Source organism: Amphibalanus amphitrite, unplaced genomic scaffold (assembly GCF_019059575.1).
Source record: "Amphibalanus amphitrite isolate SeventyFive unplaced genomic scaffold, NRLGWU_Aamphi_draft 001069F_arrow, whole genome shotgun sequence".
NCBI classification, from domain to species: Eukaryota; Metazoa; Arthropoda; class Thecostraca; order Balanomorpha; family Balanidae; genus Amphibalanus; species Amphibalanus amphitrite.
In genome coordinates this window covers 1-57,572 of record NW_024882563.1, presented here as the reverse complement: position 1 = coordinate 57,572, position 57,572 = coordinate 1, and the positions used below count along the sequence as shown (strand labels likewise).

General features: G+C 48.7%; 1 protein-coding gene and 1 long non-coding RNA gene across 2 annotated transcripts; both read left to right on the top strand.

Moving 5' to 3' along the window:
- The first annotated feature begins 3,291 nt into the window (after nucleotides 1–3,291).
- On the top strand, nucleotides 3,292–16,211 carry LOC122369757. The gene is made up of 4 exons (XM_043344722.1): nucleotides 3,292–3,375; nucleotides 10,192–10,520; nucleotides 15,215–15,606; nucleotides 16,042–16,211. The coding sequence occupies exons 2-4, from the start codon at nucleotides 10,192–10,194 to the stop codon at nucleotides 16,209–16,211; spliced, it is 891 nt and encodes a 296-aa protein (XP_043200657.1). The 5' UTR covers nucleotides 3,292–3,375.
- Nucleotides 16,212–24,138: 7,927 nt separating this feature from the next.
- Nucleotides 24,139–30,608, top strand: LOC122369762. Its single transcript, XR_006254470.1, has 2 exons — nucleotides 24,139–24,175; nucleotides 29,574–30,608. It is a non-coding gene; the product is annotated as an uncharacterized LOC122369762 (long non-coding RNA).
- Nucleotides 30,609–57,572: the final 26,964 nt, after the last annotated feature.

Here is a 57,572-nt window from a genome sequence, read left to right as displayed (position 1 = left end):
ATATGACGTCCCAGCCGTCCCCAGCCGGTACGTCCCCAGCCGGTACGTCCCCAGCCGGTACGTCCCCAGCGTCCCCAGTCGGTACGTCCCCAACCGTCCCCAGCCGGTACGTCCCCAGCCATCCCCAGCCATCCCCAGCCGTCCCCAGTCGGTACGTCCCCAGCCGTCCACAGCTGTCCCCAGCCAATACGTCCCCACTCCCCAGCCGTCCCCAGCCGGTACGTCCCCAGCCGGTACGTCTCCAGCCGTCCACAGCCGGTACGTCCCACATTGATACATAGGTAGTTTGAACAGCTACTTTTTTGTTCGTTTTGAAATACATTGTTTTGATATGCAAGGTGGCATGATTCGGTGTAAAATGTCACGGTCCCTGCAATGCACAGTACCTATCACTTCGCTGTAAGTCTGACATAACTCTCTAGGTGTGTCAGATTTAGAGATGTCAATCGGATACCAACTTTTTGGTATACCGATACCAAACCGATACCAACTTGGTATTTGGTATTTCAATCGTAATGTGTTTGGTTTTTTGTTGGTATCATGAACCCTCACTAATGAGAGGCTAAGAAATCGGTATTAAGTTGGTATTTCCCTCATTTTCCCAAGTTTGTTTGGTTTCGGTATTTCCCTACGGTTTTTGTTGGTATTTGGTTTGGTATCGGTATTCCGATTTTCCGTAATTGACACCACTAGTCAGAATGCGTTTTTCCTAATGCGAGCGGCCAAGAGGCGGGTGTATGACCCCTCGCGAATGACTTATATGGCATCTAGAAACACGATATTTAAAGGGAAGGTAGTAGGTACTAGGTGAACCAATAAAAATGTCCCTCTTGTACAACATTGGTAAACCTAGGTGCTAGCGAGCAAATACGTTGGTATTTTTAGGTATTTTCGCAAAGACGGCCGGCACTCGGAGCGCGGCGGTCGGTCCGCCGCGCCGCGCCGGGCACATATGTGTCATCTGGCCCCTGTTCTGGTTCTCATGCCCACGTGTTGTGCTACCACGAGGGCTGAGACGGGACGGGGGCCCGACAGTCTTCGACGGGACTTCACCGGTGCGCGACTTCCCGGTGCACGACGTGGCCGACGTGGCCTTACGTACGACGCGGCCCACGTGGCCCTACGAGAACGATTCAGTGAAACGCATTTGTGACCCCCGTATTTTGTGCATTTTAACCCGGCAGTTGCTGGGGTATTTCGCCACCCACCGTTTGCTGGGGGGGGGGGGGGCGTTAAACGCCCCAGCCGATAACTCGAGAACCAATAGGCGCAGCGAAACGCACGAGGCGGCAAACGAAAGAACGCGACGAGACGCTTCAGATGAGTACTTTAAAGTTGAATTTTGAGGTCACAGGTCGGGTCAAGGTCAGGTCAAACACCTGAAATCGGGTTTTCAGTAGCATGGACTTCAGGACTTCGCAATGGGCGCCTCACGTCATAAACTCTGTCAAAACGGTGCACAATCCATCATATAAGGCCTACAAGAGTGTCAGCTCCATGTAGGGGTCAGTCAAGCATAGGTCAGGGTCAAGGTCAGGTCAACCGGGTAGGCAAATATCCCCGAAAATCAAAAATGATATTCGCAGCCTGCGACACATGTTTTTATGGGTAATTTGGGGCGTAGAACACGATGGTGACATTCATTTTATCATATGTGTACGTGTTTGGCTAAAAAAGTTCAATTTAGGAAATGCATGTATCATGGTCGTGAAGTAATCACGAGAAATTGCCAAGATTCAGTTCAAGATTTTGGAAAATGCGGAACGATAATCAATAATCGAAGATAGCCATTTGCTTGTTCATGGTATTGGTAGTCTAATGGCGTTTACGGCATGTCTGTATGTCTATTCTGTGATTTTATATGATTTTTCGAACATATGCCGTTTTTGGTCGAAAACTCAGAAATCATGACGTCACTAAAACCTCGATATCTCAAAAATTTTCGGACCGATTTTTTTTTAAACTTCGTCACAATACACTTCAATTAATGCCCTACAGGTACCCGAAATTTGGCGCGCCTGCGGCGCGCCGTTTTTTCGCTATGGCCCCCAGCAACTCGCGGGTTAACCGTTTCCATTTCATTCAAGAATAGACTTTTACTTATCTATGTATAAAAGCTTTTCATTCCCCCTCCCTCCCGCTTAACGCTCGTCACCGTTGTCACCGTTGGGTCACCGTTGGGTCACCGTTGGATATCAAGTGCGCTGCAAATCATATACCGATAACGATGCCGTTTTCTGGTGCTAAGCCAGCTAGAACCTCTTTGTCACACTACCGGACCAGATTTTTGCTGCTGAGGTCGTTTCAGGTCAAGTTAGGTCAAGGTCAATTATATGTGTTTGTATGTCTGTGTGTGTCTGTGTGTATACTGATGTGTGCACCGATTGTTTATGTGTCCATATTACATGAAATCATGATGTGAGAAGCTTTTACCAAAAATGCAGTCAAAAAACTTCACGAAAAGTAAATTCAGCCTGCCTAAAACACAATTATTTTAGATGGCCTAGGCTGACCTTGACCCTGACCTTGACATCTGTACATCGTCGAACAACATGTTCCATGACAGGTGGGAGGTAAGACTGGCAAAAAAGGCCGAAAGCAAGGTGTTAAAAGCTCACAAGGCCCATAGCCAACGCAAGATGTTGAGAATTGGTCATATGGGTCATGACATGACCTGAAAAACAAGGTCATATCTCCGAAACCAAAAACCACAGAAACTTCAAGAAAGGATAGAGGAGCAGCTATACGAAAAATCAGACTTCTAGCTCTAACAATGTTGAGTGCAGAGCAGAAAGACTACCTGGGGGTGGGGGTGGGGGGGGGGGTGGAGGGTGGTTACCACCCCCCATGTGCGGGCGAGGGTTGATCAATCTCCCCCTCCCCAACCCCTGACCGGGCGAGGGATGAGATGTAGGTCCGAACCCTCCATTTTGTCGAGATATCCACTGAGATCATAGACCCGCCTCTTCCATCCCTGCACATGTCTGCTCGTCACTATGCTTTGTTTTGACGAGTTGCATGAGTTGTCCAGGGTACTGGGAAAGGGAAGGGGAGGGGTGGAGGGTGCTGCTGCACATCGACCGGCGGTCCGTGTTGTCCCTGTAACCCTGGTGACCCCCCACTGACGTCATCAGGCCAGGACACCGCGCCGCCGACTCACTGAACACGATCGATTCTGCCGACACACCGACTCGCGGTGTTGATGTCCGGCGCAGTTCCGGGACCGGGACAAAGGCCGACGGAGGAGCCGGAGCCACACAAGCTGCACTGCGTCCACCAGGAGGGTCAGTCGACAAAGCGGGTGGTCCAACAGTGTGTGGACGGTACTGAGCTCTGTCCACCGGAGCCGACCACGGCGGAGGCGGCGAATATCAGGTGAGCCGGGCCGACCTGTGTGTGTGTGGGGGGGGGGATCTGTGTGTCCCTGTGTCTGTTGTCTGAGTGTGTTTTGTGCGTCTGTGTCTATAGTCAGACTACATGTGTTTATGTAACGGTTTGTATGTGATTCTGTGATTCTTTGTGTGTCTTCTCTGTGTGCTAGGTACCCGTCTGAGTGTTTGGATGTGGGTGCTTACATGCATTAACGGGGAAGAGGGCATAAGGGGCGGAACGGGGGGTGCACCGGGGAACCGTGTCCCCTTGATTTCGGCATTTTAACATAAGCCCTATGGGCGTTGCATGGAAAGAATGGGACCAAAAGTCGGCAATGCCCCCCCCCCACACCTTAATTGAAGGTGTTCCGCGCTACTGGGGGAGGGGGCAAATGTCCCGCAGTGGCTGCCAGTTGCCCCTGCAGTGAAGAGATTTTGCCCACCCTGTCGGAGTGAATATAATGCGCTTCAAATAAATATTCTCCAAGCTGTCAAACCCGATGTGAAAGTCAATCAATCCTATTTCCTTTTCATATTTTGTCGCCGGTGTTTACACTGCTCTTAGTCTAATATCGTAGAGAACATCCAGCGGCGTATCCACAATCCTGAGGTTACCTTTACTTTAGAGGACCCAGTGGAAACTTTTTACCCCGCGCCCTGGTTGGGGGTGTTTTATGCCCCCCCCCGTTCCAGTCGTTTCGCACTATCTCCAAATTAATGCGCCGATCGCCGCGAAAATTTCAGAACCCTCTTGTAAATCGGTTTTACACCTCGTTACCTTTTCTTCCACAGTGTATGATAGGTGGGCCGCAAATGACGTCAGAGTGACGTCACGTTCAGGCATTTCCGACCCAAAAGAGGTTGGATGGGAGGAGCTGTCAAGCCCAAAGTTTTAAAGATAAAGGAAAATGTTGAAAAACAAAAAGATATAAAACGAGCAGCGCTACAAAACTGCTATCTTGTTTGTTATATATTTGTTTTGATTTTGAACCCCAAATTAACCCGCGCCCCGTTGGGCTCTGCCGAGCAACGCACCCCGTTGGGAGGGGGGGGGGGGGGCAATTTGCCCCCCAAAGATCTCGAGAACCACGCAACCTAGCGACAAGCGGCAACCGTTGTTGGATAGCCCTATCAGGGAACTACCTTATGACCCAATTTTGTTGACCTAGGTCAAACCGATGATGTCACAGGTCAGGTCAAAGGTCGAATTTTCACCGTTTACAGGCATTTCAAGAAATGCGTTGTAAAATCGAGTAAAATGCATTTCATTGAAAATCATCGATGGGGAAATGTTCTTCAAACACATATTTTGCTATTTGAGGTCACTGATGCCAGGTCAGGCCACAGAGGTCAGGTCACTGGGGCGGGGGGGGGGGGGGTCACAATATGAAAGTGTCGCGTGATACATGTTTTATGGTCCATTTTACATGACAAATGCGATTATGTGGGTCAGGCAGACTTTTGGGCCAGCTTTGGTCACGTTTTGGTCAAGGTCAGGTCAAGGTCAGGTCAAATTAGGTCAAATTTCAAAGTTGATATTTTTGCACAAAATGGGTATTGATTTGATGCAGCTCGTCACGGGGAGTTCAATGGTGGTCTTTGTTTTGCCCTACGTGGTCTAGAATCGCTAAAAATTGAGTTAAAAAATCTGACGTCATCATTTTTGAACAGTTTTTCGCTATATCTTGGCCAAAAAACGAGATATTGATCTGAAATTTGGTATATATATAGAAGAGCGCTGGGACTATCACATATATTCCGTTTTTTCGAAATTCGGAAAATTTTTTGATTTTTTAACCCGGCCGGGCCCGGGGGGTAATCCCAACCACCGCAGCCCGGGGGGGGGGGCGTTTTTCGCCCCTCCTGTCTAACTCCGTAAATAAGGGAGCTACGGAAACAAAAGCGATACCAAACGAAAGGTCCTTACGAGACGATTCTAATGCACCTAAAATTTTTGACCTCAGGTCAATTTTCAAGGTCAGAGGTCAAGGTCAAAGGCCGAAACCGGCACATGTGTAGTGATCTCAAAGTAAGCCTTCTAGAGGACGGCAGGCTGCATCAAACCGGCAAAATTGGGTGTCAAACGAAAGAAGAGAATCTGAGGATTCTGAAAATGTGCTCCAAATCAAAGGTCAAGGTCAAGGTCACGCTCAAAATTGACCTCAAACTTGGCACTTTTTCGCACATCTTGCGTGCCAACTTCCAAGATGTTTTGAAATGTTTTGAGGCTTATCAGTTCCCTATTTGTGGTTCATCTTACGATACAAGGCTGCTCAAAGGTCAAGGTCACAGAAGAGTATCCCTGCTAGAGGCTATTTCACTGATTCAAGTTAGTAATAATAAATAAGACAATTTTGCCATCCGGAAGCTCTAAATGAAGGCTTAGAGGAAAATAGATGCCAGATTCGTGATCAGCGGGTACAAATCCATCATAAACGACCTTTCATGTGTCAAGGTCAACCAGAGGTCATTCGAGGTCACATGAGGTTAACATGAAACTTGACCTTTTCCGAACAAAATATATATCATTCGACGCGGCTTGACAAGGCGAATGCGATGGTACCACTGCCGTAGCTCTAGGACCATTTTTGTCGAAGTTATTTGCGAAAAACTAAAACCACATTTCGGGGTCGTTGACCTGACCTCTGACCTCAGGTCACCAAAACTATTTTTCTATTTTTCTCTGGGTCAAAAGCTACACAGCCGTGCTCGTAATTTGTCTTTATCTCTAAAACTCCATTTTTAGCAGCTATTTGAAGTTTGCGTCTGTGACGCCGATTTTTGCCGTGCAGGGGTCTAGAAAAATGGACCTTGTGACGTCATCAAGGGGGCTAGGTCCAAATTTTTTACTTCAGAAGATGTCAAATTGATGGGAGAAAAGGTACTGAAAGTTTCGCCTTCCTATCCCTAAGCGTTCGGGAGTTATCGCAAATATTCGCCAGGGGGGGCGAAAAACGCCCCCCCCCCCGGGCCCGCGAGGGTTAAGTTTTGGAAAAAAATCATTTTTTTTTTAATTCTTTGGGTCAAAAACCCAAAATTTTAAAAATCCCAGAAAACAGTTTTGTAGCGCCGCTTTTTGTCGACTAGACCATATAAAGAAGTTTGAAATTACTTTGTAACTGTAGATTTGGTGAGCGTTTCAAGATTGCATGTTTTTTGCTCATTTTTGCTCGAACACGACCTCAGTTTGACCTCAATAACTCCTTACCTGAGGTGACCTTAGACTTGAAATTTGGTGTGAAGGTGTCAAATTGATGCCCTGGAAGGTACTGACAATTTGGCGGCGCTGCGCGCCGCCGTTTTCTTGCTATTCAGGAAAAACCACAGGGAGGGGCCAAATTGCCCCCCCCCCCAACGGGGCGAGGGTTAAAAAAGTGACTTTTGAAATAATCCCCTAAAATGCAAAACAAAATAAAAAACTGATCTTTTTGGTTTGCATTTTAGTTTTGCAAAACAAAAAGATCAGTTTTTTTGCAATTCCCGCGCCCCGAATGGGCGCAAGAATTGCGCGTGAAACACATATTTTGCTATTTGAGGTCACTGATACCAGGTCAGGTAACAGAGGTCAGGTCACTGATGACCACAATATGAAAGTGTTGTGTAATCCTTGTTTAAAGTACCCGGCGGCCGCTGGGCCTCCGCGCCACCCGCCGTCCGCTGGGGGGCATATAGTTGCCCCCCTTTACTTCTGCGACGATATCGTCGCAACGCAAAGAGATAGAGAAGCGAAACCTTGCACATATCTTCCTGAATACATAGCCGAGGTTGTGTCCAAATTTAATGTCGATTTCATCTGAAATGACGTCACAGTGACCAGGGGTGTAACTTTTGCTTTTGAGATGGGGGTGCACTTGGTGATGGGGGCGACCTTCAATGAGGATAGGGGCGCTTCCAAGGTGCATAGATGGTGCATACATTATACATCAGCGTCGCCACGGGGGGACAAGCGGGGCAGCTTGCCCCCCCCCACCCCCGACCGGGCTCCCCCTGAGATCAATGCAGATCCGATGAGATTTTGGGGTCGGCAAAAAAATGGGGGTAGTTTTCATGAATGGCTGTAAAGTCAAAATCGGTTGGAGTCGCGAGTCCCAACCAGAGTCGGAGTGACAGTCGTCAACATTTTCAGGACTTTGACTCCAGGCTCGAACGTATCATAACTTTGATTCAATCCATGTCTTGGCTGGTGTTAGCTGAATTTTACACTCGGTTTTCAACACTGTTGTGGAGCTGGGAGCGACCCCCTTACCTCCTCTCGGGAGCAGCGCTCCGTCCACGCGCAGAGACCAGGTCCGTCTAGTACCTACGCTGACACGAAATTTTAGTGTCAAGACCATTAGCGTCGCCACGGGGGGGGGGGGCAAGCGGCGCAGCTTGCTCCCCCCCCAACCTTCAACCGGGCACCCCCTGAGATCGATGCAGATCCGATGAGATTTTGGGGTCGGCAAGAAGTGGGGGTAGTTTTGAAGAATGGCTGTGAAGTCAAATGCTATGTCAAATGTCAAAAGCTATGCCCTATTTTTGCTAAAGGCGTCCCACCACCTCTGCTGGGGGCGCCCCCGGCCGCACTGCTGCTGGACGAGCCCAACTTTTGCTCCAGGTGCCCCTTTTGTATTAGGGCGCCTCTCTTTTTTAGGCATCCCTCTCCCGGTAGGGCGCCCCTTTCTGGTGTGGCGCCCCTTTCTGCTGGGAGCGCTCCTTCTTCTGGGGGCGCCCCACTACTGCTGGACGAGCCCAACTTTTGCTTGAGGTGCCCCATTTATATTGGAGTGCCTCTCTTCTTCTGGAAGCATCCCTCTTCTGGTGGGGCGCCCCCTTTCTGCTGGGGTGTCCTTCTTCTGCTAGGGCACCCCTCTTCTGGTGAGACGCCCCTTTCTGCTGGAGTCGCCCGTGTTCTACTGAGGAAGTTCTTCTACTGGGCGAAACCATGCTTGAGGTGCCTCATTCCTACTGGGGGCGCCTCTCCTCCGCTGGGGCGCCAGTCTTATGCTTGACGATCCCAACTTACGTTGGAGGTGCCCTACTTCTGCCTCGGGCGCTCCACTTTTGCTGAGAAAGTCCCGCTTTTGCCGGGGTGCCCCTTTCACCCATTTTTGGGGGACGATACGACTGGACGCTTCCCAAGCCCGCAAGCATCACGACGCCGGTCACGAGACGGAATGTAGCCGGGAAATCACCCTCGCCATCTGCTCAAGAGCTTATCAGTGTCGGGCGGCGTGTGGTGCGCCGCTTAGCCTATGGGGGTGCACTTTGACGTGATGGGGGTGCACTTTCAGGGGATGGGGGTGCACCTGCACCCCCATACATATAGAAAGTTACACCGCTGACAGTGACGTCATAAGTGAAATTATAGATTTGCGACTCTCCAGTTTCCTCACGATATATCAGATATATGGGACCGTATATAAAGGGCCGATTATTGGTCAGGACCTAGATGGAAGTGCATTTAGGTGTTTCAGGATGACAGCAGGTGCTGTCTAAGTGTCTAGTTCATTTACAGTTGAGTTTCATGCTCAGCGACATCAGAAACGGTCCGTATAGGAAAACGACAATATTTTATGACGTCACTGTGACGTCATCTTAAGTGCTACAACCACCAAATTTTGCTCAAACATTGCCTTGGTATTCATTTGAAGCTACCTTGAGTTTCACGTTCGTAGCTTATCAGGTTTCGGAGATATGCCGCAAAACGTAAAGGGGGGCAACTCTATGTCCCCCCTCAGCGGCTCGTGGGTTAAAAATGCATAAGGGCTACAGTCTGACCGTCGAGGCCCTCTAGGTGGCCTCTGATGGCCCAAAGCCAGCCTCTGAGGGCCCAGCGCCAACCTTAGACTTCAGAGGACAGAGGGCCCCACGTTAACCTAAGAGGGCCTACATTGTCCTTAGATAGCCCCAAGCTGAGCTGTTCCCAGTGGGCCCCAATCTGGCCTTAGAAGACCCCACGCCGCTGGTCTTAGAGGAACCCACGCTGCCCTTATATTGCCCCACGCTGGTCTAAAGGGCTACGCACTGGCTTCTTTGGGCCCCACGTCCACATTTGGCTATTTAAGGTCCCAAAGCGGACTCTAAATGACCATGCTAGCCTCCGACGGCTCGACTTCGGCTTCTGAGGGCCCTACGCTGGCCTCCAAACCTTTGATAGAAGTTTGTTTAGACATGTTTACGTATGCTTAACTGATTAGGCAGAATTTTGGTATACCGTTACCTACGGTATATGGTATGAATGTTAGGTATGGTGTAAAGGTCCGCTTATACGGTGTTTATTAGGTGGTATATGACATTCTGATTTCTGGAGTCTGGTTTGTCCCCCATCCCCCAGTCGAAATTCCTTAGCCGAGGTCCTGCTGTGTGACTGTGTCAGTCCTGCTGTGTGACTGGCTGTATCCTATACATCCGATCCATCCTATAAGTATACATCTGGTGTTTCTAAGTGCATCAGGAGCCAATCGCCAGGGGTCGTACAATCAGACCCTCCCCCTGCACCGTCCGCGTTATGAAAAAGGCCTGGCCATGGGGTAAACATTCGTAGTGATAAACTTGTCTTTATTATCTCGTTTTTTTTTGCGAAAAAGTAGTAACGATAGTAAATTTTGATATTGGTTACCTAAGACCTGTTTGCCTGCCTGCCAAGCTTGCCTGCCTGCTATGCAACAATGCGGGTTGCATGACAAAACATGTCGTAATACGTAATGACACGTCGTTTTGTGACATGATAAGACACTACGCTGCACGACATGTCGTAATGCGTACGACGTAACGCTACGTACTAAATCACCTTTAAATGATTAGTAGAAACGTAAAAAACTGTAATTCTGCATTCCAGATGGAGATGACAGATGTGCGTGAAGACCTGGCCGCCCTTCGCCGGGAGGTGGCCGCACTGAGCAAAGTGGTGGCTGCCCTTCGTGAAGAGATGTCCGCCCTTCGGGAAGTGGTGGTCCCCCTTCGTGAAAAGGTGACCATTCTGAGTGAGGTAGTGGCGAAGGACAATTCAGATATGAAGAAGCTAAAGGGGGAGTACGCCGCACTTCACGGTGCGATGGTCCGCCTGGAGCAGGCAGTTATCGAAGAGCGGACCACTCGCCAGACCGTGGTGGAGGATCTGCGGCAGGAGGTCCGCCGGCGAGCGGCGCCATCCGGCCGTCCCCAGGGGTGAGACTGGGAGGCAGCAGGGGTGGCTGTGGGGGCTGAGATATTTCGGAGAGCTGTCATGGTGAAAAGTAAACGTTCTTTGTAGAAGGTGTAAGAAATAAACCACCACTACTGTTAACGCCAGACCCCTTGAGGCCCTAATTTTTCGCGATTATTTTTAAATGCGTGGAATAATTTCAACCATATTTAGGTAGGAAGGAGCTGTTTCAAGACCTGCCGATTTTTTTTTTGTCTTCAAATACATTTTGTTGTCACTTAAATATTTGTGGCACTTGTCATTGACTCGTAATGTTAACCCGCGCGGGGCTGAAGGGGGGGGGTAAATTTTACCCCCCCTCGCGAATTTTTGCGATATCTCAAAAACGGCGGCGCGCAGCGCCGCCAAACTTTCAGTACCTTTTCTTACATCAATTTGACACCTTCCCTGAAAATTTGAGCGAAATCCGTCGGAAAATTTTTGAGAAATTGACGTTTTAGTGACGTCATGTTCGCCATTTTCGCCTCAAAAACGGCACAAGTTCAAACGCCGCTAACATCTTCATTTTTAAAGGAATCAAGACGTAACAAAAAAGGTTATACGTAATTTTACTTTGTCTATCAAATGGCTATCTCGGTTTTTTGAAAATTTTGGATTTTGGCCTAAATTTTTTCAAAAAACTGATTTTTTTTGGGAAAATCATTGTAAAATCCAAAATTTTGAGTCTATCGAAAAAACCGGAATATATTTCAGAGAAGTGGTCTATGTGCACCTACATACCAAATTTTAGAAGAATCGGTTCAAAAATGTGGGAGTTATTCAAAATTTTATGACGTCACGACACACAATTTTTTTGAAAAATGACTTTTTTGGAAGTTCTAGACCTCGTACGGAAACAAAAATAGCACCATTCGATTCGCCGTGAAAAACTGCATCAGATAGACACCTTTTTAGGCCTTAACAACCAACTTCAAAATGTGACCTCACTTGACCTGACCTTGACCTGACCTCGACCTGAAATTCATCCAGAGGTGGTCCATATCACTTATTGAGTGTGCCTATTGAATTCTATGAGTAAAATGACCCATAAAACATGTGTCGCACATGCCCTTTTCTATATTTTGTTTTTTGGTGACCTGACCTGACCTGACCTGACCTTGACCTTGACCTCTGAATGATATTGTATGCAACTAATATTGTCTTGGTAGCCTAAGAACACGTTTTGGGCGATCAGTCTCAGTCCATGACTCCATTCTTCGGCAACTACGGTGCAAGGCCGATACTGTAGAAACTTGCAATTTGTACCCTTGACCTGACCTTGACCTTGACCTCAAACTTTAAATTAAGTACATGTTTTTAGTAGTTCGTGATGAGAGCTTTCGATTGGCGTTTGAATTTTCCAAATCGGACCATTAATTCGGGAGATAACAGGGGGGGGTAAAATTTACCCCCCCCCCAGCCCCGCGCGTTCGGCTGGAGACCCCAGCCCCGCGCGGGTTAACTGTTTTTCCACCCTGGATAGAGGCTTTCATACGCCATATGACATTTGGCTCCGCCCACGACTGCAGCATTGACCCGTGCCCATCAGCGACCTCTGTACAAACGACACCCCTGCCGTCTGTAAAGGACTATGAATTTCGCTGACGCTTCACGTGCTATGAATCAATTGCAGCAGACGGTCAAGTAAATGTTAGGCTCTTGTTGACTCTTGTAATATAGGACCAAGATGACCATCACTCCTCAACCCACTACTCACACGTGCTTCGAACAAACGTTAACGATTCCTAACAAATACGATTTTCGATGTAGGATATCTGTTTGAAATACGAGCGAGCCTTATGATGTGAAGCGAAGGCAATTAACTTATTATTGCGTTGTTCGATGGTTGCATAGCGATGTACAAATCGGCAGCTACTTGGTGACATTCGACATCCCATTATCGCATTATCTGCAACGCCATAGGCTTTAACCCTCGCCGGCACAGGCCATTTTGAGTCCTTCGACGGCACAAGGGGGGGGGGGTTGGTTGGTACGACCCCCCTCGCGTTTGGCCCCTGATCGAGCTAGAGCTTCGCAGAAAAAAAACTAACGTGTTGCCCGTCACGAGAGGAAGCCGATGATACCCAATTTTTAGGTCCTAGGTCATCGAGTGACCTTCCAGGTCAGGTCAATGACCCGAAAACCGGGAAAATCGGGACCTGTTAGAAAGTCGTAAAGTGTGGCTTCTAAGTGGTTTTCCGGGATTCTGATCACGAATATCGTGTTAGTTTTGATCAGAGATGATGTTTTTAAGCATTTAGACCAGGTCGGGTCAGGTCAGGTCAACCGGTAGGGGTTGTGACGGGTATTCGTAATACGTGTCAGTCAACCGCCTCTGACAGCTTCGTAACATGTTACGAAGGCACCAAAACTACTCGTAAATGTTCAAATGGTTGCTAAATTCGAATTCAGCTCCAAAAAACTAGCCTAGAAACATGAAAAACTCGAAAAAGTGAACCGAGGTCACCCGAGGTCACCAAAGGTCAGTGACCTGACCTGACCTTCAGGTGACCTTGACACCAACCCTAATGTATGGGAGCAACATCAAATCACATATTTGAACGTTTGAAACCACGAAAAGCTTGCAAACGCGCGGCTAATGCGAGCCGACATACGCCGAATCGTGATTTCGGCCAAACATGGTCACGGAAAAGAGGTCACAGGTCAAAGGTCATTGGGGTCAGGGTCATGAAATTTTCAGGAAACGTGTAAAATTGATCAATGCGAGGGTACTGAAAGTTTCGTTGCGATCGGCTGCTTTTTACGCGAATTATTCGCGAAAAACCTTAGGGGGGTTGCATCAACCCCCCCCCCCCCCCTGTGCCGGCGAGGGTTAAATACAGGTGAATATTTCCTAACCTTATGTCAGTTATATGCCATCTGCCCGTCATTTGCAGCTTATAAAAATAAAACAAATATCAGCGAACATATCAGTATTGTACAAGCAATGCGCATTGAGCATTTATGGCTCCTCAGTCATCATGTCGTTCTTTGGGCACTGTCAGCCAAGACGTTATCGCACAACTCCGCCGGCTTTCGGCACCGCTCGACCGTCCCTGCTCCCCGCCACAGCGAGAGTGACCGCGCGCCGGCCCGAAACCGCCGCAGGCCAAGACCACAGAGGCAGGGCTTAGCTGTGACGTCATAACGTATCACAGACTGACTGGTGATAGCCTCTACACACCGGGTGAAAATCTTGCTCGAAATTTAACATTACGAGTCAATGAGAAGTGCCTGAAATATTGAAATGGCGATAAAATATATAAATTGTAAAAGTGTCGGTAGGTTTTGAAACGGCCATGTCCTGAACTTGGTTGAAATTCTTCCACGCATTTAAACATAATCGCGAAAAAATAGGGTCTCAAGGGGTCTGGCGTTAACAGTAGGTCTTTGAAGGTCGAGTAGCTTGTAATTGTAATTTTCGCCCAATTAAAGAAACATGCCTTGAATTCGTACCATCTCTTGAAAGTCAGCTGTCTAGTCTCGATCATATTGTTCAAGTTTTCGACAGATGTCCTGCATAAAGTTGGCCAGTTCGGGGCACCATATCCCGCACTTATTTACATGTCTTCATCAACAATCGTGTCACAAAATATAATCGGTCGTATCAAATCGTTCAGATTCGTATGAAATCAACTCTGAACGATTTTATGCAACCGAATAGATTTGACAACATGCTAGGGGAAGTTGGGGGAACGCCGAATACTTTTTTTCTGACGCCCGTAGCACGCAAGGTAGACAACATAAGCTATTCTTGTTGGCGTCATTCGAGAGGCCAGTCTTTTGCCTTTCAAACATACCAGGCGCATTTGATGAATTCGCATATCGTTAAGCGCACAAACTAAAAATATCAAAGAAGTGATTTTTTCGGCGTTGCCCCGGACTGCGGGGAAAGCCGAAAATGGGAGAAATGATCTACGGGGAATGCCGACATTGATGTTTTGCCACTTTATCTCACACTTTATCCAGAATTTATCAAAGCTGACACGCGTTTTAAGAGCTTGAGGACGCTTGGTGCACACTGGAATTTATAATTGTGTGATATAATAAGAAAATGCCAGGTAAATAATTCCTTATAGGTAACAGGCCGTTGTGTCGGTTGAAAGTATAATTTGTGTGACTAAAAATTCGCGTTGCTATTCTACAGCAGTAAAGTCCACGTAGCGTGCTTTAACGTGCGTAATTGCACGTTTTCGGCATTACCCCAGCCAGCCATACTTTCATTTGCAGGCCCATAACTTTTCAACGTGCCGTATAAATTTCAAATAGGCAGCACACTTATGCAAAGACATGCTGAAGATTACTTGACTGAATTGGCCAGACAAACGGTAGGATAATGAGTAAGAAATGCAGCTTCAAAGGCGCATGTAGTACAAGGAACGCGTACCTTGAAAACGCTCTTGGCGCCCTCACAGCCGAAGCATTCCGAATGACGACTCGTAACAAACATGCGATAATTGTAGTCACTTAAGCTTCAGAGCATCACTGACAGGTGGCATCCATGTCTTGCGGTTTTCGAAATATCTCGAATTTCGGCTTTGCCCCAACTCCGGCATTGCCCCAACTTCCCCTATTGCTGACGACGATATGTAAATGTATATCGGATCATCAAAGGAGCCAACTACAGTTGTGAACTTCTTTTGCATTTTGATTTATGTACTTTTTCTTGTCTTCCCAGTAAAATTACAAAAGCGTTTCATGACGTCACGGTACAGACGGAGCCCCAACCATCGGCAGTCAATGACGTCACGGTACAGACGGAGCCCCAGCCATCGGCAACTAGTGACGTCACAGTACAGACGGAGCCCCAGCCATCGGCAGTCAGTGACGTCATAGTACAGACGGAGCCCCAGCCATCGGTCGCCAGTCTATTCAACACGCTTGAGGAGGCGCTCGGCCTTGTAACCATGACGACGTTCGACGCTCCGTCAGCCCTTGGCGAGGACCAGCTGACGGCGCTACTGCAGAGTCTTCCCCGCTTGGAGGAGCTGACCGTCAGTGTGCCGTCCTTCGGAACGGGGCGGTGGCTGCGGCTGCTGCCGACGTCACTGAGGACGCTATACGTTGCCGGTGAGAAATAGTTGAGGAAACACGTACTATTACTTCTGAATGGTGGTAGGTACTTACATGGTAAGTACATAAGTACATAAAGTAACAGTTTCAGTGATAAACGTTCAGCGGACATATGTGTGCCATGCTACCTACCTGCTACACAAACATTAGCCACTGTATTGTACCTACTTTTACTCTTTCAAACGAGTATGACCTGTATGCACTGAACCTGTATTACCTACCTGTATGCACTGAACTGTATTAATAAACTGACGCATGTATAAGCATAGCGCATGCATTGTGCACAGTGTTCAATTACTGTCCAACAGTGCCGATCGACCCTGGCTTTGTCAGTGTCGTCTGTGTCAGGGTTTGACACCACAGTGTCAGCCGCCTCCCGACCGGCAGCAGCTCCGTCCGACTGCAGTCAGCTGACACAGCTCTGTCCGACAGGGCCGGAGGTGACGAAGTCGAGGTGGCCGGGACGGTACGGGAGTGGTCTGTCGGTATCTCTCCAGGGGGTGGCTGCCGACACCATCAGTCACCTGGCCACGGAGCTGGGGTCTCGGATTACGCTACTAGTCACGGATGGTGAGCAGCGGGGGAAGTTATTCATATATTAATGGTTAGGAGGTGGTAAACCAACAGTGGGTGCAGGGGTGTCGTTTTCCGAAAATGATTGGTAGGGCCCAAAGGCGGCGGCCGGCTTTATGTGACGGGGCTTACAAGGTAGGGTTTCCCCAAATCTGCCTTTCTCATCGGATTTCGGCCACTTATTTTTTTCGCCCTGGCCATTGACAAGCCAAACCAAAATCTATAAAAAAAAACTTTGTAAGTCTAGGTCCTCACCGAGCCCCATGCACAAAATGTGCAAAGATATAGGCAATAGTGTCGGAGGAGTGCACGCCATTCTGAAAGAGGCCCACGCCGACTTAAAAGGACGGCTGTGCTGAAAGGGGCCAGGAACGGCTTTGAGGGCCCAGGCTGACTAAAAAAGACGGCTACGGGGCCGGGATGGCTTTGAAGACCCACGCCAATTGAAGGGTTTGACAACTAACGAGGTCTCGAAACACCACGATAGTTAGAAAGATCTGCTTGCCAAAATCAAAGAATGACAGTACGTGGGGCGTTCAGAAGTTACGGGCCCGACCATGAAGGAGCAGAGAGATACAGCATCGACTTATTAGTTCAAAAAGTTCATTTATCCAAATAACCAGCGTTAAGGCAAACACATTTTGCGCAGCGTTTCGCGAGAGCCCTCAAGGTCTCCATAATCAAGTGGGTGTTGGACCCATCCTGCACGTCCAAGACGGCTGCTTCAGTGAAGTTGCCACTGCTAATTTCCTTATGTTGGGGAAGAGGTGGCAACCAGAGGGTGCAAGGTTCGGAGAAAAAGTGGATGCAACAACTCGAAGCCACAGCTCACCGCTTCACTGATCGTCACCTCGCGCAAGTATGTACGCAGGTGCGTGGTCACTGGTCGACGGTCGTGGATCAGGTGCACTCTTAATAATGTCAGCTTCCCTATAGCCTCTCCTCGATGTCTATCGAATGGACGCACATCATCGATTGTGCGCCCCTGTTATAGAAAAGAAAAGTGACAAGCAGAGCCCCCGGCCCCGTCATCATCCCAAAATGCAACCACTTTATCGCCTTGCCGACTAATTTCACCTCGTTGTATTCATTTGGTGGCAGCTACTCGGTGTGCTTCCATTTGCGCAACTCGGTCACGCCCTTGGGTCAATGTGTGACGCCCACAATTCCTTTACGGTAGCATGTTGTTCAATGACATCTTCTAGATCTTCGATAAAGCGGCCAAAAACTCGCGCTGAGCCTCCTTTCGAGCTTGCCTTTTCTCTGCAGAGTCAGCAAACGGGGGATACATCTTGCAAAGATCTTAAACATACTAAGACGCTCATGAATTGCTTTGAGGAACCCGATAGTTACCTCCGCTTCTGCACTGCGTGCTTCCAGACAAGATACATTTGTAATTTGCACCAAAAGTGCTCATTTTTCATCTTTTCTTGAGTCATAAACATGTTAGATAACATGATAGATTCATGTTATCAATGCTTGAGTCAATGCTGTTGATGACTGGCCACTGGGGCGGGGGGGGGGGGTCACCTTCAATGATCTGTTGACCAAAATTGGGCAGGATGCCCCCACTATTTGACGCTGCTGTAAGGAAGACAAACCTCCACATGTGTTGTCAGTTGTTACCAACTTCTCCTCGTGAATAACGCCTGCCTTTTCTGCAGTACCTACTATGAACCGAATCACTGCTCTCCTCTGGGCGTCACCCATCCTATGCGCGATGGCAAACTGTGTTACGATTAATTAGCAACCCGAATAAATAACAGGGCAGACTTAATGGCTACGTAAGTGGACTTCAGCAAGAATTCTAGGGTTGGACATTGACGAACACTTATCATGGAAAGCGCAAGTTTCTCTTGTAGTGAAACGGTGCTATGCAACACTTCATGGGCTATCAAAATTCTGTCGTGGTCTATCAGCTGAAGTTAAAACATTTCTGATAGAGGCGCTTATTTTTCCGCACATTTTATACTGTTTGAGCGTCTGGGGTGGATGTGGTATCACCCAGAAGCGTCGCATTCAGCGTGTGATTAATCATTGTGCCCGTATCATCTTCTGCAGCCGGAAGTCAGAGCATGTCTCACCACTCCTGGCATCGCTTGGTTGGTCCACCATTGACGATTTGATAAGCAAGAGAGACATGTCGTTCATCAGCAGACTGATGAGCCACCAACATGCACCACAGATCCTACAAGAGTCGCTTGTTTACCGGCACGATGTATCTGATAGAGGTACCCGTTCTACTTCAGCTGGCCTTCTACAATTGCCCCGCGTGCGTACGGAACTCGCAAAGCGTTTCTTCAACTACCGTGCAACGGCCCACTGGAACGCCAGTCGTAACGGGTAGCCGTGTGTGACTAATGACTATGCATGTATGCATTCATGATGTGTAATGGGCAATGTTAAATGTAGTATTTGTGTTTACAAATCCGTACATGCGCGGTCTGAAAAGCCATCACATGGAGACCGTACGCAAATAAATACAAATACTTCCCAATAACACATCATTTAACCCGCGCCCTGCTGGGGGGGTGTTTGAACACCCCCCTTGTGGTTTTTCGCGAATATCTCAAAAACGGCGGCGCGGAGCGCCGCCCTTTTTGGTACACCTTATCATACATCAATTCTACACATGTTGTGAAAATTTCAGACCAAGGTCATTCAAGGTCAGGTCACCAGGTCACCTGAAGTGACCTCACCTCATAAAAACTTTCAATGTCTGTCATAGCTGCACCGAGTTACCGATTGCTTTGAAACTTTCAGCGATTGCTAAGAGCAATAGCATGTACAAAATGTTTATCTCAGAATTTTGATATCGATGACCTAAGGTCAGGTCAATTTTGCGACCTCCCCATTATAAGTCAATGGGAGAAAATTGAAATGCGCCTCTTTTGGATGAAAGACATTATAAACACTCCCAAACACCGAATTACAAGTGTTTTAGACATACTGAACTTGAAAATGGTGTCCGTGACCCTTGTTTATGCCCTGAGGTCATCTTAGGTCACGAATGGTATCTAACAGTTTTTCGCAAATAACTTTTGATAGAGGCATGCTAGAGCGATGAAAACGCTTTAGATGTGTTCAGCTCGACGATACGGATCGACTGATATGCAACATGACCCTTTCCGGTCAGGTCATGACCTTGACCTGAGGTCAAATTTTCAAGTTGACCTTTCAAGGTCAAGTCATAGTTCATTCGATGCGTCTTGACGAGAGGAACACGATGCCGGTAAAAGTAAGCTCGTACAAGGCTTGGGTCAAAAGTTATTGCAGAAAAACTGTTTTCGAAAAAATCGGCTATTTTTGCAGTTTTTGCCCCCTGCAGGCAAAACCGTTGACGTTAGGTCAAATCTGAGAGAATTACTCAGAAAGGGCGTTAATAGGGCTATCGAATGCGCTTTTCCGCGGCGCTGTAGCTCTATTGGTTCCCGAGTTATGCGCTGGCTTCTTGGAAATTTTCGACATTCGACCTGGAAATCGGCGAAATTTTGCCTTCAATGACCTCTGGTGACCTGACCTTTGACCTGACCAAAAAATTGACCGAGGTGATTTCGTCATTATTTTTTACGCTCTTTCGAACGCCGCCTTCCGCGTATCGCTACGTGGCCCAGGAGCCGAGTTACAAGGGGGGTGTTCAAACACCCCCCCCCCAGCAGGGCGTGGAAATCCAGGACCCCCAGCAGGGCGCGGGTTAACACACTGCCTTGCACGCCGAAATTCCAACTCCTTCATTGTTCGGCCCGGAACTTTTTGAACGCCCCTCGTAGATTATTTGCTTGAGTTTTCGTGATCTGATGCGGTAATGACCTGGCGTTGGACCCTCCGGAATCAGGTTGCATCACCCACTCAAATCAATATACCTATGGCCTATTCTGGAGCACCGTGGCACCTTCCGAAGTCGGTGTAGGGCCTCCAGCGGCTGGTGTTGAGACGGGTCGGGGTCTATTTGGGGCGGTCGCGTGGTGTGCGGCACTCAGAGGCAGTTATGGACCTCTTTAAAGGTAGTGTGCCACCTTTGAAAGATTCCCCATTTTATTTTTCCTAGGATAAGAAGCTTCTGTTTTTACCTAATATCGCAAAAAAAATCAAAAATGGGCCTGGAATAGTGCCTTTTTCGCCTAAAAGTTTATCGGTTTTTCGATATGTATAACAACTGTAGTGGGCTGGCCTGCAAACAGGCGTCGGCAACAATCGCGAATGCGGCGCACATGTGGCAATAAGCAAAGGTCATTATAGATTTACGACGTACGGGAATGAGTTATCAGCTGTCTAATCGTAGACAACACAATGTCGAGCCTTAAACTGTAAGCCTGTATTGGTATTGTTTCTTTTATTTGGCTGTCAAACATTAATTTATGGTTTGAAATATTATTTTATGTAAAATAATTGATATGAAACAGCCGTCTCTTAAGTTATGACCCCATCTCACCACATGAAAGTGGCAGAAATGACAATGATCAGCTGACGCATTTTTCTTGGCCGAAGTCAGAGCGCACGGCCCGACGCACCACCACCGCACCACAAAGTATGAGCAGAAGCCGCGCCCAAAGCCAGGGCCCCGGTAACGTGAGGTAGCCGAGACGGGGCAGCGTGCGCTGACCCAAGCCGGGGCCGCGGCTTTGGGCGCGGTCTACCGCATCCCCGCGGGCAGCCCCGGGCTATCACATGACACCGGGAGGACGCGCGGCCCCGGCTTGGGTCAGCGCACGCTGACCCGACTCGGCTACCTCACGTTACCGGGGCCCTGGCTTTGGGCGCGGTCTACAGCACCACCTACTGTTAACGCCAGACCCCTTGAGACCCTAATTTTTCGCGATTATTTTTAAATGCGTGGAAGAATTTCAACCAGGCTCAGGACATGGCCGTTTCAAGACCTGCCGAAACTTTTACAATTTAGATATTTTGTCGGCATTTCAATATTTCAGGCACTTCTCATTGACTCGTAATGTTAAATTTCGAGCTAGATTTTCATCCGGTGTGTAGAGGCTATCACCAGTCAGCCTGTGATACGTTATGACGTCACAGCTAAGCCCCGCCTCTGTGGTCTTGGCCTGCGGCGGTTTCGGGCCGGCGCGCGGTCACTCTCGCTGTGGCGGGGAGCAGGGACGGTCGAGTGGTGCCGAAAGCCGGCGGAGTTGTGCGTAACGTCTTGGCTGACAGTGCCCAAAGAGCGACATCAGAGCGACATGATGACTGAGGAGCCATAAATGCTCAATGCGCATTGCTTGTACAATGCTGATATGTTCGCTGATATTTGCTTCATTTTTTTTTAAGCTGCAAATGACGGGCAGATGGCACATAACTGACATAAGGTTAGGAAATATTTACCTGTATTTAAAGCCTATGGCGTTGCAGATAATGCGATAATGGGATGTCAGATGTTTCCAAGTAGCTGCCGATTTGTACATCGCTATGCAACCATCGAACAACGCAATAATAACTTAATTGCCTTCGCTTCACATCATAAGGCTCGCTCGTATTTCAAACAGATATCCTACATCGAAAATCGTATTTGTTAGGAATCGTTAACCCGCGCCGGGCCGGGGGGGGGGTGTTTGAACACCCCCCCCTGCGGTTTTTCGCAGATATCTCAAAAACGGCGGCGCGGAGCGCCGCCGTTTTTGGCACACCTGTTCGTGCATCTTTTCCGCACATGTTGTAAAAATTTCAGACCAAGGTCGCCTTAGGTCAGGTCACCAGGTCACGCCAAGTGACCTCACCTCAGAAAAAATAAGAATGCTCGTCATAGCTACACCGATTGATCGATTGCCTTGAAACTTTCAGCGATTGATACGAGCAACATTATCTATAAAATGTATATCTCGGAATTTTGATATCGGTGACCTAAGGTCAGGTCAATTTTGCGACCTCTCCATTATAAGTCAATGGGAGAAAATTGAAAAGCGTTTGTTTTGCACGAACGCTATTCTAGACACTCTCAAACATCGAGATGTAGATAAAATGGACACACTGAACCGGGAAATGGCAACTGTGACCCCTCGTTATGTCCCCGAGGTCATCTCAGGTCACGAACAGAATCTAACAGTTTTTCGCTAATAACTTCTGATAGAGACGTGCTAGAGCGCTGAAAACGCCTTAGATGTGTTCGGCTCGACGTTGCGGATCGACTGATATGCAACATGACCTTTTCCGGTCAGGTCATGACCTTGACCTGAGGTCAAATTTTCAAGTTGACCTTTCAAGGTCAAATTATAGTTCATTCGACGCGTCTCGACGAGAGGAACACGATGGTGGCAAAAGTAATGTCATGGCTCTTTTGAGTCAAAAGTTATTGCCGAAAAAACGTTTTTCGTAAAAACGGCTATTTTTGGAGTTTTTGCCCTCTGGAGGCTAAACCGTTGACCTGAGGTCAAATCTGAGAACATTACTCAGAAAGGTCTGTAAAAGGGGCTATCGAATGCGCTTTTCCGCGGCGCTGTAGCTCTATCGGTTCCCGAGATAGCCGTTGGCAGTTTCCAAAATGTTGAAATAGTGAACATTTGACCTTTGGTGACCTCTGGTGACCTGACCTTTGACCTGACCCAAAAAATGACTGAAGTGTTTTCGTCCTTATTTTGGACGTTCTTTCGATTGCCGCTTACCGCGTGTCGCTACGTGGCCCAGGAGCCGAGTTAGAAGGGGGGGTGTTCAGACACCCCCCCCCCCGGCCCGGCGCGGAATCTCAGAGCACCGGCCCGGCGCGGGTTAACGTTTGTTCGAAGCACGTGTGAGTAGTAGGTTGAGGAGTGATGGTCCTCTTGGTCCTATATACAAGAGTCAGCAAGAACCTAACATTTACTTGACCGTCTGCTGCAATTGATTCATAGCACGTGAAGCGTCAGCGAAATTCATAGTCCTTTACAGATGGCAGGGTTGTCGTTTGTTAACCGCAGGTTGTTTGAAAAGACAAACACTATTCGTTAGAATTGTGTTTTTCTATTGAAAAACAACCGGAGCGGTCCGTCTCCGGGCTATGTTTTGCAAGTCTGGCCGCGAATCGAGACATCTTGATTCCAGCCTAGACGAATCGCTCAATCTTCGTAAAAATTTCAGGGTATGGGCTCCCGGGGGCGATCTACCTGATGGCACCGGTCGCTACTCGCTTAAAACCTCGTGGCACGTGGCACGTGCCATTGCATTTTCCCCATGTTAAGTCAACGGGGTTTTGGACACTTTTTGCGCGATCGCCAATGGCGGGAAAACGAGCCAAGGAAGAGGTGGTTTTCTTCCCAGCATTTTATGGCAAACACGTTTGGGTACACGCTAGTGTGCGCCGTATACCCCTCAGAACTTCGTAACGTGTCTTTGCACGAGGTCAAAGTTGAACTTTTTTCGCTCCCCATGTTAAGTCAATGGGCGTTTTTGCAGAGACATTTTCATTCGCTCATTGTACAAAATTATATGATACGATTTTGCTTTAACTTTCAGGACTTGTTGAGAAAAGACCATAGAACATGTTGTTATGCTTCTTTAAGCTGTGCAAATTCGTTTGTTGTCTTTAGGCTTCTTTAAAAATGAAAAATTTTAACATGGAAAGTCAATGGGAGCGTCTTTGGTGCTTAATAACTTTGTACCTTGAAGACATATTCAAGTGAAAAGTTGATAGGATATACAATTTTTGATGCTCTTTCCAATGATATATAGAGCGTTATTGTACGTTGTGCCGTTTTCCAGGTGTTGTCCATCCGAACTTGACAGTCACGTGACCCATTTGACCTTCGGATCCAATTCTGGTAGTCAATTCTGGCGCTTTTGTTACCATGGCGAAATATGTAACACCGTGTTCACAGTTTTCCTGACGACGAAGGTCCTGCTTAATCTGGCCAATGGCGTTCGAGAACTGCGGCCAAGCCACGCTGATCTTGAACGTGATTGGTCGGTGGGCGTAAAGAATCTCCGTCGTCAGGGAGACTGCGAACACGGGGTAAACCAAGGGGTAAACAATCTGTGCGTGGAATGGGGAGTGGTGAATGTGGAACGGCGGTGATAGGTGCTGATGTCGTCGATTTTTATTTATACTGTTATCCTTATTATACATTCTGATCATTTTTTAGGTTCAGGAGTGTTCTCTGTTGATTTAACATAAAAAAACGGTGTGTTTTACTGTTATTGCCAAGTGCCATATTGATATTGAAATTGGGGTACAATTCAACATTCACTGGTTTTTCTATGGCCTGTTGTGCATCATATCATTGGAATGGTAATGTGAATATAGGTAGGTACTCCATACACTGCTACTTTTGGGTACCTATATATAAATGTTTGACCTGATTTTACTTCACTTCACCTTATATTTTTTGCATGAACAGTTATCACAGCATTATTGTGCAAAAAATAAGGGTGGTTTAACGCGGCACTCTGCCAGCCACTTTTGGCTTCCATAGACATCAACAAGCCTATACCTCCAACACTACCAGAGGTTGACGCTAGCTCCACGGAATGCGCTGGCAGCTGCTGGCAGCGCGCCCATGAAACACAGCCAGGGGTTTCCTCTGTAAAGTCATTATTGTCTAGGTACATGGGCCTTTAGCAATTGTTAACAGCTATAAAAATTGGAATTAGAAATATTCAGGTATTATGAGCATCAGCTAAACAGGGAAGAGAATTCGGCTACAGCCCATCTTGCAACGCCTCAATGAAATTTAACGAGAAACTTAAATTGAGGGAGCAGCTGCATAACTGAGGTAAAGCCCATAAATCCTTGTGGATTTACCTACATGCCTGAGGTAAATCCACAAGGCACCTTGAGTTCAAACTATGAAGTGACTCCAAGCGAAATATAGCAGAAATTGGGACTTAAACGAGCTTAGAAATAATCTGCTTAGTGCTGGATGAGTGTTTTCACTTTAAATGAACACCACCATATTTGAGTCATGAAAAGATGTTGAGTAAGCATAAGCTTGTAGCACAAAAGATGTTTGTGATAAGTCACTAGATTGTAAAGTGTTAGTCTCTGCACATTGATTCTCTGATTGTTTGAAAAATGAAGTCTCTGCACAGTCTCTAATTGACTGAATGAGCTCTGCAGTGACAATAATGAATTTCATGGGAAGATTTTATTTGTAATAAAGAAGATAATATTTTGAGTTGATTTTACCTATTCTGTGAAGATCATAGCATGTTTAACAGCATTCCAAACAGGCATGTCAAATTTTGGATGGATCTTGGGATTTCCTTGAAGTGTGTTTACCATATGTTGTTTTTTATTCAAAGTTATTGTATTGTTCATTATTGTAAAAGCCAATCAACTTTTGCAACATTGAGGATCATACTTTAGCTTTGGAAACAAGACATATGTAGTTATGCTGATCTTCTTTTCCAGAGTCTTTGATTATCACTTAATTTCATTCACTTTTGATGTAGTGAAATTCATGATCATTTTTTTGACAAGCTACATTTGAAATGTATTGTTGCCCCCTTTTTTTACCATGCATATTTTTGTGTCTTGTGGGGTCTCATATAGCAATAACAAGAGCAGTGACATGCATAGTTTGCTTGTGTTGTCACAACTTTGTACAATATTTCCAGCTTTATAATATGCAGTTATCAGTCACATTGGGCATCACGCATATATTTGTTTGCTGCTGGAGGGAAGACACAGGAGGGAACGAGTGACTCATGTTTTTGCTTCTATCGCTTCACCCCTGGGGAATCAGTTCCTATACACCCCTTGAGTATAATGGTCACCAAGGGGTGCTGTCCTGATACGTCCACTTTCTGTTGAGAAGGTTAGAACAAACACCATGTGTGTCATTTAGTTGCACATATAATACCTCAATGTTAAGTCTGCATAAAGTCTGAATTCTGTAGCCACTCTTAATCCTAGTTTGTCGTGACTTTAATCTAGCCTGGGTGGATATTTTGCTGTGCTAAAAGCACGGACTGCGTTACGCCCCAGCACGGCGGCCGGGGCGCCTCCCCTGGAAGAGAACGGCACCGGGGAGGGGGGACGGACGGCGAGGGGCCGGGGAAGGAGCGCGGCACCGTAACCCCACAAGCCGCCCGCAACACCGCCGTTATTCTTGTGCCTCTTGGGCGCCGCCGACGCCCTGCAGATGGGGAGCGCATCCCAGACGGGCGGGACTGGGAGCCAGGAGGGCCGCCCGCGCCACCCGGCCGGCGAAGCAGCAGCCCGGCCAGGCGCGGCGGGAGGCTGGGTGGCGGCCGGACATGACATGGCCAGTCACCGTGCCGTTTTCGAGAAATTTAGAATAAAAGCACATTACCGAGATTTGAGCTCACACCCATATATGGCCTTGGCTCAGACAGTATACGAACAGGTGACGGGGATACCTCCCATAGAAGGATGAGACACGAATTTAATGCTAAATATTAGCGGCCGGCCGCTGTAGGGACGTTTTTGTACGACTTATATCTCCGCAGCCACTGGACCGTTACACTTGCGGTTTTTTTGTGTGGGGTAGTGTATGCCCTTCTTAGAAGTATTTTACTATGGACAATGCATGCGGGTAACCCCCACTGCACGTGACACGTGTAAAACAGAGAGGTGTCACTTTTGTTGTAATGACAATAGCACGGTACAACTTGATTGTAATAATGACAATAACTACATTATAACAAGGATGTAGGCACCCACCGGGCAATGTGTTTAAATGTGTCACGGTTGGGGTGCAACTGCACGTGCACACGTGCGGGGTGACGCTTCCAGATCTCGAGAACGGCCGGGCCGATTGTACTCAGATTTGGCACACCGCTAGAGACTGGTTAGGAGGGTACCGTGCGCAAGTCAGTCAGAACCCACCTGGCCTGTGCGCACGTGCAAGGTGACGCTTCCAGATCTCAGAAACGGCTGGGCCGATTGCACTCCAATTCGGCACACTTCTAGAGACCGATCATAGGGTGCCGTGCACAAGTCAGTGTGTATTTGCATGTGTCACGATAGGATTGCAACTGCACGTGCGCACGTGCAGGGGTCGCTTCCAGATCTTGAAATTGACTGGGCCGATATGTTCATGAATTTGGTACACCGCTAGAAACCGGCGAATAGCGTCCCATGCACAAGTCAATTGGACACAGCTTACACGTGCGCACATTTCACGCCGATACGCGGCGTCTTTCAGGCGCAATAAGACACATTTAATACAAAGGCCGCCCACGCCCACAGATTCGGCATGCCAAATTTCACGCCGATACACGGTACCGTTCCGGCGCAATAGGACACATAAGACATGACAAACGGATGGATGGATGGAGAACGCACGCACGGACGACTTATAATTCATAATATCTATATTATAAATCCTAAAAAGTCCGCCGCCCACGCCGTCGGGGTTACTCCCTAAAAGGCTTATTGCGGCGCCGTCGATTGACGCAGGAGGGTGAAATTTTTTCCAGTTGTGGGTCACGTAATAAAACAGGTCGTATTAAATTTTGGGCACGATGCGGCCGGGGGTGCGCCCGTGGCGCGTGCTCATGTGCGCCATAGGGTTAGCATTAGAATCGGCAAAAACAGGCTATTGCTCGGGAACGGTTAGGGCTACGGAGGTGAAATTTTCCCGCCAAGTCGAGCCCGTGCATTCATTTGTCGTATTAAATTTTCGAGGGTGTGGGTTCAGCGGTGTGCACGTGGTGGGGCCGCGACCGGCGCCGAGCAGAGGGCACGTGCTTTAGGCTCAGTTGTTCGCTTAAAAACTGAGTCAAAAGCATCAGAGCCGGGAGGTCGTTGACCTTTGACAACGAAGGCCGACACAAGGCACCGCTCGCCAAGGGGATTCGCCAGTAAATACAATTAATTTGTTTTTGCAATATCTCAGCCGTTTCTGGGCCGATTTAGCTGAAACTTGGACTGTCGGTGGCAGTGTAGGGTAGGGTAGGGTAGGGTAGGGTAGGGTAGGGTAGGGTAGGGTAGGGTAGGGTAGGGTAGGGTAGGGTAGGGTAGGGTAGGGTAGGGTAGGGTAGGGTAGGGTAGTAGGGTAGGGTAGGGTAGGGTAGGGTAGGGTAGGGTAGTGTAGTGTAGGGTAGGGTAGGGTAGGGTAGGGTAGGGTAGGGTAGGGTAGGGTAGTGTAGTGTAGTGTAGGGGTAGGGGTAGGGTAGGGTAGGGTAGGGTAGGGTAGGGTAGGGTAAGGTTAGGGTAGGGTAGGGTAGTGTAAGGGTAGGGTAGGGTAGGGTAGGGTGGGGTAGGGTAGGGTAGGGTAGGGTAGGGTAGAGTTAGGTAGGGTAGTAGGGTAGGTTAGGGTAGTAGGGTAGGTTAGGATATAGTAGGGTAGCGTAGGGTAGTAGGGTAGGGTAGGGTAGGGTAGTAGGGTAGGATAGGGTAGGGGTAGGGTGGGGTAGGGTAGGGGTAGGGTTGAGTTCAAAAAGGGCCCAACATACAAAACACTTGAACACCCCGCAACTATCACCATCCCTTACAGTTTTAAAAACAGCTACCCAAATCTACCCAAATAATATAGCTAAAAATACAAGTCAATCACCCAAAACTAATGCACCCGTAACATAACATAAATCAAAACATACAGTTATCGCGTAAACCTGTACCTCTAGTAGATCTTAAAAAGTCCGCCGCCGTCGGGGTTACGACGCTTAAAAAGGCTTAATGCGGCGCCGTCGATTGATGCACGAGGGTGAAATTTTCACGGCTCGTGGGTCGCGTCATTCAACAGGTCGTATTAAATTTGAGGCAAGATGCGGCCGGAGGTGCGCCCTTGGCGCGTGCTCATGTGCGCCATAGGGTTAGCATTAGAATCGGCAAAAACAGGCTATTGCTCGGAAACGGTAAGGGCTACGGGGGTGAAAGTTTCACGCCAAGTCGAGCGCGTGCACTCATTTGTCGTATTAAATTTTGGGCACGATTCGGCCGGGGGTGCGCCCGTGACGTGTGCTCATGTGCGCCATAGGGTTAGCATTAGAATCGGCAAAAACAGGCTGCGGCGGCGTGACGCCCAAAAACGGATATTGCGGCGCCGTCGATTGACGCACGAGGGTGAAATTTTCACGACTCGTGGGTCATGTAATTCAACAGGTCGTATTAGATTTTGGGCACGATTCGGCCGGGGGTGCGCCCGTGGCGCGTGCTCATGTGCGCCATAGGGTTAACATTAAAAACGGCAAAAACAGGCTATTGCTCCAGATGGTCCGACCACTACAACCCTATATGATGCACTCTTGGCTGCATCCCCACCCCACCCTTTCCCCTTACAGTATGAAGTATGAAAAACAGTGATTTTTTACTGGAGCTGCAAAGTGTGTCTTTGAACCACCTTATGATATACTAGTATCTAAAGTATTTGTCCATCAGGATCAGTTATCTAATGGCAGTAGACTGTTGTCTTCACATACTTCATATCTATTTTGGCTACTGCATTGTGTTCTGTAAAAAATATGGAAAGCGTTTTGGATGTAGTTTTTAATGGAATGCTTCTTTACAGATCCCGAAAGAAGATAACTGCTTGTTTTCTTCACCGCCACCAGTCTACCTACCTGCTCTCTGCACACTCGGCAGAGCGCGGCAGGGCACCCCACGGAGCTGCACTAGTCACATCCGGGCCCCACGCCGGTCGACGGCCGATGCGATGGAGGCACTACTCCGAGCTGGACTGGTGGCCGGCTCGGAGCTGGTGGATGTCGACCGCGGAGCGGCGATCTACTCCTTCCGCCGGGCCCGGCAGCAGGAGCTCCAGATGTCCTTGTGCCACCCGTCCGGCCAGGCCTCCATCCACCTTGTAGAGGCGGAGCGGGAGACGGTGAAGCTCACGGCTCCGTTGGAACATGGCCGCTGGGAGGCCTGCGGCGCGGACGACGGATGCGGCAGTTGGTCAAGACACGGCAGCCTACTCGAGGTGCTTCTCGCCTGGAGGACGCAGGCGAATCGCGTTATCCGAGCTGTGCCTCGTCATGGTGCGATGAGCCTTAATAGACTAATGCATATTCTTCCTTTGGTTGTAATTCATTTGCTGCTGCCCGCTGGGCTAAGGAGTAACTCTGGGCGCCTACTTTGGGCAGACGCTCGTCCAGTGCCGCCCTTCGTTTGCCGCACATATCTTTATTTATTCTTTGTTACAATTCCGTCTTTGGTCATTTTTTTTACCATGGGGGCACTTGAAAGTTTTGTTTTCAAATCTGTGGACATTGAACCTGGAATCGGTTTTTTGTCGGATTTCGGTTTTGTTTTTGCACTGTGGAAATATCTCGTTCAATATTTTTTAAGATAGGGCGTGCTACAACTTTTGTCTCATTACTCCTCGGTGCATCTAAATTCTAAAGTACTATAATGTGCATCTCAAGTGTTTGGTGCTGTACTGTTATTACTTATGGTTAATCCAGTGCTGTACTGTTATTATTTATGGTTAATCCAGTTTTTATTCGATTGAATCGTTGTGTGTAATGTGCATGACATCCGCGTACCGCCTGTAGCAGTGTTATATATTTTCATTTATGCTGGAAAATAATAACTTTCTTGTTCATTGGCTTTATTCGATGACAGAGACGTGCCAGATGACTGGGGCTGCGACTTGACTTGGTAGTTGTTAACGTTGCAAACTTCAACCATCAAGCATGATGTGGAAACGTCATGCTTGTTCAACCATCAAGCATGATGTGGAAACGTCACATTCCGTTATCAAATCTTCGTACCGTAAATACTGAATAAGATCAATACTAGGCTGGAGCTTGCTAGAAAAACCGTGCACTGACAACGGCGAGTGGTGGAGCTGAGTAGCGGCCGGGAGGCAGGGAAGTCAGCCAATTGTCAGATGTCTATTTCTTCACACATCTTTATTCTTTACTTTACACCGTCATAGACGTAATGCAATTATCGGAGCATGAAGTGGTTTATTGCCCTTATCACACCCTTCCAGTACGTAGCCAATGCCCATCCATCCACTTTCCGCAGGTGCAGGAGCAAGGGAGAGCGAAATAATTTTTATCGTCACTCACCTCACGCCCAACTGCTAGGCGAAAAGCCAGTACTCGCAGTTTTTCAATCTTATTTAACCCGCGCCCCAGTGGCGGTCTCCGCCAACTTCGCCCTAGTGGGGGGGGGGGGGGCATATGTTACCACCCACCTCTAACTCAAAAACTAAGAGGGCTAGAAAGACACGGTAAAAAGCAGTCGATAGCTCTTGATGCGTACGTTTGAAAGTATTTCGGTCATTTTTCACCTTAGAGCAATATTGGGGTCACCAGAGGTCATCAAAGGTCAAAATTTGCGAATTGTCATTATATTTTTCAGAAAACATGCCATTATCTCAGGAACTATGATAGCTAGAAAAACGCTGGGAAAAGCATTCGATAGCTTTTGAACTCTTCTTTTGATTAGGTCATCATCAAAAATGACCTCAGATCAACCGTTTAGCCTCCAGAGGGCAAAAACTCCAAAAATAGCTGTTTTAAAGAAGTGTTTTTCGACAATAACTTTTGACTAAAAAAAGCTAGGTCATTTCTAATGCCAGAATCGTGTTCCTCTTGCCGAGACGCGTCGAATGAACTATAATTTGACCTTGAAAGGTCAACTTCAAAATTTGACCTCAGGTCAAGGTCATGACCTGACCGGAAAAGGTCATGTTGCATATCAGTCGATGCGTCTCGGCAAGACAAACGCAATGAGGCCAACCCCAGCGTTCTATCTCTTTCCAATCGAGAGTTATTGGCAAAAAAACTGTTTGTAGCCTCAAATGACCTCGGATGACCTTTCAAGAGGCTATCAGCAAAAAAGACACCTTGGTCGTCACGGGTGGTCCAAATCCTTGTTATCCTGAAATATTTGGACTGTTCCTATGCGTACACACGGATCTAGAGGCATTTTCGTTTTTCTCCATTGACTTATAATGGAAAGGTCACGCCACTGACCTGACCTTAGGTCACGCATATAAAAAATCCGAGATATACAAATTGTAGGCACCCATAACATTATGTAATCCACCAAGTTTGAAACCTCTCTGACAAACACTGCAGGCTGGACATGATTGCGAACTTTTTTTAGGCTTGGTCAGTTAACTTGACCTAGTGACCTGACCTGACATGACCTGGGGTCAAAAATTTCACACATTGTCCAAAATTGATGTACCAAAAGCTACCCCAAGCGGCGCGGCGCTACGCGCCGCGGTTTTTTATTTATACGAAAAAAACGCGACAGGGTGGTAACATATGCCCCCCCCCCCCCACTGGGGCGAAGGTTAACCCTCGCCCGCACATGCCATTTTCCCATCCTAGAACGCACATGGGGGGGGTGGTTGCCACCCCCCCGCGCCATTTCGTTCCTGTTGGAGATAGAGCTTAGCGGTAAAGACCAAAAAGATTCTTTGGGAAGAGACGAATCCAATGATACCCAGTTTTACCTTCTCAGGTCAGTCATTGACCTTCCAGGTCAGGTCAAACTAAAAAATGTTGCTGTTTTGGGTCACCGTTGGATATCAAGTGCGCTGCTTATCAAATACCGATGACGATGCTGTTTTCTGGTGCCAAGCCAGCTAGAACCTCTTTGTCACACTACCCGACCAGAATTTTGCTGCTGAGGTCATTTCAGGTCAAGTTAGGTCAAGGTCAATTATATGTGTTTGTATGTCTGTGTGTGCCTGTGTGTATACTGATGTGTGCACCGATTGTTTTTGGGTCCATATTACATGAAATCATGATCTGAGAAGCTTTTACCAAAAATGCAGTCAAAAAACTTCACAAAAAGTAAATTCAGCTTGCCTAAAACGCAATTATCTTAGATGACCTAGGTTGACCTTGACCCTGACCTTGACCCCTGTACATCGTCGAACAACATGTTCCATGATAGGTGGGAGGTAAGACTGGCAAAAAAGGCCGAAATCAGGGTGTCAAAAGCTCACAAGGCCCATGGCAGGCGCAAGATGTTGAGAATTGGCCATTTGGGTCATGACATGACCTGAAAAACAAGGTCATATCTCCGAAACCAAAAATCACAGAAACTTGAAATTTTCAGTGGACCTCAAGAAAGGATAGAGGAGCAGCTATACGAAAAATCAGCATTCTAGCTCTAAAAATGTTGAGTGCAGAGCAGAAAGACTACCTGGGGGGGGGTGGCAACCACCCCCCCCATGTGCGGGCGAGGGTTAAGAAAAAAAGCAAATGTTTCGGCTATAAATGCGTCGTGTTCCCTGTGGTAATACTATTAGTTTAACCCGGCACCGCCTGGGCTATTTCCGTACCCACGACAGCCTGGGGGGGGGGTTGCATCCGACCCCCCCCCCCCCCTGTGTGGCCGCTGGATCCAGGACACCAGGTGTCTCAACCGCGAAAGGTACGAAAACGTATTTCTTACGGAGAGCGGCATATCGGACGCGCTTGCGTTCTTCCGCAAAGCGAGCGGCGCTACTAGGGCTCAAGGCAGAGCTGATGACAGCAGTTGCAGAGAAGGTGTCGCAGCAGGTGGCGTCCCATATCAGGCTCATTCCTCGGCTGAAAGGGAAGAGCGTTATCCCATCGGGACGTCGGCCGTCACCTCTGTCAAGGCCGGTGGGCTCTAAAACACTCTCGAGCCCTGTGCTGCTCAGTGCCCGCCGCAGCACGTCATTAAGGTTGGCGTGACGTGCGTGGCGGCCAGCACTCTTGGCACAGGAGAGACCGTGGTAGCCCAGTCGATCAGCAGGACGACGGCAGAGCTGGCAGTTGTGCGGTTCACATACCGGTGCCCCGAGTCGCAGCGCCACTGCTACCCGGACGGTTTCGTCCTCCAGGTGGAGTCCCAGACTGGTGACTGGGAGGGCTTGCACCCAGGCGGCGGTGTGGGGCTCTGCAGCAGCAAGAAGACGCACCCGGACCACCTGGTTTGCCCCATCCAGCAGACGCTGCTGAGACGTCTTAGAGAACGCCTCATCCCAAGCGCGCTGCTTGCCCTCTTCTGACCATTAGTTATACCACGGATCACCTTATGTGACACCTTGTAGGCCCGGGCAGTATGTGATCCGTGGTTATACCCAAGTTTATGTTAACTTATTTTTTATGCGTATTTATACCTATGCCCATTTTATTTGCCATACGCTAGAGCAATCTTCGCATAGAAATGAGTATTGTATAAATTGTATTATACCTATAATGAGTATGAAAAATTTTCTAGCCTGAATCTTCAATGCAAAGCAATGTCAAGAGTATTATATAAATAATAGATTTACGCTTAGGCCAAAACTTTTGTTTTTTACTTATTTCTGTTTATTAAATATTTTTTTTTAAATATATGTTAACATATTCAGCTACATTTTGTCTTAAAATTGTTTAAAGATATCAATAAACCACGATGGCGCAACTCAAACACCAAGCAGAAACTGTCACGTGACTGCCTGGCCCAACCTTTTCCTTAGGAATCTATAGGAATCTTGTCGGGACCCTTGACGGATCCGGCTGTTGATTGAGGTGTCAATTGTGAGAGAAGTAATTTCATTGAAACTTGTGAGTTTTCTGTGCTTGGTTTCGCTAGAAGATTTTGAAGACTCGGGAAGAACAGACACGGTGAGTTTGACGCTGCCCTGCCACGCTCGACAATCTTCGTCGGCTCTGGCTCGACTAACTTGTTTAGCGTCTGTTAACTTTTTCGAAAGGTAGTTAGGCAAGAAACATGAATTTCGCAAAAATCGTCCTTATTGATAGTCAAATGGTCACTCTGTTTTGCAACATTCATTATGACGCCGAGGATAACAGATTCTGGTTATATGCTCCGAAAAATGCGCATCTGAGAAAACGCGAGTTGTTTACAGCTTTGATTCACGTTGCTAGGTGGTTGCTATGGAGCTATGGATACTTCCTTACAGAGTAATTTGCATTTTGGTATCTTATGTGATATCGACATATGCCACCCATAATAGCTCAATTAATGCTGATAACAGTCCGGCGCACTGTGGTATCTCCGATTCATTTATGGAGACATTTCTATTATTGGAAACATTTCCAATTTTGACTACTCTTCTGTTCCAAAAATGGAAACGCTTGTTCCATAAATAGAAACGCTAACATTTCCGCACAAATTTTCTTGCCAAGGGTGGCTGGATTTGATGTAGGTATAACCACCGTTTTGCGTAAAACAAGCACGGATAGGTACACCAAAAGCACTTGTCTTCTTGCATGGAAAGCTGATGCATTCAAATTCACCACTTAAAAATGCTCCTGAATCGTATCCATTTATGGAGGATTAGTTTCCAAAAATGGAAACGCTGATGTTCCAAAAATAGAAACGCTGAAGTTCAGATGTGTGCAAACTTAGCTTAAAGGAACTATCCCACCTTCTAAAATGTTGTTAAAACCAGTTAAATTGTGGCCGACTTTATAGATTGGATGATATGTGACGTCACAGCCCAAAATTACCTCCTTCCCCAGGCAACATGACTGTCATAAAGCTGATTCTTTTTACTGTGTAGGCACCACAATAAAGTTCAGACCAAGTTTTAAGCGATTTTTTAACGAACAAACCCATTTAAATCAGAATGACTAAACAATGTGACGTCACACTAACGGTCGCTCCATGTTGAAGATAGGGCCTGGCGCAAGGCCCATTTTCAAATGCAGGGAACAAATTTCTTCAACACCAAGAGGCCGCGGGGGTTGCAACCTAGATAGATAGTGGTTTCTGAACCTCGCCGCAAACTTGGCTATCTCAACTCAAACCCCATGTTAAAGGTGGGATAGTCCCTTTAAATGTGTTTTTTAAAATTCACATGCAACTAAAAATTGATGTTTTGGGACTGGTTTAGCATCTCTGCTCTCGGCAGTTACCTTGGACGTCGGGTTTGATACTAATATATTACGCGCTGCAACTTAGCACATTCAAAATTCAACTAAAACTAAGATTTCCTAGAAACTACTGGACAAATTGAAATGTGGTCCAAAGTGGGCAGTACATAAAGCGTAGATATCATTTCAATATATAAAATTTATATCAATGTTACACATGAGCTAGTATGAATAAATTCATCGTCAGAATACGATGGTATTTGGTGTGACGACGGTGCAGACCTTATTTGATTAGAAAAACTTATGAATTTTTTATCACGTCAACATGTTATAAGCATCGCCTCGTTTGTCGATTTTCGGTTTCTTATCGGAAATTCGGAGAAGAGGAATATAAACTAGAATGCTGGCTGTCGATTGGTGGCATCCTGCGCATGCCAGATTGCAGCAATCAATGCCCAGTTTGCTTTAAAAGTAGCGATGCACGCAGCGTCTCCATTTATGGAACAGACCGTTTCTATTTTTGGAAACGGCGTATCCATTTTTGGAACATTGTTCCAAAAATGGAAACGTTTCCATAAATGGATCGGAAATACTACAGTGTGCCCGACTGATAATATTGTTGATTTGTTGAAGAGGATGCTGAAATGTATGAATAGAGCTCTGCAATCCTTGTTTTAATTAGTTAAGCGGTTAGCTACATAGAGTGGCATTCAAAAGTGGGTCAAAAATCTTGTCGGACGTTTTTTACCTTCAACCTTGTGCGTTGTTGGCCACACCTGCTAGTTTTTTATTGCAGGTGAATAAAACCGCAATCAAATTTACATAAATCAAAATTACAGCTTATGGTGCTGCAGTGTACCTGAACGAACTTTCAAAACTGGGTGAAAACAGAAAAATGTAGGTGGTGACCCATGACAGTCTTCGAGTTATTCTCGATTTTGTAGAAAAAAGAATACTTGCCACGCAATGACAAGAGGGCTTTATATTGTTTAATGTGTATGCAATACATTAATTCGAGCCGGCAGGGAACGGGGATGTTTTTGGCCACAAATGTCAGTTGTTTTCTTCTTATGTGTAACATAAACCATGGCACGCAGTAGGAGATAATTGAAATGCTATTCTTTTAAACGAAAACACCCTCAAGCATTGTGGTTTTCGGGATTTTTAGGCATAATGGCCTGTGGTACCCGATCTTATCGAGCTCCTGGGATTGTGGCTTTACGAGATCAATCAGGATCAGGTACGGAGTATATGATGTGGGACCAGTGTGCGTCCAGTCTTGCCTTGAAGCAGTTCAGCGAGGGTGCACCAACCACCTCGGAGGGGAGTCCATTCCAGTCGTTCACGACTCGGGCGGCAAAGGCCTCACCCTCGAGGCTGCTGGAAACTTCTGGATTTTAAACTGATGTCCCCGAGTAACTCCTCCAGCCAGAGCGAAGAATGACCTGGGGTCGGTCGGCATCGACCCCTCTGTGAAATAGTTGGTATGTGAAGATCATATCACCTCTCAGTCGTCTATAATGCAGTGATGGCATCTTCAGTTCTTTGAGTCGTCCGTGTAGGGTTTGTGGCGGATGCTCTCTACCAGCCGGGTTGCCCTGCGCTGAACTCTTTCGACCTGTCGCTGATCGCTCTGTAAAATGGACCCCATACAAGGTTCCCGTATTCTAAGTGTGGGCGAACCAGGGTTTTGAAAAGAATGGGCGGCGTGACTTCGTTGATGAGGGAAAACGACTTCTTGATTACGGCGAGGAGCTGCGTAGCCTTCGCCACTGCTGACGCTGCGTGTTCACGAAACTTAAGAGCGTCGTCCACGTGGACACCAAGGTCTTTCTCCACTCTTGCACTGGCTAGGAGGAAATTGGCCTAGAGTGTATGAGAATCCGCAATTCGTGCTTCCTATGTGCAGTACGGTACACTTGTCCTTGTTGAAAGGCATCATCCACAAATTTGACCACTTTAAGAGAGCATTCAGATCATTTTGCATGAGAGTCGTGTTGTTTATGGAATGGGCGCAGGAGTACAATTTTGTGTCATCAGCGAACAACTTCACTTTGCAGTGAATTTCGTCTGGCAGGTCGTTCACATAGATTAAGAAGAGTAAAGATCCGAGCACAGATCCCTGGGGTACAGTGTCCCAAAATTGAGTTTTGTCATGGGTGTCAGAGGGGAAAAATACCCACCAAAATGGGGGGGAGGTAGAAAACTGCTGATTCGATTAGATCTAAAAGGAGTGAGAAACAACAAAAACATGTATTTTATTCTAGGGTGTAGAATGTTTGATGCTAAACCTGGCATCCACACAACTGCTCCTGGTAAAAAATCCTAAGTTTTCTTGGTTGGGAGTGGACAATTATTCTTAAATATTGGTGGTAAGAGTGAAAAATGAATTTAATTTGGATGTCGTTTCCCACCCAAATCGACAAATTTTGGGACATTGCTGGGGTACGCCGCTAGCGACCTCCGTCCAGTTCGAGGGGCGCCCGTCGATGACCACTTGTTGTTTCCTTCCGGTTAGAAAGGCCTCAATCCATGCCAGGAGCTTACCTAATACCCCATAGCTGCGGAGCTTGCTCAAAAGTCTCTGGTGGGGTACAGAATCGAATGCTTTCTGGAAGTCGAGATAAATAACATCTATTGGGTTCGCCTGTTCGATATCCTTGCTCCAGTCATCCAGGACTTCAAAAGGTTGAGTATTGCACGACCTTCCAGGTCGAAAGCCGTGCTGGTGGGTGGTCATGACCTCATTCTCAGTGAGGAATTTCAGCAATTCGTCTCGAATAAGAGATTCGAGCACTTTACACGGTATAGCTGTGAGGCTCACTGGGCGGTAATTGCATGGTTCCACCTTGCTTCCCTTTTTGTAGATAGGAACCACACGTGCCAGTTTCCAATCGTCAGGAACGCAACCAGTGTCCAGTGACTTACGGAAGAGGTAGGCAAGGGGCCCAGAGAGGGAGCTATGAGCCTCTCTCAGTACCCTCGGGTGCAGGTCTAAACACATTAAGGCCTCGGAGCTTCTCTTCCACCGCCCGCGTTGTTATGGTGATGTCATCGAGACCGAGCGACTGGACGCGATCGTCCAGAGTTGGCACATCGTTTGCATCTTCAGTGGTAAAAACTGAAGCAAAGAATTGGTTGAGGATACCAGCCTTAAGTTTGGTATCGCTAACCAATTGACCATTTGTGTCTTTGAGATCCCCGACCTTGGGCTTGGTCTTGAGTCTACTTTTGGTATACTTCCAGAAGGCCTTGGGGTTGGTCTTCAAGTCAGTCACTAGCTGTGCCTCAAAACTGGTGCGGAGTCGTCTTGTCAGTTGCCTGAGTTTGTTCCTGCAGGCACGGTATCTTGCTGTGTCAAGTGGGTCATTGGAGCCGAGGTGGCAGCTTTCACCCATAGCATGGTCTTCTGCTTCCGTAGCTGAAGGGCAGCACTTGTCATATAGATGTTTTTGCGTGCCTTAAAACCCTTAGATAGCGGGATACAGGTGGAGACTATCCTGTCCAATGTTGATTTCAGGTAAGTATAGCCTTCTTCCACCGAACCATTTTGCAGGGGTGACCAGTCCTCCTCGACTAGTGTTCGGTTTAAACGGGTGAAATCACCTCGGTTGAAGTTGAGTTTGGGCTGATAATTTGAACACTTGACAGCGAGCTTTTCGCCTAAGAACCTCTCATGCTCCCGCAACATGTCCATCATGAGACTCATTTGGGTCGATACAGCAGACTCCAGGCCTTTGATCTTACTCTCGAGGGGATCCGAGTGAGAGTGCCGAGACTTGCTGCTATTTAGATCCATTTTGTAGGCTGCGCAGAGCCAGGCAAGAGATTTGAAGCGATCAAGAGCCGTGATAGCCAGTTTCTGGGCACCCTGACACCCCGCATGAAACCACGCATGGCAGCAGTCGCAGAGTATTCCAGCCTCACCCTCCTTGACAGGATTGCCACAAATTTTCTTTCCAGGGCCGCCATTGCAGATCGAATTCGGAATTAGTCCCCTCACTACCCGTGTCACTGGAAGAGCGAGAGAGATAACTGGAACTGGCCGACCCTTTTCCAAATGGGGTGTACGCACTTTCTGATAACTTACCAACTTGGGGTGTAATGTCGGTTTTGTCGGGGTTTTAATCCATACCTGTAGATCTCCAGATGATATCTCCTCAGTCAGTTCAAAAATACCACCTTCATTTCTCTTCTTCGCAACGCCGGACCGCACCGCGTCGGGGATATCGGACTGCGGCGTTTCCGCGGGTTTCATTGTCTGGCGGTCCTTGTTTTGCTCAGCTGTTTGAGTTTGTTTCTTCCGTTGAGGAACTGGGGAGTGTCCTAAAGGCATTCTGCCTTTCTCCTTCTCAGCAAAAGATAAGGATTTGAATTCAGGGGTTTTAATTATCACGTAAGGATTAAATTGGTAACTTAGGATACAAAAACGGATATCAGGATGGCCGTTCCCGCCAAAACTGGCCGGTGGCCAAAGGAAAATCAGCTGATCAGCTGATCGACGGTTGGTGGCAGGAACTCGATCGGGCACGTCCGTCCGCCTCCCACAAAAATATACCCGAAAAAAATATTGTAGGCTGTAGAACTTAAGATGACGTCACGGTGACGTCATAAAGTTTTGTCGTTTTTCGATAGAGAACATTTCTGATGTCGCTGAGCATGAAACCATTAAACGAAATGGTAAATGAAATTAACAGCTTCTGATTCCATCTGTGCCAAAAATAACGAAATCAAACGATTTTTAGGGGTCTCGAATTCAAAATGAAAATGCCAATTTTAGCGAAAAATCAGCCAAAATAATGCCATTTTATTTTGGAACAAGGTTGCCATGCCAACAGGTTGGAGTTAATTTTCCCATTATTTGGTCTATTCTGATTCCATCTGTGCCAAAAATAACGAAACCAAACGATTTCTAGGGGCCATGAATTAACAGTGTTCTATTACTCCTAACTATAACTCCTAACAGTGTTCTATTACCTTCTTCCTGGTGTTCATTTAGAAGCGCGAGTAATTTAAGCGGGGAAGGGACTAAATTAACTTTCCTCAAGTGCTCAGATATGTACTGTGCAATTACACCGCTAATGGTGTTAATATTTTTCTGTGTGTGTCAAAGTAAACAATGTATAGCTACCACAGGTCAGGCGGGAATGACGTCAGAGTGACGTCATTTTGGCCGATTTTGATGCAATACCTCCCCCCTCATCGTTTCGCCCCTGGTGGAGCTAGCGCGTCGTAAATGTTAGTACTTCGTAAATGTTTATATGGTCGCTAAATTCGAATCCAGCTAAAAAACTGGCCTAGAAACATGTAAAACTTGAAAAAGTGAGCCGAGGTCATCAAAAGTTAATGACCTGACCTAACCTTCAGGTGACCTTGACACCCACACTAATGCATGGAGGCAACATCATATCACATGTTTGAACGCTTAAAACCACGAAAAGACTGCAAACGCGAGGCTAATGCGAGCCGACATACGCCGAATCGTGATTCCGGCCAAACATGGTCTCGAAAAGTAGGTCACAGGTCAAAGGTCATTTTGGTCAGGGTCATGCAATTTTCAGGGTAGGTGTAAAATTGATCAACTCGGGGTACTGAAAGTTTCGTCGCGATCGGCCGCTTGTTATGCTAGTTATTCGCGAAAAACCGAGGAGGGGGGGAAGGGGTCCGTTTGACCCCCCCCCCTATACGGGCGAGGGTTAACCCGCGCCCCGCTGGGGTCTGCCGAGCAACGCGCCCTGCTGGGGGGGGGGGATAATTCTCCCCCAGATCTCGAGAACCACGCAACATAGCGACAAGCGGTAAACGGTGTTGGAACGCCCTACCAGGGAACTACGTTGTGACCCAATTTTATTGACCTAGGTCAAACCGATGACGTCACAGGTCAGGTCAAATGTCGAATTTTCACCGTTTACAGGCATTTCAAGAAATGCGTTGTAAAATCGAGTAAAATGCATTTCATTGAAAATCATCGATGGGGAAATGTTCTTCAAACACATATTTTGCTATTTGAGGTCACTGATACCAGGTCAGGTCACAGCGAGGTCAGGTCACCGGGGGTCACATTATGAAAATATCATGTGATGCATGTTTTATGGTCCATTTTATATGCCAAATACGATTATGGGGGTCACGCAGCCTTTAGGGTAAGGTTAGATTATGTTCTGGTGAAGGTCAGGTCAAGGTCAGGTCAAACTAGGTCAAATTTCAAAGTTGATATTTTTGCATGAAATAGGTATTGACTCGATGCAGCTCGTCACGGGGAGTTCAATGGTGGTCTTTGTTTTGCACTACGTGGTCTAGAATTGCCAAAAATTGAGTGGAAAAATTTGACGTGATCAATTTTGAAGTTTTTTTTTTGCTATAACTTGGCTAAAGAAGGAGATATCGATCTACACCTTTTGTCAGTTTATTTCGGTACGTGCGCGTCCATTTTAGACCTAGCGGATTCTTTGTAGACATACCGCAAAGCTATGTATCAGTATAGCATTGCATGTCGGCCGTTTATAGCGGTGATCGGCATTAGAGCATTTAAGTTCGGCGCAGCAGCAAAAGACGCCCGGTTTCGGCGTGTCCGCATTGTATTTCGGCGATGCTGCTGGAGATTGGAGACGGCCGCACGATATTTAGAACAGCAGCAACCAAATTCGGCGATATTCATTCAATTTCGGTGGCTATTTGGAAGCAAGCAGAGACTTCTTGCTTACAAAATTAGCTTGTTGGAGCATTGTTATTAAGTCAAACGTTTTTCAAGGTGTTTACTGTTGCCACTGTCTCATTGTCTGGACTTGAGTGCATGCCTCCGGCCCTCCACCCTCTCCGTTATGGCCGAATATTCCTTTCGCCATCGCCAGCGATGAGCATGATTTCATGTTCGTGCTTTCTGTGGGTTAAACAAAACATTACAATGTGTCTATTAATTTCTATCAAGGAAGTACAAATAACATAAGTGCATAGGCACCTGCTGAAAACGAAGCTGGCGGAGAACAAAACCAGGCCGACAGGGTACGCGACTACTGAACTTTGACCCCGCCCATGCGCCAGAGACGCCCGTCGCCCGGTGTCGTCGTGCGGTTGTTGAAAGGATGCGCCGAGCGCCGGATGGACAGTCAGATGCTCAGGGAGGGGGGGGGGGGGGAGAGAAAAATACACCTGCCGCAACTACGAGTCTTGTCCATGGGACGGGTTAGAATGTTGGCGCTAAGCCTCTGGGTCTGGTGGTGTTCGTGGGGGTGGGGTGGGGTGAGGGGAGGCGTGATGATACAATACGGAATGATTAATTTATTTTCGTGTCCTTCTGCACACAGTAGGTAAGGGATGTTTGATATTTCACGCTGGCAGTTGATTAATAGGAGATGATAACACGAAGTGCAACGATAACCGATTGGTAGGACTTATTCTGGTATGGCTGAGCTAATTGTGTTATGTTTGATTGACGAGGTGATGGGTTGCTTTCAAAGTGAAGTAAAATAACAGGTCTTTTGATAAAATGGGTTCATGTTTTGGGCAAAAACTTGGCACACAGTGACAACAGCACAGACGTGCTTCAATGAAAGAGAATCGGGGCTTGCCTCGAGTCCAACAACGATTGGCGTTTGCCTTGTCGATCGTCGTCCGCCATGTGCGGACAGGGGCGGGTACTGTAATATAAAAAAGAAACCAGCCCACAGATGTTATCTTTTTAGGATAAATAGTACTAATTCAGTAAAGTTTATCAATTTTCACATCAGAATTCGAAACGGGAAACAGCGAAACGATCTTAGGTAGGTACTGTGACGCTAAACAAACAATGGCCTGCTTTTCTCCCCCTGAGAATATCTCAAAGCCACAAAGCTGTATGAGGATTCATTCGATGCTCAAGAAGCGTTCCTTAAAATATGAATCACCTGGGTGCCTCCGGTTACCCGCCGAAATTGAATGAACAGTGCCGAATTTGGTTGTTACTGTTGCTAAATAGCGTGCGCTACCTCTAAACCTGTGCTGGCGCAGCCGATTCTACTTGCGCTATCGCTGAAAATGGAGCGTTTTGCCGCTGTGCCGAAATTGAATGCTTTACCGCCGACTGCCTGACCTGCGCCGAGATATTATGTGATTCTTGTACATAATATTGCGGTATGTCTACACACATTTCGTTAGTTCTAAAATGGACGATTACGCCCCGAAATAAACTGACAAAAGGTGTAGAATGTTGTATGTAGATAGAAAAGGGTAGGGACTATCACATATATTCCAGTTTTTTAATATCAAAAATGGTATTTTTTGCGTTTTTTTAACAATTTTTTTTTGGCGGGGGGGGGGGGGGTCAAAATCCGAAAATTTTGAAAATCCGATGGCAGTTTTGAAGCACCGCTTTTTGTTTACATGACCATCTAAAGAACTTTGAGATTGCTTGATAACGGTAGCTTTTGTGAGCGTTTCAAGATTTCATGTTTTTGCTCATTTTGCTCGAACATGACCTCAGTTTGACCTCAATAACTCCTAACCTAAGGTGACCTAAGGCTTGAAATTTTGTGTGAATGTGTCAAATTGATGCCCGGGAAGGTACTGAAAATTTGGCGGCGCTGCGCGCCCGTTTTCTTACTATTCAAGAAAAACCACAGAAGGGGGCGCAAATTGGCCCCCCAGGGGGCGAGGGTTAATGCCTTCGCCTTTGTTGAGATAAACTGGTGTGGACTGTTGCGAAATTACCCCTCCCCCGTACCGTGAGGACGAAGTTTGAAACTCAATAGCATCGATATTTACTGACCTTTCATATTTGATGTTTGTTTTCCAAGGAACCCCGTGAAAGACAGTCCTCTCAGTGACTTGACATATTATTATCCTTTGACCTGCTTCACAGCCACGTTATTTTCGGTGACTTTTCTTTGCTCGCTATTTGCAGATATACTGTCTTGGTACATTGTGGTTCAGCTCTGGTCACGGCTGTGTCTGTGCTGAGGTAAAGCCTTGGGTGCAATCAGCCAACATCTATTGAGACCTCCCAGGGATAGGATATTTTCGCCATGCAAAAAACAAGTTACGCCAAAATAGCGGAGGGCGTAAAGCCATCGTTCGTGGAGGTGCTGACGGGGATGTCCCGTGAGGCCAGGTCTGGAAGGATTTATTATCATGATTGGCAATCCACTCCAGTGGTCAGCAGGCAGGACCCCGTTTACACTGACTACGGTGCTAACATCATTGGCATACATGGCGACGGCAACTGTCTGTTCCGGGCGCTCGCCTATGCTGTCGGTGATCCCTCGCTAGATCACGTGGCCCTTCGGCAAAAGATATGTGAAGAGGAGCGCACAGATGAACTTCTTAGCGCGGTGTTCCCTGACCTGGACGGCTACATCAATTCCATGCGCAAGGGAGGTGAGTTCGGTGGTGAGCCAGAGATAAGAGCAGCAGCACGTGTGCTTCACCGTCTCATTTATGTGTGGGAAAACGGTCATCAGTTGGCTGCTCATGGAGCACCAAACCAGTCTCCTATTCACTTATGCTATTATAGTCAGAGGCAGCACTATGACCTGCACATGGTCGCTCCATCTCCCCCAACACCACCAGCACCTCAGGAGGAACCAGCTCCCCAGACTTCACCGGCCATCACTGAGCAGAGCACCGACAATGATGGTGCTTGGACTGTTGTTAAGGGACGAGGCAGTCGCCAGACAAAGTGCCTAGATACTGTGGCAAAAACAGAAAGTAAAGGGGGCTCTGCAGTTGTCACGAGCCTCAACACTTCAGTCTCTGGCAATGCAGCAAAACGGCCAGTTGGCCGTCCCAAAAAACAGAAACGTATTTTCACGCATCTCTTCGGACGTTCAATCAACGTCGAGGATGTCTGTGTAGAAGCGCAAACAGCCTCTGAGGGCGCAGACGTGCCAGTGATCGTTTCCAAAACCATTCCGGTCGTTCCACTGGGTACAGATCATGGGGAAAATGAGGACGCAGCAAAAAGCTGTGAGGAGTCTGACACCGTAGTCAGCGCTACTGCCAAAAAGGCACGCGGTGGGCGTCCTAAGAAACGGGGCCCACCACCGCCATCATCAAAACGTACAGCCCCTATGGAACTTGATGTAGCAGAGACCAAAGAATTAGCTCCTCAAAACACCGTTCAGTCGGTTGGAGCACTTGAAGCTGACTCTTCAAAGATAGGACAGTCGGAGTCCAGTGCTACGGGAGGAAGCGCTCAGCGTCGTGGCGGTCGTCCGAGGAAAGGTAAGGCTGTGGTACCACTTCGGAGAAAGGATACCGCCACGGACGCTACTATTCCTCAGGCTATTCAAGCAGATGGTAAGGAATCTGGTCAATTGCTCATTGACCCAGCAGAGAGTATTTGCAATGAATCAGAACTTCAGTCGCCATCGGCTGTTCCTGTGAACGGCCATAACCCCCAAGGACGCATGTCATCTACGGCTGGCTACATTCAGTCAGATTTAGACATCGACGGGGTTTCCACGCTGACTCGTGCCATGCTGGATGACTTTGTGGATAAGTCTTCGCATAGTGTTGTCATAGACAGTGTGTCGACTGATCTCAGCTCACCAGCAGACAACAATTTAACTGGTCCTTGGCAGTACCGAGACAGCAAAAAAGTTGCTGTGACGTACCTTATTGGTGACAATGGGGAAAAACGTCAGATTTACCTAAACAATCTGAAGCGACGTGGGTTTTGCGCTCCATCACGAAGCGGTCAACTGCGGTACACCTCTTACTCGTGGCTCCGGTTTAAAGACTTGTTAAAGAAATCTGGTCAAACAGTGGCTGCGGTTCTAGAGGACGAGGAACTGTTCCACAAAACGCTCCGCCTTGTAGATCGTTTCTACTCCAAATATCCACGTCGGGCGGAGGAGGAGGGCCTGCAGCCTCACCGGGGTCCACAGACTTGGGAGGACCGACACAATCTCCTCCAGCTGCACTACTACGGTAAGGGCTGGTATAAATTTTACCGTTCCTCTACACTCCGCGAGATCTTCATATCCAGACACGGCGCTGATCGCTGGGCCGAGTTTCAGGCCGATCCCTGGTCGGAGACACTTTCAGACGAGCATTTCGAACTTCTGCTTCGAGATGTTCATCATAAGCTAAGACAAAACCATGCAAAATACACCCATCTGCTGGAAACCTTCGCCGGACCACAGTGTCACGAAGATCGTGGCAACGCCACTCGCGTCCAGTACAGCGTAATGTTTGTCACTCGCTCCGCCACGTCAGGTAGGCGTCAACAGCGCAGGCCGGTGGCGCAGGCGCCGCCTCAGCGCACTGCAGCCCCTGCCGCTGCAGACATCAGTCCACCCACGTCGTTCTTCCTCCGATCATGCACTGAGTGCGGCACGCTGCGCGTTCTTGATGCTAGAGCTGCGTCCAAGTATCCGCTCGGTCATTACACCTATGCCGGCGAACAGCACAGAGTTCGTTTCACATGCGACCGGCTGGTCGGCATCACGTGCGACACTCCTCCAGACTTTGTCACCTGCACGGCGGAAGAGAAGCCGTCCACCTGGGTGGCCATGGGCGCTCGGACGGCGGGAGACGCGTTACCGCCACCGGCAATGCAGCTTCGCTCATTACGTGTGCTGGACGCATCTGATCATACAGAGGAGACTAAGGTTCTGGTTAGCTATCATTACCGTGGTGATGACAGAGCTGCTGAATGGACTGGTCGTCGTGCCGTACTGACCCGAACGTCAAACAGTGGCGTCGTCACACTGGGCACGCAGGCGAAGCGCAGACGCTTCCGTCCTATTTCCAGCAGTCAGTTCACAGCCGGCCGTTTCACCGTGGACAGTCCGCGCGAGGCAAAATGCTGCCAGGCGTGGCACGATCCACTCGACACGGATTCTGAAGATCCGTCGTCCGAGCTTGAGTTCTCCAACTTACAGGTACTACGTGACATCCATGCCTTGTACAATTCGCTTCGCCGTGTGCGTTGCGTCAAGTGCAACCAGCAGACGCCCGGATTGCCGTATCCCGACTATCAGATCCAGGTGCCTGAGCATGGCCATTTGGTTAATTTGCCGCCGGACAGCGTTGTTTCTGGCGCCGTATCGCGCTCGTCGCTGCTCCGTGAAGGCGGACGTTGTACGGTGACGCTAGACCCCGAATTCAGGGGTGCCAACGCCACAGTTTTCACTGACCGAGACGTCACGGGCGTTTGTACAGCATGTTCATCAGCATATGAGGTTGACGCCAACAATAACATTGTACCTCGGCCGCTGGTGTCGGACATAAATCAATTACGTCCCGATCCGAATGACGTTGGCGACTTTGTCGGCGGCGCCGAGCGGCCCGTCGCCTCCCAGCCAGCGCTGAGCGCATCGGCTGCAAACAACGGTGCTCCAGAGGACGACAGTGACGAGCCAGAGCCGACGGACATCAGCCTGTTCTCGGCAGAAAATCTGGTAGCCACTGATGTATACTCAGATGAGGCGTATCATCAGTTTGTTAAGTCATGGACACCCGCTGAGACAATGGTGCTGCGGCCAGTGCATCTGGTTGTCAGCGTGCTGCGTTTGCGTGCCAACCAGGTTCCGTTCTGCAAGCACGGCACCATTTCCTATCCGCTGAAGGATGCCTGCCGGGCGCGGAATTTACCATGGTATGATTTTGAAAGGCTGCCATTCGTTGTGCTGGTGCAGAGCAGACGAGACGGCACGTCTGCCGAGGCTATGGTAAACATGCAGACCATACTGAGGGCCAAGCACTTTATGGAACGTACCATGGAGTGTAAATACAACCCACGGCAGACGCGTCCATTCTATCGCTTTGTCGGCGAACAATGGATGCCGTTTTCAAACGAAAACCTGGCAGCTCTGCAGCGGCGGCTGTCCGAGCCGGACCGGCCGAGCACGCCTGCCGGTCTTCGTGTTGTACTGGCCAGCGACATTCACGCCCGTGCAGACAAGGTGTTGCGATTCAACGAGTTCTGCAATTGGCTAGAGTCTGGCTTCACCATGGCCGACGAGCTGTGGAAAAGCTTCCGGCTGTCGCGCAGCGGTGAGGGTGCCGACACCACAGAGGCTGGCCAGGATGACTTATGGGAGGTCATTGAGAACTTTGTGGTGGGTCAAGCTGTCGACGCGGCTGCCGACCGCCACAACGGAGGGCAGCACGAGCGACGCACAGATGACGACGACGAATCGGACGCCGATGAAATCGACGTCACCATGCGTCACGTTCTCAACTGTGCCGTTGCTAACGGCTGGCTGCTGCCCGCCCCCGTCGACGGAGACAATGTCGACTCGACCGGCGAGCCGAGTAGCGTGCTGTTACGCTGTTGTGAGGAGCTGGAGATGCTTGGCCGCGAGTTCGGCAACGATGAGGGCGTCCGTGCTGGCGGCATTTCTGCCGGTGCCGTCTGCGGGCCGCAGAGTGAACGTCCGGAAGACATTCGCCGGCAGGGTATCGCGCGTTCTGCGCTCCTTCACATACCGATGCCGGGAGTCGACCGGGAAAATCCGCTGCCCGAGTCGACACCCGGCTACATGCAGATGGCTTTCCCAGAGGTGTTCCGCTCGGGTGACGCCGATCCGTACCAGGACCGTAAGGTCAGCATTCGTCAGCCAGTCACCTCCTGGCGACAGAACTGGCTTCACTGGATGTCGCGTCAGCCCGAGGCGGAAGGCAACGTTGACCTTCAGTTCGTTGTCAGCAACCAGCTGAGTCGTGATAAGACCGGCCAGGAGGCCAATGTTGCCATCAGAATGACCGATTTTCCAGACGGGTTGCCAACCAAGGAGCAACTGGAAAACGACCCGGCGCTGTGCAAAAGGCTTGCTCAGTCGCTGCTTTGTCTACGCTCAAAATTGGAGGATTCTGACGCTTACTGGCGAGTGCAAAAGCAGGACGCCATCGGCATCGCTCGCTACCTTGAGAGCCCGCCGCCGTGGCGGTCTAATGCAATCCCCATGGAGGTTTACCTGTGGCAGACACGAGCCGTTCCCTACAATCATCATCCGGCTATTCATCGGCTGTGTGACAACGCTGCCGCGAATGAGGCGCTCAGTGACGAGCGCTATCTCCATGCACGGCTAGCCAACACGCTGCGACATCCCGGCATCGTGGCGTGGATGTCGGCGCTGATTGGTGAGCTGGACACGTTGGCGCTATCTGTGGCGCGACACTCTGCAACATACTTCCTGGTGCGCTCTGAGTGGGGTGCTAACGCCAACCCACACATTCACCGTCACGTGATCAGTGAATCGTTCTCACGATTCCTACACCAGCTTCAGACCTCTCTGAAGCAGAAAGTGGCAGAGATCGAAAGAGATTTGCGGGTGGAAGACCCCACTTTGGAGAGCGATGATTCTCGCGTCACTCTTGAGACGCGCGTCAGCGCGGCCTGGCGTGACTGTCAACAAGAGTATGTCAGGCACATCGGTCGCTGCTACACCAACTGGAATGCCGGCTTCACAAAAGACGGCGAGCGCACCTTTGACTTTGCCTACGATCGCAAAACAACCGTTTGCCGTGCTAGCATGGCCGTCCAGCTGGACGACGCGCTGTCAACCGGCGACTTTGCCGCCATTGACGAGCTCTATGTGCGCGTCATCAACGGCACGCTGCGACACACGGGCCACAGCGGACGCGGAGACGCGCCGTCTGCCAAAGACGGGTGTGCCGTGCGGCGACCGGTCGTGGACAAGGCGGCAACTGAGGCGGCCCGTTCGGCAGATGGACGTGCCAAGCAGGTAAAAAAAGAGGTGATTGTGTGCAAGAGACGCATGCCACGGCGTCTCCGCACCGAGCCGGCTGTTGTGAAAGATGCACACGATCCTCGCATATATCAGTTCGAGACGGCCTCAAACGACAAATGGCTAGGTAGTCATGATCCGTTCACCATCCTGCACGTCCTTAACAACGTCGACGACAAGGCAGTGGTGCCCGCGTGGCTCACCCGTACGCCGCGTGTCGAATGGAAAAGCTCGCCCACGGACAGCGGTGGCTACACATTTAACGTGCTGCTCGCTCAGTCCCGCGGCGACGGTAGCGTCGAGTACGCGCTCAAGTACACCATGAAGCCGGTGGCTCCGATCAGAACCACCGGCGACATGCTGTTGTCGGCAATGGAACGGCGTGAGGCGAGCGATAACGTGGATATCGGCGTCGTACAGAAAATGTACAACCAGGCGGCGGCATCCATGTGTCAGTCCATCTTTCAGGCAGTGCACAAAAACTGGCAGCTGCCGCTGCTGCAGAAGAATTTGGACGTGAAGAGGTTCAGTATGAGCGGCTGCCGCGTGGTGAAACCAGCCAATGCCGCTGACAATCCGGTGTACGTGTATGCTGACTCGGTGGAGCGCTTCAACGCGCGGCTGGGCGACAACATTCGTCATGGCAATATTCCTCTGACCGATATTCAGCGCAAAATGTCAGTCTACGAGTTTTTCGACACGTTCACGTCCATTGAGAAAACCATAGATGGTCAGCGCGTATTCCAGATAAGTCGTCGCCAGTCTTCATGGCGTGGTGTGCTGAAAACAGTCATGTTGGCACCACATCATGGCATATCAAAGGCAAATCCTGCCAGAGTCAATTTCTGGAAGTATGCTCGCGACATCGTGCTGTGGTGTCAGCCGTGCCTGACATCGCAGGAGCTGATGCCGCCACTAGATTGTCTCACTGACTGCGCCATAGCCGCTCACTGGAGAGCCATGTACGATCAGCTGATGGCATCTGACGTACACAAGCCTGTGTGGGTCACTCGGTATCACGAAGACCACAAACGCCGAGCGGCGGCAGCCACAGGCGAGGACTTGTCTGACGAATCGGACAGCGACGATGACGACGACGGCGACAACGCTGACGATGCTGCTGATGTTGTCGAGCCGCCTGAGGTAGAGGAAGAGCGTGAGCTGATGGCTCAGCGTGTGCGTGATCGATTCTACCAGACGGCTCTGGACGCCATGCTGGCGTGTCCTGCAGAGGACATTGACGACGCAGTGCAGCGAGCTGACAGAGCGGCGGCGAGCGTCGCAAACCCGGCCGGATACGACTTCCAAGCGCAGTGGCTCGGCGATCGCATAGTCAATCCAGAACATGTGCGTCGCAACTATGGCCGACTGGCTAGTCTGAGCGCCGGAGACGCTGCGCATTCGGCTCCGGTGACGCCGAGTGGACGTCAGCTGGTGCTGCCGCGTCTGGTCACAGGCTATCTGAAAGAACAGCGCGAGTGGCGACGCTCCTGTCGTGAATGGAATGCCTACGATCAGGCGGTGGCCAAATGGCGCCGTAATCGGTCGTCACGCATCGTCGAGCCTGTCGCGCCCCTGGTCCCCGATATTAGGGACAAACGGCCCAAGGCACTGCGTGCATTCCTGCTGGGTGATCCTGGCGCGGGCAAATCGACTACGCTGCGCTCTGCCGTGCACGAGTTGAACGAGCTGCTCGTCGCTGATGAGGCCGACTGGACTGACGTAGTCAAACTTTCGGCGCCAACGGGCTGCGCATCGTTCCATATGGCACACGGTGCGACCACCATCCACCGTCTCTTTGCTATACGAGTCGGTCAAGTAGGCGATGACCCGTTGCCGGCCGAGAGCCGACAGTTTGCTGCACTCTGTGAAAGGCTCGGTCCTGATCTGGGTCTTCTCATATTCGACGAGTTCTCAATGATCCAGCGCAGGATGATGCGCTGGATAGTAAAGCGACTCGAGGAGGCCGGCATCAATTTGGACGACATCGGCGTCGTGCTTGTCGGTGACCCGGCACAGATACTGCCGATCGGCGACAGTCCTGTGTGGAGTCTCCGCCAGCGAATGGACGACGGCAAAGACTGCTGCGAGGCATCGCGGCTGGGCATGCTCGCCTTCCGTGAGGTGTTTCGTATGCCGGCGCTGGAAACCGTGGACGGCTTCGCGGCGTGGAGTCACGCCGCTTCACGGGAGCCGAACACGCTCAATGATGATGAGCGCCGTGCGGTGGCTCGTTTCCGTGCGGCAGCACTGGACGGCGATTACGAGACCGTCTACTTAAATGAAGTGCGGCGCACTGTTCAGAACGACGAGCTTGCCGACCATTTCACAAAGGTGATCATTCCATCGTTCCGCTACGGCAGGGCGACACACGCCAGTCTGCAGTGGCTCCGCGACAACACGGCCACCGCCGAGCACATGGCTGCTGATCCACTTTGGGCTGGCGCCGTCACACTGCACGGTAACCATTGGTTCAGCGAGCTGGCCGTGAATCGTGCTACCGTCGAGTCGGACAACGCCAGGGCGCTCGTTCGCTTCGCCAACGAACGTGACACGCCGGTAATGGCCGTGAACGCACAACATTTACCGACGAAAAAAGCAGCTCGACTGCAAAAGGTGTCACCCAGAGAGTTCCGCAGCATACCGGCAGTGTTCTTTGCGTGCAGTGGTCTGCCGCTGATGCTGTTGGAAAACGTGGCACCCAGTGTCGGTCTGTTCAATGGCGCTCACGTCGAGTTCGTCGGACCGCTGTACTTGGAGGATGACTGGCAGGTAACACTGTCCAGCTGTGAGTACAGAGAAAGGGTGCGGACCAGTGGCGTCACGCTGACCACTCCCCTCGACACACCCGCCTCGGACCGTGAGCGTATGTACCAGGTTCCCGTGGGCAGTGTCATTGTGAAGGTCAACGGTCACACCATCGACGGCGATGAGCATCGTCTCGACGAGCTGGTCGCGGCGTCTAGCACCGTCCAGCTGGTATTTCACACGCCAAAACACCCGCCCCATCTGCCCGAGTTCATTGTGGTGCGTGTTCCAAACTACACCGAGAATCGTGGCCCAAATATCCTCGGCATCGAAGATGCCGACGATCTGGTGCCAATACGGATGGTAAAGCGCGCCCGTGACAAGGGCAAAAACAATCGGGCGATAGGCGGCGGTGAAGAGAGTCGGACCGAGTTTCGTGTTGGACCGCCGCTGGAGGGCGGCAGCGCATTCACCGGCTTTAAAGGCCAGGGCGCCACGCTGGATCGAGTGGTGGCCAAAGTGAAAGCGTGGGTAGAGACGCCCGGCTTCTGGACGGTGGTGGTGTCGCGTGTCAGACACCCACATCACCTGCACGTTCCCACTGACCAGTGGCCAACTGTCGAGGAGATTCAGGTTCAGCGTCTGAATCCAGACGTGCTGGAGGCCGAGATTTTCGAGCGCCAAATGAAAATCAATGCTGCAAAGACGTGGCGTCACTTTGTGGCTGCCGAGGATGACGGCGAGTGGACTAGCGCCGATAATGTCATCGGAGACGCTGTCCACGTGGCTTGGAGGCGGCTGCACACACGCGACGTGGCCTCTGTTGTGTGCGACGAGCTGCATGCCAAGGGAGTGGACGTGTCTGTAAGTGACGTACAGCACGTCGTCCAGAAAATGTCGCACACCGACGAGGCACTGATCCTTGCTGATCATATATACCTCACCTCACGGCAGCACTGCTGTCTTGTGCGCAGTAAAATACAGCGGGGACGACGACGACCCACAACCACCAAACCGTCTAAGCGGCCAGCCTCCACGTCTGCTGGTCGGGGCCGGCGTGGTAAGGGTCGCCGCATCTCGTAAAAGTGGACGACATGGTACGGAATGGGCACCATGCTGTCCGCCGTACCGGCAATCTCTCCAATCGGTAGATTGTCCGCCATCAACATCAACGAGACTCTTCGAGACTGGGCGCCGGGACTACGTGGTACGGAATGGGCACCATGCTGTCCGCCGTACCGGCAATCTCTCCAATCGGTAGATTGTCCGCCATCAACATCAACGAGACTCTTCGAGACCAGATCTGGGCCCCCGACGTGGTACGGAATGGGCACCATGCTGTCCGCCGTACCGGCAATCGGTAGATTGTCCGCCATCAACATCAACGAGAGTCTTCGAGACTGGGCCCGAAGACGACGTGGTACGGAATGGGCACCATGCTGTCCGCCGTACCGGCAATCTCTCCAATCGGTAGATTGTCCGCCATCAACATCAACGAGACTCTTCGAGACTGGACCTGGGCCCCAAGGCGACGTGGTACGGAATGGGCACCATGCTGTCCGCCGTACCGGCAATCGGTAGATTGTCCGCCATCGACATCAGCGAGATTATTCGAGACATGGGCCGTCGACGTGGTACGGAATGGGCACCATGCTGTCCGCCGTACCGGCAATCTCTCCAATTGGTAGATTGTCCGCCATCAACACCAACGAGATTCTTCGAGATCTTCGAGACCAAGGGCTTGCTAAAAATCCCAGCATATCTACTTTGGTACGGTGTGGGCACCTGGCTGTCCGCCGTACCGGCAATCTCGCCGATTGCCCGCCCTTGCTGCATAGTAAATCCCTGTTGCTGGGGAGTGTGGTGGCGTGCACACACCACACATTGAAAAGAAGATCTGCCCGTGGTTGCTTAGTCTTGCGCCTGTGCTTGTACGGCTCCACAGCTGGGCATCATCGCCGTGGTTGTGGACCGAGCTCCCACGCTAACCACGAAGGCAGGCTGGCTGGGTCGTTCGTGCGGCGACATGCGTCACCTCTTGATTCAAATAACAAATTTAAAGGGACCCTCTCACCTCGAAAAAGTTAACGAATTGGCATGAAAGTGATGTATCTTGGTTCAGAAAGAACAAACATGAATATCCACCAAATTTCACTTAAAGGGACTATCCCACCTTCTAAAATGTTGTTAAAACCAGTTAAATTGTGCCCGACTTTATAGATTGGATGACCAGGAACACGGTTCTGGCATTTATTTTTCATTAAACATCTTAGGCTTCCCATATTCCAATCACAAACTTTCAAATATGTGACGTCACAGCCCAAAATTACCTCCTTCCCCAGGCCACATTACTGTCATAAAGCTGATTCTTTTTACTCTGTAGGCACCACAACAAAGTTCAGACCAAGTTTTAAGCGATTTTTCAACGAACAAACCCATTTAAATCAGAATGACTAAACGAGGTGACGTCACACTAACGGTCGCTCCATGTTGAAGATAGGGCCTTGTACAAGGCCCATTTTCAAATGAAGGGAACGAATTTCTTCAACACCAAGAGGCCGCGGGGGTTGCAACCTAGATAGATAGTGGTTTCTGAACCTCACCGCAAACTTGGCTATCTCAACTCAAACCCCATGTTAAAGGTGGGATAGTCCCTTTAAAATATTGCTCGTTTTTTTTTGGCCATAAGCAGACTGGTTATTGATTCACCTTTTTTGGATCGATTCAATCATTGATTCATTTGTTGCTGAGCGTATAGGAAGGCCTTAAATTAATTATTGTTCATTTGTTTTAAACTAAGACTAAAGCTAATGTTTAAAAATTGAGGTAATAATTTAAATAATTAATTTAAGGCCTTCCTATACGCTCAGCAACACTTGTCAATTTATATACTTAATTGATTCATTTGTTTTTTGTTTGATTCAATCACTGTTCGATTCCTTCCAAAAAAATTGGTGAATCGATTCCTTTTGATTCAGAGAATGAGAAAAAAGGAATGATTCGCGTTTGATTCAGCCAAAAAGTTATTGAACGATTCTTTTTTTTATTATATTTAAAAATAAAGATAAATATCAGGGATAGTATTGTATTTGTTGTGTTCTTTTTGTTGGTATGCAATTATCATCACATGGCAGTAGTGTTAACATTTGTTGATGAACTATGTTCGCTTCATTTTTTTTAAGGTTCATGAATCGTTAATTTGTTTGATTCAATCAACCCTGATTCCCAATGAGTTTGATTCAATCATGGCTTAAAAATCAAACCATCCGGACGGTGAATCAAACCTTTCGACTCAATCACGGTGAATCAAACACCAGTCTGGACATAAGACTTTAACTTTTTTTCCCTTTCCAGGGCCTTACCTGTTCCTATGACGTCATTTGGAAGCAATAATGTGGTATCTTGAAAGTGCGGGATATGTCACGCGCAATTTAGTATCTATAAAACCATGGCAAAAATTGTCTTACCAAAGTTTAAGTAAATCGGTGATGTCACACATTAAGAGGGGGCATCTAAGTGCATTAGCCCCTCTGAATCCAAAGTGCTGCAACTTTGAATCTAAATATTTTCGATCTAAGGCATTTCTCGATGTTGCGAGTGCCGAAACCGGTGATTTCCAGCCAAGGACCCCAATTTGGGTATCTCAACTCAAAACTAATGTTAACGTGCCTCCCACCTTAACATTAGATTTGAGTTGAGATAGCCAGAATGGGGTCCCTGGCTCACAATTACCAGTTTCGGCACTCACAACATCGATAAATGCCTTAAATCGGAAATATTGAATTTCAAAATTGCAGCAATTTGATTCAGAGGGGCTAATGCATAGGAATACCCCTCTGAATGTGTGACGTCAGCGCAGATATCTAACGAATTTTTAAATGTTTGACTAAAACGTTTTGTAGCACGGGTGGTATATGTTGCTTTGAGCTGCCAAACTATTGCTTCCAAATAAAGTCGCTAGGAACAGCGGAGATCCCAAAAAGTAAACAAAAGTAAAAGTCCATATCTTGAAACCGGTTGAATATTTTTTCGGTGAATTTGGTAGATATTCGTTTTCGCTCTTTCTGAACGAGCGACATCACTTTTATGCCAATTCATAAACTTTTTTGAAGGTGGGAGGGTCCCTTTAATCGTATTTGTGTAAATTAACGTATTCTGTCAAACCCGCGTCCTATTTTTGTGCCGTCCATTCTAAATCATCAGTTCACTTGCAGACGATGATTAGAAGCTTTGCTTCCAATGGAATGCACGAAGCAATGACTGCATAATGCATTCTTTGTTTTAAAAACAAAACTGTGCAATAAAAATGCACAAAACTTGTTC

Excerpts from the sequence above, each read along its gene's own strand:
- LOC122369757 (XM_043344722.1), top strand. The coding sequence starts at position 10,192 with ATGGAGATGACAGATGTGCGTGAAGACCTGGCCGCCCTTCGCCGGGAG. Across the intron at positions 10,521-15,214 it reads CCATCCGGCCGTCCCCAGGG|TAAAATTACAAAAGCGTTTC; the intron begins GTGAGACTGGGA and ends TTGTCTTCCCAG. Across the intron at positions 15,607-16,041 it reads GAGGACGCTATACGTTGCCG|GGCCGGAGGTGACGAAGTCG; the intron begins GTGAGAAATAGT and ends TCTGTCCGACAG.